This window comes from Choloepus didactylus, chromosome 1 (assembly GCF_015220235.1).
Source record: "Choloepus didactylus isolate mChoDid1 chromosome 1, mChoDid1.pri, whole genome shotgun sequence".
NCBI classification, from domain to species: Eukaryota; Metazoa; Chordata; class Mammalia; order Pilosa; family Megalonychidae; genus Choloepus; species Choloepus didactylus.
Genome location: NC_051307.1, coordinates 201,108,867 through 201,173,866, shown reverse-complemented (window position 1 = coordinate 201,173,866; position 65,000 = coordinate 201,108,867). Strand labels below are relative to the sequence as shown.

General features: G+C 45.5%; 3 protein-coding genes and 3 pseudogenes across 4 annotated transcripts; 3 read left to right on the top strand and 3 right to left on the bottom strand.

The window, feature by feature from the left end:
• Window positions 1–4,430: 4,430 nt before the first annotated feature.
• On the bottom strand, window positions 4,431–8,959 carry LOC119526804 (annotated as a pseudogene).
• Window positions 8,960–12,001: 3,042 nt separating this feature from the next.
• Window positions 12,002–14,654, bottom strand: LOC119544650 (cathelicidin-related peptide Pt_CRAMP2-like). The gene is made up of 4 exons (XM_037850137.1): window positions 14,434–14,654; window positions 13,854–13,961; window positions 13,593–13,679; window positions 12,002–12,234 (listed from the first exon to the last, which is right to left on the bottom strand). The coding sequence occupies exons 1-4, from the start codon at window positions 14,617–14,619 to the stop codon at window positions 12,124–12,126; spliced, it is 492 nt and encodes a 163-aa protein (XP_037706065.1). The 5' UTR covers window positions 14,620–14,654; the 3' UTR covers window positions 12,002–12,123.
• An 8,133-nt stretch (window positions 14,655–22,787) lies between these two features.
• LOC119544658 (cathelicidin antimicrobial peptide-like) lies at window positions 22,788–24,806 on the top strand. 2 transcript variants are annotated; one of them, XM_037850148.1, is made up of 4 exons: window positions 22,788–23,029; window positions 23,674–23,781; window positions 23,925–23,996; window positions 24,606–24,806. In XM_037850148.1, the coding sequence occupies exons 1-4, from the start codon at window positions 22,832–22,834 to the stop codon at window positions 24,711–24,713; spliced, it is 486 nt and encodes a 161-aa protein (XP_037706076.1). In that variant the 5' UTR covers window positions 22,788–22,831; the 3' UTR covers window positions 24,714–24,806. The 2 variants fall into 2 exon arrangements, with proteins under 2 accessions (XP_037706076.1, XP_037706083.1); XM_037850155.1 differs by lacking the exon at window positions 24,606–24,806 and adding an exon at window positions 24,441–24,585 and having other exon boundaries at window positions 22,791–23,029.
• A 5,141-nt stretch (window positions 24,807–29,947) lies between these two features.
• On the bottom strand, window positions 29,948–33,172 carry LOC119526798 (annotated as a pseudogene).
• Window positions 33,173–44,066: 10,894 nt separating this feature from the next.
• LOC119544672 lies at window positions 44,067–49,034 on the top strand (annotated as a pseudogene).
• A 14,101-nt stretch (window positions 49,035–63,135) lies between these two features.
• Window positions 63,136–63,843, top strand: ZNF589 (zinc finger protein 589). Its single transcript, XM_037826228.1, is given in 3 exon segments — window positions 63,136–63,468; window positions 63,470–63,648; window positions 63,650–63,843. Coding segments are annotated over 3 exon segments (624 nt in total). The 3' UTR covers window positions 63,762–63,843.
• Window positions 63,844–65,000: the final 1,157 nt, after the last annotated feature.

Genomic DNA, 65,000 nt, shown 5'->3' with positions numbered 1-65,000 from the left:
ATTCCATTAGTGGGATTAATCACATTTAGATTGTTGCAATGCTATCACCTTCCCACCATCCATTTCTGAAGTTTCCCTTTACCCCAAACAGAAACCCTACTCTCCCTTCTTAACTCCCCATTGCCCCTTCCCCGACTTCTCGGAACCCCTACTCCACTTTTCATCTCTATGGTCATATTCTCTGATACTTTCTTTGTGTTTACCGTGGGGCTTAAATTTAACATCTTAACTCTATAACAATCTTGTTTTTCTTTGATACCAACTTAACTTCAATATGGCACATAAACTATGTTCCTATACTTCATCATTCCCCCACCTTTATGCAGTTCTTGTCAAAAATTACATATTTTACCTTGAGACCAAAACCACTGATTTATCATTACAGTTTATGTATTTTAGATCCTGTAGGAAGTAAATAGTGGAGTTATAAATAAAAAATACAGTAATATTGGTATTTATATTTACCATGTGATCTTTACTGGAAATCTTTATTTCTTCATGTAGTTTCAGTCAGTTGTTTAGTGTCCCTTCCTTTCAGCCTGCTCAGCTCCCTTTAGCATTTCTTATAGGACTGATCTACTGGTGATGAAGTCCCTCAGCTTTTGATTATCCGGGAATGTTTTCATCTCCCCCTCATTTTTATCCTCCAGGTGTTTGTGAATTCTCCAAGTCTCTGAAGGTTATTGACTTCTATTTGTATTCCATTGTTGTCGGGGAATGTGCTTTGAACAAATTCATTTTTTTTTTAAATTTTACTGAGGCTTGTTTTTATGTCCCAGCATATGGTCCATTTTGGAGAAAGATCTGTGATCACTAGAGAAGAATGTGTGTCCCAGTGACCTGGGATGTAATATTCTATATATGTCTGTTAAACTTCTCTATATCTCTCTCTCCTTTCTTTGTTTCTCTGTCAGTAGGGCTCCCTTTAGTATCTGAAGTAGGGCAGGTCTTTTATTAGCAAACTCTCTCAGCATTTGTTAGTCTGTGAAAAATTTAAGCTCTCCCTCAAATTTGAAGGAGAGTTTTGCTGGTATAGTATTCTTGGTTGGAAATTTTTCTCTCTGAGAATTTTAAATATGTCATGCTACTGCCTTCTCGCCTCCATGGTGGCTGCTGAGTAGTCACTACTTAGTCATATCATTTCCTTCGTTTGTGGTGAATTGCTTTTCTCTTGCTGCTTTCAGAACTTGCTCCTTCTCTTCAGTATTTGAGAGTCTGATCAGAATATGTCTCGGAGTGGGTTTATTTGGATTTATTCTATTTGGAGTTCGCTGGGCATTTATGCTTTGGTATTTATATTGTGTAGAAGGTTGGGGAAGTTTTCCGCAAGAATTTCTTTGAGTACTCTTTCTAGACCTTTACCCTTCTCTTCCCCTTCTGGGACACCAATGAGTCTCATATTTGGACGTTTTATTTTATCTAGCGTATCCCTGAGATCCATTTCGATTTTTTCAATTTTTTCCCCATTCTTTCTTTTGTTCTTTCATTTTCTGTTCTGTGGTCCTCAAGAAGGCTGAGTCATTGTTCAGCTTCCTCTAATCTTGTATTATGAGTATCCAGAGTCATTTGAATTTGGCCTACAGTTTCTTTTATTTCCATAAGATCTTCTATTTTTTTTATTTACTCTTGCAATATCTTCTTTATGCTCTCCTAGGGTCTTCTTTATGTCTTTCATATCCTGTGCCATACTCTTCTTCATGTCCTTTATATCCTTTGCCATGCTCTCATTGCCTGTCTGTAGTTCTTTGATTAATTGTGCCAAGTACTATGTGTCTTCTGATCTTTTGATTTGGGTTTTTGGGTTTGGGTTCTCCATATCATCTGGTTTTATCATATGCTTTAAGATTTTCTGTTGTTTTTGGCCTCTTGGCATTTGCTTTACTTGATCTTTAATTTGTCAGAATTGCAGCTTGGTGGCGTACACTTTCTCTAACTAACCAGCAGATGGTGTCTGTGAGTCACCTATTCCCCTCAAGTCAGTTCTCCCCAACTTTGTCTTTGTGGTTTGTGGGGATCTGATTCTTGTGGGGTCCAATTGTTGCACTTAATTTGAGTGTGTTGTTGGTGCTGTCCGCCCTGAAAGAGGGGCGTGTGTCTGAACGGTTAGGGAGGAAGGGCAGTTTTAATAATCAAACCTCCCAGGTGTTCCGGAGATTTAAGGCTGTTCTCTGCCGCTGACCCAGAAGTCCTTGGTATTGGCGTAGGTTCCCTGGGATTTCCAAGCGGTTCCCCCTTCCCTGCTGTGCTCTTCTAGGACCTCTGCTGAGGGAGGGAGGGCCGTGCCACGTCACAAGTGTGCGCTGGCCTCCAGGGAAGCCCTGGGACACTGGGCCATGCAGGGGCATTCCCAGCCCACTTCAAAGATGGTTGAATGGGATGCGTTAACTTACCCCTTTCCGTACAGCTCCACCCTCCCTGCTCTGGGACAATCAGCTGTGGTGTATTAAAGGCCACTGTCCACAACTGATATAGTGGCATGTGCGTGGTGCTGCGGGAGAGACTCCCTGTCACACTGGGTTTCTTGGCGCGGCTCTGTGCTGTGGGTTCTGCCCCGGGAAGGAGTGCCCCTGCCCGTTGGGGAGATGGCTGCAAGTCGTACGTTTTTTTTCTCCTTTTGGCTCCCCTTTGCTCCCCTGGGCCCAAGACAATCAGCAGTGGGTGTGGGAAGGGGTATCCTCCACGCTAGACACCGAGGCGTTAGCCCAGCCTGCTCCCGTCATATCTGCAGCTGCTCCTGGGCTTTTTTTTTTTTTTTTTTTTAAAGGACTAGTCCATCTTCAAACGCCAACCCAGCATTTCCCCACACCACAGCATGGCCAAGGGACTTTCAGCTGACTCACTCACTGGTTTCAGAATGCAGACTCCTTGGTTTCACCAAATTCACGGTCCCTGTAGATTTAGCAGACCTTGTGTGGCTGGTGCTACTCTGGAAGTGGTGTTCTGGGTCACTTTCTGTTTTTCATCTAGTATTTTTCACAGAGGTATTTTTTTGCCCTGTCTCACCTAGCCGCCATCTTAGGTTCTTTCCTCTGAGTATTTTTTGATACCAGAGTTTTCATACTTAGAAAAGGAAATTATAGTTGCGTGAGATTAGAAAAAAATTATTTTTGAAGCCATGTGAAGGTTTATTCTTCCTTTTATTACTTTTCACCATTGCAAATCTCTCTGGAGACCAAAAGAAAAAGAGCTTCACAAGGTACATGAGGATGGATCTCTTTTCAAGTTGCGTAAGATTTAAATGTGGCTAGTGAGGTCTAACCCCAGTCCTTGATTTCATCTTATTATAGTTGATAAGTTTAAAAAGTAAAATAGGAAGGGTGATAAGTTTAAAAAGTAAAATAGGAAGTAAAACACAAAAATATCTGAACACACCATAAAATACATCCTTAACACAAAGTAAGGGCATAATATACTCTGCAGCATAATTTTTACTATATTTCTTAGCTCTAGCTCTTTGACTCAGAAATTGGAGACTGTCTTTTCATTAAATTGTGATTCCCTCTTTCTCCAGATTAGGGAGTTTAAAAAAGCTTAATTTATACAAGTTATTATCAAATTAAATTTTCATTTACACATAATTTAAGTGTTTACAGTGTTCCCAATATTGTAGCTTATATTGTATATGATTTTTGAAAATAAAATGACTATTCTAACATAATCTTTTGTTATGTAAAAATATTCTACATACATGCATACCATCAAAATAATCGTTTTTGTTGGGAAATTTCTTAGCACATTAAGTAAACAAATTGTCAACAGCTATATAAATTCCAAGATAATTGGGTGACACTTAGTGTTTAATTTCTGCAACTACTAATATTATAAATTTAAAATTGCTACAAAAACTCAGGTTCTAAAAACTGCATTTTGGAAATGCTTTTTTGTTGCTATATTTATGGTGGCAACACAAGCTCATGAAAAGAATGTTTGTGATATAAATATTAGTATAAAATTAGCTATATGATATGTAAATGTGAAAAACATCTCATTTTGACTTCAAATGCAGATTTCTGCCCCCCTTAAATTGTATCGAAATCTCAGGAGAACATCTAGGTAACTGGAATATACAGACAGATTCTGTACATTCAAGAGACTAGCCAAAACAGGAGCTTAATCATAACCCACAATGAGTGTAGGGCAAAGTAGGAAAGACAATAATGCATTTTTTTCTTCTTTTTTTAAGTGGTATATGTTGTGGGTATTTTACCCATAAGCTCCATTATATCAAAAGAACAAAATGGGTTTGCATTTCACTTAAGATAATTCAGCATGATCAGGTTTTAAAGAAACACACATACGTTAAAAACAAACCAGTCTGCTCTAACAGATTGCACTCATGCTAATGAAATTTTAATCTTTTTAGGGGTCATGATCAAAATCCAGAATGTGCAACAATCCTCAGAAAAACTGCAATGTAAAATGAGTTCAATTTAGGTGTTATCAATGTCTTCACCATTTCCAATGTTATCAAACTGGGTTTTGTCATCATCACTAGGATCAAAATTGTCTGTTTCATTCATTTTAACACGTTCTGGAAGCTCACCATATGCTTTCAGACTTCTAGCTTCATTTGTATTGTATTTTAAAATTACATCAGCTTTGTTATCCTGGTGGTCTTGTAGTCCAACCAATATAATATCTTAAGTATTTATGCAACCCTTTTTTCTCTATTTCCTGCTGATGTGATATAACCTCTTTACATCATCAAAATACATTGCTTCTAATCATCCATTTCCCAACATTTTGATTACCTGAGCATATTCTTGTCTATCCTCTTTGAATACTGGCTCTCATTTTTTTCAGATTCATTCTCATTCTTACCTCCAAGTCTATTTTTAATCTCCTTTACTTTTATTTTTAGGCACCAATGACTGGAATTCTCCGACTCCTTTTCACGTGGTACAGCAGCAGCGACTCCTCCGAGAGGGGCAAAGGGCAATGCGTGAGAGCTCACGGGATGAAGCAGACACGTGAGGCCAGGTCCCATGAGCAGGTGAGCCTCAGGACCGTTGCCTCTTTTCTCGTACCCTCTTTAAGAGCAGTCAGATCTCAATGCATTTCTTTAACACACAGGCACGCATTGCTAGAGCCACATCCTATGAGTACCAACTTGGGGAAATTTAAAACACAGAAATTTAAAACACAGAAAGTGCATAATGCACCTAAATCTCAAAGCTTTTGTTTTCACTTAGGGAGATGTGCTTAGGCCTGTCATAGCTGAGCCAGAATCCCTGTAATAATTTAAATATTTTTGGGAAAGGTGGTCAGGAAACATCCCTGTGGTTGTGTGACAGTGGAAGCTTCCTGCTCAGGTGAGAAGCCCGGTTAGAGAGAAGGGGCCTCTAGTGGGCCCCTGCCAAGGCTGCTCTTTGCTAAGCTACAGGAAAACAGGTGGGGAAGAAATGAGCCTCCGGGGCCATTCACCTGTGTCCTGTTTTCCAAGATGTCACCCTTTCTCATAAGAAAATTGCTCTCTTCCTTTTTCATTTTTTCACTGCTCTTCATCTAATGGAGCAGATTTCTAAAACCTCTGCTGTTTCTCCTGGACTTACTGAACATATTTGTCTTTTCAAGACAGTATTCCAAGTGCAGGCCTTTTCTATTGCCTTCTTAATCTCTGTGGCTGAAATAATTTCAGAGTGCTTTTCCTACTTCAGTCTAAGGAGATAATATATTCTCTTTGTAATGAGAGCACTGTTTCTTTGTTATAAATCTATCACACTTTTATAATTGAAGCTGCATTGTAAAGCTCAGAAGTATAAAACTATCATCAAAATTTATTAAATTAACAGACAGACAATAGGTGGGTAATGACCTTAATATGTGGAAAAAAATGTATGAAACCCTCCAGTTTTGTCGTTTGCCCTTGAGTGTAGCTGAGAACAACATGACAAGGGATTGAATCTGAGATAGTCCTTCCATGCTGTTGATCAGGCTGGGACTAACAGTATAAAACTAGGAGCTTATACATGTATGTCCCTTAGCGTTAATGTGGAACTTAATTGTGGTTTAAAGCCCTGGCCTGTAGAACTAGCTAAAAAACATAGTAACAAGTAATTGTTTTTCCCCTGATGTCTAAAAGGCCTGCAGAGGGAAGGACTTCCCTAAGTCAAATGTGTGTCTCAGCAGGGTCTACTCACTGAGACCCCCTCCACTGCTTGGAATCTGCAGATGCCCCACAAGGGAAGGCAGTGCATCTGTGCTAAGGCCAAGGCCAGTGTTGGTTTGGTTAAGGGTCAGACTGTAACCGGCTGTGCTCTGTGGGCCAGACCTTAGGCTTTCCATACTAAAACCACACGTACTTGCATAAGGACAGAATTTGCTGAACCATGTGTCTGGCACTTGGCTAAGACACTTATTCATCCCTTTCCTGTATGTAAAATCAGATTACTGGGGTCCTTTATAAGCAGAGTGAAAATGAGACAGAGAGAGAGAGAAAGCCTTGGAAAGAGGCTGGAAGTCATCAGAACCCAGAGGAAAAAAAAATACACCTCCATGTGCATCGCCATGTGACAGAGAATTCAAGGACCAAGGATCACTCACAGCCAGACCCAGAATGTCACAGTCTTTGGGGAGAAAGCATTGTCTATTTATGCCTCGATTTTGGACTTTTCCTGGCCTTAAAACCATTGAGTCAATAAATTCCCATTATTTAAGCTAACCCATTGTATGGTACTTATTTTAGCAGCTGGGAAACCAAGACAGTGACCAACTTGAAATGCCTCAAGTCCTGACCCACAGTACCCTCAATTTATACCTGATGTTGTGATCCTTACATTCTCACCTTGTCTCTCTTTTTTAGGTTCTCTGCAAAATCGTAAGAGCCTAACACTTCTTTGAAGGAAATTTATCCCCTACCCCTGCCAAGGGGCAGAGCCTACTACTATAAAAATTCTAACTAGAAGAGCAGAACTCTGGGCAACTGACTCCCAAAATAAGCGAAGGAGGAAGGGACGGAGCTGTGCTTGCCTGACTGTCTCCATGAAGCTTCAGCCAGGTCCCTCCTTTCCTCCCTGGGGAGAAGAGGTGTAGCAAGCATTCCTCATGGAACAAGGTGTTTAAGAATAATTATTTGCATCCTTATCTTATAACCTCGTCATGAAGCGTCGTTAAATTCATAGTTACAACTGTTTTTTTTCTGAGTTCTAGCTTTGAAAAAAATTCTAGTGAGCCAACATATTTAAGGGATAAGAATAGAAAATTAAACAAATATAGAGATCTATTTTGAGTTTCTCCTTCTTTACATTTACATGAGCATCTAATATAGCAATATTGCTCCTAAAAGACAATTACAATAAGAACTATTCCATTAGATTCTTTTAAATTCAATTTTATTGAGATATATTCAGATACATGCAGTCATACAAAGTGTACATTCAATTGTTCACAGTATCATCATATAGCTGTACATTCATTACCGCAGTCAGCACTTGAAAATATTCGTTACTTAAAATAAAGAGAAAAATTTAAAAAAAGACAAATAAAAAAGGTTAAAGAATTAAATTACCGTACAATAAAGTATAATAATGAGGTCAGAAAACAACAGCACTACGAAGAATCCCATACCCCTCCCTTATATTCATTCCCCTCTCACAGATATTTAGCTTTGGTATATTGCCTCTGTTACATTTAATGGAAGCCTATTACAATGTTACTGTTAACCATAGACTCCAGTTTGCTTTGAGTATATTTTTCCCCAGTACCATCCCTGTTTCAACACCTTGCAAGGTTGACATTCATTTGTTCTCCCACATGTAAAAACATTTTTACATTTGCACATTTAATCACTGTCACTGACCACTCTAGGTTTCACTAAGTTACACAGTCCCAGTCTTAATGGTCCATCCTTCCTTCTGGTGTCACACATGCCCCTACCCCTCCTCCCTTAACTTAACTCACAGACATCTGTGGTCAGTGCACCTACAATACTGTGCTGTCATCACACAGCACTGCACTCTCCATTTCTGGATCTACACAATCCTGTTGAACATTCTCTTTCGATAAAAACACTTAGAATGTAAGAATAGAAGGAAACTTCCTCAACTTCATAAAGGACATAAATGACAAACCCCAGCTAAAATCATACTTAGTAGTCAAAGAATGAAGCTTTCCCTCTAAAATCTGGAACAAGACAGGGATGTCCACTGTCACCACTGTTGATTGTTCTAGAAGTCCTAGTCAGAGCAGCTAGGAAAGAAAAAGAAATAAAAGGCCTGCAAATTGGAAAGGAAGAAATAAATCATTCGCTATTTGCATATGACATGATCCTATATATAGAAAGGCCTGAAGAACATGCCACAGTGCTACTTGAGCTAATAAATCAATTTAGCAAAGTGGTGGGGTAGAAGTTCAACAGCTAAAAATCTCAACTGTTTCTCTACACAAGCATTGAGTAATCAGAAGTAATCAAGGAAAAAATCCCAGTCATAATAGCAACTTAAATAATATAATACGTAGGAATAAATCTAACCAAGATGTAAAGGGCTTGCACACAGAAAATGAGAAAACATTGCTAAAAAAATCAATGAAGACCTAGATAAATGATAGAATATTCTACATTAATAGATTGGAAGAAAGCATCGTTAAGATGGAATGAATGCATGTATCTGCACTAATCTGTTCTCTTTCAAACAGAATTGAGATCCAGGTTCAAGTTGTCATAAAGACTGGGATGTGCATCAGAGTCAGAGGAAGTCAACCACTGCTACTGGAGGATAGGGTATTCTGGGAGAATGGCAGGATATGGGTAAGGAGGTGACCATGGAGGGCTTGGGGTCCACGGCGCCCATCCTGGTACCTGAGGGTTCTCCATGTAGATCACATGTGGGGACGTCCACATCAGCTCTTCATAGGGCATGAGGACGGTGTAGGCCTGGTGCTGGAACTCAGGAGGTGGAAGGTTGGCCATGTATGCCTGGGGGTAACCTGAGAAGATGCTGTCCTTGCAGTTGTAGTCCATTTTCCTGTGTAGGGCCTCTCCAAAAGGACAAGGCAGGGTTCGGTCCTTGGCTTCTGGTTGGCCTCATGTATAGTCTAATATAATTCCACCAAACTTATCAACATGTGGAGACATTGTCGCCAGCTCTTCTTTACTCCCCTGTTCCTGAGCCCCTGGGAGATTGATCTTGACAGCACATGATTCTTTTTCCTCTATTTTGAAAACATCAGATGTTCAAGGGATTCCCTTTCCTGAATGAAACTCCTGATTTCCTCATCACTCCTGGGAGTATTTAGCTGGCCTGAGGGCTTCTCTGGTTCTTGAATGTCTTCTTCCTCCTTGGGGAGGAAACCCCAACTTCCTTGGGGTTTCTAGTAGTTTCAGGCTGAAGGATCACTTCCTCCATTTTTATCCCTGAGTTTTCTCCTGAGATGCTTTTCTCTGCAACCATAGTGCCTAATCCAGGGCCAGCGGAGCTGACACTTACACTGTTTTGCAGAAATTCAGGTAGGTATGTAGACCCTGAGTGTGGAAACGTGTTTGCATCTCTCTGCTGTGTCTGGCACATGGGCTTTTAACAGATCAGGCAAAGGGAGGTGGGGTTTGAGATGTTGGTGCATTGTGATTGGTGAGAGTAAGCATTCAAATTAAGTATTATAAGTAGGCTGTTGCGAACTGGTTGTCTTTACATTCTAGTGATTGGTTAGTGAACATGTAAATTAAGGTTTGTAAGTAAGATATTGCAATAGATTGAATAAACATTTAAATTAAGGATTGTGATTGGGTTATTTTGTTTGGTCCGTGCCGCATGGTTGAACAATGTATGCTGCTTTGTTTAACCTCATTGGGTTTCAGGAGCCTGACTGTTCTCTCCAGATGACCCCCAACCCCTGCCTTGCATTGAGTCCAAACGCGCCTCAGAATCTGCAAGGTGTTGTCCCTATGTCTCATCTGCCTTAATAAGCACATATATATGTGTTTAGAAAAACGACTTCTTCCCCATTGTTGGACTTGCAGGTCACTGCTTTAAAGTTTCACCTTCTGTTTGCTGTCTTTGGTCACTTCACAAGACACTTTGGTGAGATTAATAGGTGAGATGGCCACAGAGAGCACAAGACCCCTCTCCAAATTCTGGCACAGCCAGTGAGAACCTGGAATTTTAACTTGGTGACTGTGTGCACTTCCATGTATGTTGCCATGGCTCAGAAGACACAGGCCACCCCAGAAGACGAGCCATGCAAGGATGAGGGGGATTTGGGGGCCAGTCTCGCTAGGCCACTGCTCAAACTGACCACTGGTAGTCACAAAGGTGGTCAACTACTGAGTGATGCCCTCAGGGTGGCTTGGGGACCTGCTCAGGGATATGGTTGTAGCCTGCATCTGAGAGTGTGGGGAGCCAGGCTGAGATCCTGGAAAGCAGGGAGGTGTCCCGGGAGTCAGAAGGAGATCCCAGGAAACAGAGATCCCAGAGTGCCAAGTGGGATCCTAAGAAGCAGAGAGAATCCTACCTAGCAGGGAGAGGTGCTGGGGAGCAGCGAGGGATCCTGGGAGCAGGGAGGGATCCCAGTGACCTGCCTGAAAGCCCCCTGTCTGCAGGAGTTGTCTGATGGCTGGGGATCAACTATCCTAACTTACCCAATTTTACCCAAATTTTGTTTTAATGGCCTTTCATTCCTAACGTATTTCTCTTATGAATGTGTTTTTGGTAGCAACATTTCTCAGGCATCTTAAAGGGGTTGAAGGCTGAGTTTACAGTTTATTCTTCTATAGTTTTGTCTTTTTATATAAACAGTGAACATATTCCTCTCAGTGATAAAGCAAAATATTCAGCTATTCGTAAATGAAAATTTTAGTTCCTTTGATTTCTCAAGTATTATTGAGTCATTTTCTATTTTTCCTCCATTTTAGTATTTTAAGAACACTACACTATTTTTCAGTATGACCAATTCACAGAATCTAGCAAATGTGCCCATTAGCGAAAACAAAGAAACGAAAAATGTCTTAAAGGAAGCATTTTATAAAGTTTTCAGCAATTCATATTATGAGGGATGGTTAGAACATTTTGAAGATTTATGTGCAGTTTAATTAGATCTGGCTTATTTATCTTAATAATCAGTTTGCACAGGCATGGAAATACAACCTGGGGTGGTGACACCTGAAAGATGGGGATTGAGGGAGACACTGAGGGTACAGGGAGTGTTTGGGGTCCCTGGAAACCTACAGACTTGGCTTCTCCAACACTCTCAGTCTCTGCGATGTGACGCCTCCCCCAGTCCACATAGTTGTATGAAATATGTTTTGGGCAAATCAGTAAATTTGGTCAATTGTGTTAGAAAATTGAGTTTTGGTCATTGGCTCTGGTTAGTTTCTCTGCTCGATTGATTCTCTCCAAGTATCTCCGGAGCCCCTTGGGCTGAGTGATGTCGACGTGGGCCTGTGTTTGTCCTAGGCTGGAGTTGGGGAGCCCACCTGCTGCAGCCTCCTGACCCATCTGCCTCCCATGTCCTGTTGCAGGCTCCAGAGGCTTGGAGGAAGCCCTCAGTTTCTGACTCTGGGCCCCACTCAGTCTCTTGGGGACCACTGTCCCCTCCTCTCTGTCACCACTCTCAACACTCCCCCACCTGCACCCCCCACCAGCCCTCCTGTGTCCTCATGCAGCCCCTGATGGCCACCATGCCTTTCCAGGCTGTTGCCCTGGCCCTGGTGCTCTCCCTTCCGTCTCAGGTCCACCCTCCTCCCAGACTCCTCCCCTGATTCTGTGCCTCTACTGCCCTCCTTTATGACTTCTTGTGAGTCAAGGGGCAGCACTGGTCACTCCTAGGGGCTAGAGTCATGCTGCAACCACATCACCTCGGGGCTGCATATCTGTGTGGCCAACCTTGGGAGCTTCCAATTCCAGGTCCTCCTGTGACCTGTGTGGTGTGACCTGGCCCACGTGTCCTACTCTGGTGCTGACAGGAGGATGGATGGAAGGTGGGGCCTGGGACATAGGGGGAGATGGGAAAGCCTGGCCTGGGGTTCCACAACAGGGGAATGAGGGGAAGAAGGACATCAACCACGAGCTGAGCTCAGATTTTTATTTGACTGGGCCAGAGCAGCCCATGGTAGATGGTTTGGGAAGGGACCAAGATGGGGGACCACAGGAGGAGGGTCAGCAGAATTGGCTGTAAGCACTTGGAGCCATCTCAGAACTTCTTGGACCATGAAATCATGATGGGCTTCTTTGGAAGAATCTTTTTGAGCTTATCCTTTATCTTCCTGAAGACTTTTCGAAGGCCTCTGCGTGCTCTCACAGGCTGTTGGGTAGGAGAAGGGTGTCAGACAGGTTGGTATTAGCCAAGGCTGGGGCCTAGGGGCTGAGGGGATAGGATGGGCCTGCCCAGGATCAAGGCCTAATGTTTTCCCCCTCCTCAGGGTGGTCACAGTGTGGAGTGCCCAGAGGGTGGTAGTGAGAGGCCCCAGATTGGCCAGGAGACGGGGTGACCGCTCAGCCTTGTGCTTGACTCACTGTGTGAACATGGGCACACTGTTCAACTTCTCTGAGCCTTGGTGTCCTTTCCAAGCTGGCTTTTCTTCCAGCTCTGATAATTCGTGATTCTATTGTTCTAAGGCAATGTTTCTCAAACTTCATTGTGAATCAGAATCACCTGCAGGGCTCATTAAAAATCAGATTGCTGGTTCAGAGCTTCTGATTCAGGAGGTCTGCAGTGAGGCCCAAGAATTTTTATTTCTGACAAGTTCCCAGTGAGTGCTGACGCTGCTAGTGTTTGAGAACCACTGTTTCAAAGCAATAGCTCACTGGGTAACTTCAGACCACTTCTCTTTGGGTCTAAGTTTTCTCGGCTGTGAAAAGTGCGTGTGTGCACACGTGTGTGTGTGTGTGTGCCCAGGTGTGGGTGTGGGTGTACCTGTATATATGTGTATGTGTGTATATGTGTATGCTGTGTTTTGCAGGGAACTGTAACGTGACTTCCAGGCTGACAGCCCATGGGAATGCCTCTCTCTTGCCCTGAGCTTGAGGGACGGGTCTGTCGAGACCTGGGTGTTCTCAAGTACTCTTCCCCCTCCCACAAAGCCCCTCTCTTACCCTCAGCCCTCTCTCCTCTTCCTCAAGAACCCTCAGCAAATCCCCAATCCTGTACCCAACCGTTTTTCATTCCCAACTCAAGTTGTACCACCCCTATAAATTCTGCCCAGGTCTTGGGGCTCTGCCTCTTTTGCAACATCGTCTGTGAATCAAGTTCCACTTGCTGGTAGTACAGTTCAGTAGGCACTTAATTCACAGACAGCCACCTGCAGCTTCTAGCCCAGGTATTCTCAGTTCTAACCTCCCACCCACCTGAACTCCAGACCAATTAAATCAGACTCTAGGGGCTGTGCCCTAGGCTTGATATCTTACAAATTCCCGGGTGAGTCAATGTGCAGAGGCTCAGGGTGGTCAAGTGGCCTGGACAGGTCACTGAGCAGAACAGTAGATCAGCTAGGAGTTAGTTTTTTTGGTGTCTGTTGTCAGGAGACTCCTCAAGACTGGGAAGAGTGTAGAGGCTACCAAGGGGCCTCCTGGCCCTTGCCCTTTATTCTGAAGCCCCCCAGCCTAAAGTTGTGGCTCTCAGACCCTCTTCACCTTGTCCAACATCCCCAGGAGTTTGCTTACCCCTGTAGAACTCAGGGGTTCACAGCTGTTCTCCATGCTGAGGCCTTTCTCACCAACCTTGAAGAGTACCCGGCAGTTCTTCACTTGCTGTGGGTGAGAGGAACAGACTCAGAACCCAGCCACCTGCTTGTGGGGGCCCAGTACAGTGTAGAACCATGGAATAATGGGCTCCTTGTGCAGATGTAGCTGAAGAACAGAAGCCAGGGACTCACCCTGCAGCCCTGAGATGGTGCATGGGGAGCTGGGGATTGAGGAACTTACCCCATTGTCCTTGAAGGGACACTGGTCAAGTTTGAGGTTCTCCACTATCTTGCACTCTGTCTCTTTGATGGTGAAGAACAGTGACTGTGGTTTTGATAATGTTGGGTCCTGTCATCAAGGAAACAAGAGGAATCTCAGCCTTCCATAGTTAGTATGTCCACTGGTGAAGGGAAGCCAGAGAGCACCCAGCCTGTCCCTCAACAGATGGGGACTTTAGGGCCTGGAAAGGCTTCTGCCACCATCCACCAGCTCCAAACTGAGGTCCAGAAAGAGGGATTGAATTAACTAAGGGCAAACAACTAATAGTGGTAGAGCAGGGACTTGAATCCAGATCCACATGACCCTACCATACCACGCTACCAATCATACCAGTTGGAAAACCCTGCAGAAAGTACAGGGCACTGCCCAAGGGGATGGCTGCCACTGTCTTGCAGATGGAGAAACTGAGGCCCAGAATGGTGAGGGGGTCTTCCTAAAGCCTCTTCCTCCATCAGGGCAGCAGAGCCCTTAGCCCAGCGCTCCCTCTAGTATGTTCTGACTGGGAAGGGCCGTGCCCTGGGCGGTCCCTGCTCCTTCTTACCCAGTCTGCCTGGGGCAGAGCATCCAGAATGCGGAAAGCATGGTCCTCCTCCTTTTGGTTGTTGTAGACATTGATGGCCACATCCAGGGCCTCAGCTTGGCTCAGGCTGGTGTCCTTGGTGAAGGAGGCAGGCTCAGCCCATTTCAGACCCAGGAGCAGCAGCACAGCCACTCCAATGCTTCTCATCTTGCCTGGTTGCAATCTGCTGGGTGCGGCCTCTGCTTGGTTTTATGCCTGCCCGGGGTGGAGGGGGCTGCTTTCTCGCCAGCTGGCTTCCTTTGTCATAGTCAACACAAACGGTTTTGCCAATTACTTAACCTCTTGGCTTTCCCCCAAACTGGTTGCTTCACATGAAGCAGTAAAAGGGAAAGAGGAAACTGGCTCTGAGCAGGATCCTGACACCTGCCCCTGGCAAAAGTCTCCACTCCATCCCAGCAGTTCACATCTGCCTTCCCAGAGGGGAGGAGTGTGGGGCTTGGATCCCCTTCACTTGTCTCCTGTGAGAGAGGGACAGCATGGTGGATGGGTGGGAGGCATTGGGTTCAAGTCCTGGTTCTGCCGTTTTTTGAGTGGGAGTCCTTGTTTGAATGACTGAACCTCTGGGCCTCATTTCCTCATCTACTGGCTCACTCAGAGAACTGGAGAGTGTTCCTTGCAGTTGGAGACACAGCAGAATAGGGGCCACTTCCCCCTCCCCAGAGGTATAATGGCAGGAGGGACAGCCCACATTCCCTGAACTTGGGGTGAAGGGTGCATGAGGATTTCCAAGGACAGATGTGGGGTAAAGGGGTAAACGTGGCTAGGATGGAGTGCCAATGGCCTCTTTCCTGAGGGGACCTCCAGGATGCCAGTGAGGCTCCCACAAGAGAGGAGTAGAGGCTGGAGGAATGGAAGGCATCTTCCGCATCTGAGGACCTGGCAAGGGACAGTCCAGGGGATCTAGGGAAGTAGGGTCAACCAAATAGGGCCTGGAAGGATAAGGAAGGGCACTCCAGGCAGACAGCTTAGCAAATGCAAAGGCACAGGGGCAGGAAAGCACAGGGTTTCAGGATTATCAGTAATCATGCCAACGATTTTCTCCTATGATCAACTTTTCCTCCCTTGACTCAAGAGAAAGGATAAAGCATCCCCAGCAAGACTGGGCAGGGGCAGTATGTATACTTCAGGGCCCCAGGAAGTGGCTGGAAGAGTTCCCTCTGGGCCAGGGACAGCAAGGGAAGGCATCTCAGAGGAATCGGGATTTGGGCTGGACTTTGAGAGATGGATTGGGTTTGGATTTGAGAGGGGAGGAACCCTGGCCACCGGATGGAGGGGAAGAGAGAGCTTAGCAGGGCTGGGAGGCAGAAGCCAGCATCTGATGTATTCAGAAGGTCAAGGGCTTCGTATCTAGGTGGGAGGAACAGCAGGCGCGGAGGGTGCAGAAGTTCGCAGATAATGGACAATTTTGGATGTCTTGCTGGAGGGTTAAACTTTGCCCCTGGCATCCTGGGCAGGACACGTGTCATGCATGGTTCCACTCACCACAGCTAGCGTTAGTCCATCAGGGTTATTCACAATAGCCAAAAATTGGAGACAACCCAAGTGGTCACCAATTGATGAATGGATAAATAAAATGTAGTATATCCATGCAATGGAATATTATTCAGCTATAAAAAGAAAGTTAAGTACCTATACATGTTGCACTTGAAAACCAGTGAAGTAAAAGAAGCCAGTCACAAAGTACCATATATTGTAAGATTCCATTTGAAGTGTTCAGAATAGGCAAATCCACGGAGACTGAAAGTACAGTAGAGGTTCCCTTGGGCCAGCAGAGAGGTTGGGGGGAAATGGGAAATGACTCCCTATTGGTACAAGTGTCTTTTTGGGGTGATGAAAATGTTCTAAAATTGACTGTGGTGATGGTTGCACAATTCTGTGGAAATACGAAAAACCATCAAATTATACACTTTCAATGGTTGAATTATATGGCATGTGAATTATATCTTAATAAAACAGCAACAACAAAAGGTTGACTTTTTCCTGGGAGCAGGCACCTGCTTCCAATCCCTGCAGCCACTACGCAGAGATGGGAATTTGCACAGGTGCTGCCCTTCCTGTATGAGAGGGGAGGAGACTCTATGGTGATGGGAAACATCACAGACATATCTCTCCAGGGGTTCCCTAGGTGGGGGGTTGGAAGGGAAGACTGGGAGCAGGAGCCTGGAGGGGGCTGTCTCCCCCTCTACTTCTGCCCAGCCAGGCCCTTCAACTGTCCCTGGGCGGGTCTGACCACGTCCTCTGCCTCCCTGCCCGTCTGTCCTGGACATATGCCTTCTGGCCCAGGCTCAGAGCTCAGTGCCTGCTGCTCAGGGAGGACCAGGGGACAGAGGACTCCTCCCCTCACTCCATAACCCAGTGTTAGGGCCCCTGTGTCTGTGTTTCTTTGTTTCCTCCAAGCTGACACTGATGCAGACCTCAGACCTCTTTGCATCCCAGCCTCTCTTCTAAGCCCCAATTTAGCCCCACTGGGCAAAACCAAAGCCCTGCATTTAGGGGCTTCCTGGGGGTCCCACACCCATCCCAAAGCTATGACCAAGTCATCTTATCAGTTTCCAATAGCCTTTCTTCAGAGGAGCTCGGGAAATGAGTGTCCTGATCCTGGCACAGTCTCTGGCAGCAGCCTCTTGGGTGGACACTTGTTCCTGTCACTCTGTGTTGGCTTAATCCGTAACTAACTCCTACAAACCTTTTTAACAAGTGCAGCCCCAGGGGCACATAGATTCTGGAAAGGCCGAGGTTACATACTGTGACAAGTATAAATTCCTGGATGCCACCCAGAACTCATTCAGAGACCCACGCCTCTTCCTGTTTGGGGCCTCACAATCTGCATCCAGAAACAAAGGGGTGACCCCTGAGATTCTCTGCCCTTGGCATGGAGAGAAGGTAATTTCCTGCCCCAGTGTCATACCTGGAGGTGCCCGGCATCCAGAGACCCCAATGACTCACAATCCTGGCAGCAGGCTCCTGACTTCACCAAAAATAAGGCCAGGAGAAGGGGGTGTCTCAAACTCAAAGGGGTTCCCCCAGTCATCTTGGGGAACAGAGTGTGAACTGGGTGGCAGAAGGGATCCTGGGTGTCGGGAGTGGAGGACAGTTCCCCACAGGTCCTGATTCTGGGGCTCCCAAAGACCCCTTCTCCCTGCAGCCAGAGTAATGCCCCTATAATAAAATCCCCACCGGGACAGAGCCAACTATGAACCCTCACAGAGCTGCTTCCTGGTGGTCTAGACTGGGCGTGTTTGGAAGCCATCTCCACCCTGCTGCCTGACACCACTCACTGCTCTCTCCACGTGGCAACCGTTTCCCTTTAAGGTGTTGTCAAGCAGTGCCTCTGAAACATTCATAGGAAGCCAGCAGGTCACGGTGACAAAGCTGGCTCTTCCCACCCAGGGTTGTCACAGGGCCTTCTCTCCCCACAGTCCTCCCCAACCCCCAGCCCTGTCTTTTTGTCTAATTCTGTCCAATAGAACTCTCTGGGATGACGGAAATATTTTCTATGTGCACTGTCCGCATGTGGCTGTTGAGCATTTGAACTGTGGCTAGTGTGACTGAGGGACTGATTTTTAATTTTATTTAATTTGAATTAAAATTTAAATTGCCATATGTGGCTCAAGGCTACTGCATTGGACAATGCAAGTGACGACTGCATTAGAGCAGAACTGAGCAAGGCCTGGGAGGAGCCACAAGGGGAGGCAGAGTCCGGTGGTGCAGAAGGTGAGCAGCAGGCAGCCTGGTGCACGGTCCCTGGCTGCTCAGAGGCATAGACGTGTTGGAGCTGCGTGGGGTTTATGGATCACTGATAAAGGAAGAAACTGGCACTGCCCAAGGTAAGGTCATCCAGAGGGCAGGAGGGGCTGCCCAGGCCAGGAAGCTCCAGGCCTGGCCTTCCTTATTGGCAGCAAATCTGGGGTTGGGAAACCTAAATTGTGCAACAGTTCCCTAGCCCCAGTTGTCTTTTCCTGGACTGGATAGGGTGTGTTTGCCCACAGCTGCTGTGGCCTTTCCCAGCAGAAAAATAATTACAGTTTGAGCCCTCCAGGGAAGACAGAGAGACCCTGTGAAGCAACAGTTCTAGGAACCCACACTAGGGCAAGACCGGGGTCTCCCCTTTATGGCTGGACAGTCTCCATCTCCCTGGACCCCACGTCCTAGGCCCCTCTTGGGAATTTCCCTGTGGCTTATATGCCAGAGATTACTCATCACCATCCCATGCCATGTTGTTTTCTTTTGATAAACGTTCCCTAAACCTGGCTCTGGACCTGCTAGCTGCTGTCCTCGCTGGTCTGGACCCCTCTGAGGGCAGAGCCCCAAGCCAGGTCCTGAGAGGGAGCTAAGAGTAAATGGGTCCTGTCCACTAGAGAGCCCGTGGGCTAAAGGGAGCACAGGGCCTTGCCTTGGGGACCCTCCATCTGAGGGTCAGACAAGAATGTCACATCTGGGAAGCCCTTGGCCTAGGAGCAGGTGCAACCCTGTCATTGCGGGCCTGGATGGAGGAGAGAGCTCAGGGAATCCCCATCTGAAGGGGCAGCCCAGGTCCCCATGAGACTAAAGGTGGGGTTGGGGAGCTGTCTCCCAGCCTGGTTTTGGGGAATACATCGCAGAGGGATGATAACTGGGGGTGACATTTGGACAGATTCTTGAGCAGAAATGTGATGGGGACCAGGGTCATGGGTGGAGTCGTGGGCAAGGAGAGGGTAACAGCTCCTGCGTGTGCTGGCATGTTTGCTTCTGTGTCGGGCACAGAAGTCCTAGGGCCATCGCAGAGCAAGGAGACCTGACCCTGGCCTCACTCACAAAATCACCCCAGGGGTACAGAGCTTGAAGTGGAGAGGCACTTACTTGCCCACTGTTGCATTTGTTCCCAGGCAAACACTGCAGGGCATGTCATTCCCATCCTACAGATGAGGACATCCAGGCCCAAGAAAACAAAGTGACTTGCTCAACGCCATGTGGCTTGGGGCCTCCCATCCTAGGTCTCCAGTGAAACAATCCTGCTGCTGCAAGGAAGTGAGAGGGCAGGGATTGTCCAGGGCCTGGGCAGGACCCGTGGCTGGTACCCTCTGTTGACCACAGAGTGTCAGCACACCCTGTCCGTGGCCTGGGATGCCTGGGCAGGGGGAAGGGAACTTCTATGCCTGAATACACATCTGACTCCCACACACTGTAGTCCGCCAGGGTCGGGGTTACTGTCCCCGGTTTTTGCACAAGAAGCCAGAGGCTCAGGGAGGGGAGGCCATTTGCCGGAAATAGGAATTGAGTCACTTGTGTCAACAGGACCAGGTCCTTGCCCCATGAGCATTGGTGTGGCTTGTGCCTTGCCCAGTTGCTTTGCAGAGTTTGAAGCCCACTTGGGGTATGATTGAGGGGCCATGGGCTGTGCTCAGGTAGTTTATGTGCACGCGTAGATTACTGCACACACACACATCATCGCAGTAGTCCTCACACCACTCCAGGTAGACCTCACTGGACCCTTTTTACAGCAGAGTGAGGGAAGCCCTTGGTTAGGCAACATTCCCAAGAACAAGAAACTAAATAATGAGGAAGTTGTGCTGTCTTAAACCACACTGCTTCCTTCTTCTCCCTGGAGGGGTTCAAATAGGCATGAAACCTACTCGTCCACTTACCCAATGTGGGAGGGTCCTGCAGTGGTGTCAACTCCTCGTTTTAGAGGAATCTGATCTGAGGGATGACAGTTCATGGTTCAAGTCACTCCATTTTCACTGCCTCCCAGGCTCCATGTTACTTTTGAACTATTAACCCAACAGGTCACATTAAACACAACATCAAAAACTCATGTGAACTGAGTAAACACAGCGTTGCATTTCACCCTTATAACAGTTCTGTAAAGAATGATGATCTTCATATCATCGCTTTATGATCACCCTGTTAATGGGACAAGACATTCTGAAAAGGCATCTACCTCCCCTTCCTCGAGAGCAGGGCAGACACGGATTCTAAGGGTCTGAGTCAGCCTCCTTATCTTGGTGGTGGACACCCACCTGCATGTACCCAGCCCCAGGCAGGGCTCACAGCTGGAAGGTGGGGAGCCTGGACCCTCTGCTGTGGCCCTGAGAGAAAAGGCAAGGCCCCCTGAGTCCAAACTTCCGACTTGCATCAGAGGCCCTGTGTAAGCCACCTTGTACTCTGATTCCAAGCAGGCAGGGGTGTCCAGTACTGGCCAGAATGTCTCCTTCAGCCAGTGGGGAAGAGGCTCTGAGTGGTTGGATCTGACTTAGAGGAATGCAGGACAGGTCAGTTTGAGGACTAGCATGGACACCTGCTTCTGTCCCCAAAGCCAGCAAGGAAGGTGAAGGAGCCTGAAGAGCCCTAGGGGTCTGATGTTCCGGGATCAGACTCCCTTTCCCCAGCTGCTATAAAGCTTCTGATGTGCAAGCCCTGCTTGGCCAAGAGGTCACTGGGGCAACACCTGGACTGTGAAACCAAGTTGCATAGAATTCCACTTCTCCTTCCTTTTCCCAAGAGCGAGTGCACAACCAGCAGCACTTGTCCAGGATGCCACCTCCAAGATGTCCTGTCCAAACTGCCAACGGTCCCATGGGCCAACGGAGGCCAGAGTTATTCCAGGCCTTGTAGCCACATGGTCAGTCCGTAGGGGAGCCAGGACCAGAATTTACCTCATGGTCTCTGGACCCCTGTATCCCTTTGGTCCATTGCCTTTCCACCATCCAGCACCAGCCACTCTAGCTTGGTGTCTCAGCCAGAGCACTGGACAGGGAATCATTTGGGTTAAATTCAGGAGATGCTTCCTGGAGGTGTGGGAGCAAAGAGTAGAAGGTTGCCATGTCTGGTTGGAGGTTGGGGAAGGCTTCACAAGGTGGAAGGGCAGGCCAAGCAGAGGAGACAGATGCAGAGGTGGGAGAAAGAGCATGAGGCTCAGAGGTGCTGGAGTGGTTGGGTGTATGTGGCAGCATGGCACCTGGGATGTGCAGGGATGGGTGTGAGTGCACGAGGAGCAATAAGGCTACAGGCCCTGATGCCAGGCCAAGGCATGTGTGGGCTCCAGAAGCAGGGAGCGGGGATGGACAAGTCAACAGTCTGAAGGAGCTCCTGGACAATGGTGTAGAGGGTGGACTGTGGTTTGGGGAGAGCCTGGAGCCTAGAGATAGTGGAGTCTGCAGGTTGTGGCCATAGTTCAGGGGCAAAGCTAGTTGGGAAGGCCAGAAGGGAGTGTTCCCAGGAGGCCAAAGAAGCAGGTGGGGTGCTGCCCAGTCTTCCAGCTCAAGGAAGCAGGCCCCCAACAGAACAGCAGACAAGGGGGCACGGTGGGCTGAGGCATTCGTGGGAGTCTCAGACTCAGAGATACATACCAGGTGGTGTCTGCCCATCATGAGTGGTGTCCTGAGAAGGGATGGGCCCAGGTTAAATGAGACTGGGTACAGATGTGATCCTGGATGCAACCCCACAGCCCCAGACGTTACAAGGAGGGACCTTGAAGGAGACTGAGCAGGAGCCACCAGGGGGGCGGGAGGGTAACCAAGAGGGCAGCATCAGGGCAGACAGGAGGAGAGAGTGTTGGAAGGAGGGAGGGAGAGCCTCGGTGAGGTCGATGAAGACAAGGCTGGAGGGTGGTCACTGGATCCAGTGAGGGCTGAACAGTCAGTCTGCAGATGCCCTGAGCGTGAGAGAGAATGAAGAAGTGGGTCAAGTGTAGACAACCCTTCTTCAGGTTCTGCTGGGGAGGGGCCAGGGTGGCAGGCCCTGTCCAGAAGAAGGTGGGGACATTTTCAGTTGGGGAAAGGCAGTGGAGAAGGACCCAGGCCCCTTCAGGGGGGGATAGATGGAGACCAGCCCCTGAGCTAGCTGAGGGCTGGGGCCAGAGGACAGAGTTGAGTGGCCTGAAACTGAAGAGGTGACTTTTCCCATGGGGCTGACGGGGTGGACTAGTCTCTAGGTGGGGGGTGGCTACTGCTATTCATTCGTTAAACATTACTTGAGGGCCTACTGTGAGCCAGGCAGTGTCCAGAGCTGGGGATTCAGTGAGGAGAACACTCCATTATCCTGACACTTGAGGCCACAGTGGGAGAAGGGTGTGGGATGGGTACCTGATCCCCTTTCTGTCCTGGGAGACTCAATCTTCTTGAGCAACTCAGGCTATGACATTCCCCAGTGGGGCCCAGGAGAGGCCAGGATGTTGTCAGGGAGGTGGAGAAACCATCTCCCCACTTCTCTGCAAGCCCTGTGAGGCAATGGCAGGGGCTGAGGCAACCTCCAGCCCATGCCCTGGCAGGTGGCGGTATTGGGGTGGGTCAGGAAGGCCCTTGGTTGGGTCTTTGCATTAGACTCAGGCTGGGCATAAAGGGGGCTTCCTTAGGCTGAGGGGAAGACAGACTTGGGGACCATGGAGACCCAAAGACGCAGCACCCCCCTGGGTCAGTGGTCACTGTTGCTACTGCTGCTGGGCCTGGTGATGCCTCTGGCCACTGGCCAGACCCTCAGCTACCAGGAGGCTGTGCTCCGGGCTGTGGACGGCCTCAACCAGCGGTCCTCGGATGACAATCTCTACCGCCTCCTGAAGCAGGACTTGCAGCTCGAGGTGGTGAGTGGGTGGTGGTGGGGTCTGCTCCTGCCAGGCTGGCCTCACTGTCACTCCCTGCCCCACTTCCTGGCCTTTCTTCCTGCTGTACCTCCCACCAAGAAGGCACTTTCCTCCTTCAGATAGTGTCACATCTCCTTTGGGGTAACCTTCCTGGAACTGTGTCCCTCTCAGCATGAGAGCCTCCTGCCTTAGAATCCCTGCTGTGCCCATAGGTGCACCCCCCTCCCATGCCCCCAGCAGGCTGCTGGGTGATTTCTGGAATTTCAGGGGTTTCTGGGAGCTCCAGGGACAAGGGTTAGGACACTGGCTCTGGGGAGTGACTTCCCCTGCTTTAGGTGTCCTCCATATCCCGTATCTCCCAGACAGGGAAGGCCTCTGTTCAGCCTTGAGGCTTCCACCCAGAAGCCCCCTGATTTCCTTCATGCCAGAAGGGGGTGCTCCTCAGTAGAGCTTGTCTGAGGTCTGCTCCCACTCACTGTGGACTCTGTGCTCCTCACCTCTGAACAGATGCATGAAACCCACCGCCCGGCACGCTGTGGGTGCTGTTGAATGGCTGTTCTCTTGGTGGGGTGCCAGGGAGTCAGGAATCAGAGAGGGAAAGAATGGGCCTGAACTGGGTCTCCCCACTTCCTGCCCCTGCCTAGGATGAGGATCCGGACACCCCAAAGCCTGTGAGCTTCACGGTGAAGGAGACAGTGTGCCCCAGGACAACACGGCAGCCTCCCGAGCAGTGTGACTTCAAGGAGAACGGGGTGAGGCTGGGGTCTGGAGGTGCAGGCGGGTGCCTGCGGAGAAAGGGAACAAAGGGCCCTGGGGAACGTTTCCAGCCACTGGGGTGGGGCTGGGAGATTATGGCGAGGGACTTTCAGTCTGACCTCGAGCCTCCCCTTCCCAGCTGGTGAAACAGTGTGTGGGGACCGTCACCCTGGACCAAGCCAGTGACTACTTCGACATCAACTGTGATGGAGTGAGTGACCTGTTCTGGGCTGCAGGGTCTGATGGGGGGTGTGGGTGGGAAGCGTGGGAACACCTTATGGACCAATTAACCGCTGTCCCACTCAGAGCAAGGAAAGCCCCTTCTACTCTGGGCTCTTGTGTACTTGAACCAGAACTATCTAGAGCTGTAATCCCTTAGAGCAGTGGTTCTCAAAGTGTGAGGCTCGTTTGGGAACTTGCTAGAAATGCAAATTCTCAGACCCCACTCAGACCTACTGAATCAGATTCTGGGGGTGGAACCTAAGAATTTGTATTTTAAGAAGCCCCTCAGGGGATTCAAACTCTTGCTGAAGTTTGAGAACCACTGACTTAGAGTTATCAGCTTTTAGTCCCGTGTTACCCTCCCAGTTTTGCTATGTGACCCTTGGAAGCTCTTTGCCAAATGAGGGCATCGGTTTGCTTATCTGTTTGTTGGGTGTAGGGATTCAATCATATTCTCCCAAGATCACAGCCAGAGAGTAAACTGGGGCCCCAAGTCTCCTGGGACAACCCAGGAAGGGCGGGTTCCTAGTTGGAGAGGGATCTTGGCTTGACCCTGAGACCAGCACCCCCAAGGAGCCTGTTTCCTCCTGGTGCACAGCCCCAACGTATCAAGAGAGTTCGCCCGCTGCATCGTCGCATCTGGAGACCTCCGCGGATGCGTTTTCCGAGTAACAACAGACTCTGCAAGATATTGAAGATTTGTTAACGAATCTCACACCTAGGACAGAGTCTTAGAGTCCTCCCTGCCCTGGCTCAGGCGTCTAGGTTCTGAAAAATAAACTCTTGTACAAGCAGCTTCCTCCAGGCTTTGACCTCAGTTGTGTTGCGTCCTCTCCTCGCCGCAACCAAGTCCTTAACTCTGGGAGGTTCCCGTGCTGCGTGCGTGCATGCGTGCGTGTGTGTGCGTGCGTGTGTGTGCGTGCGTGCGTGTGCGTGTGTGTGTGATATGGATGGGTGGGGAAAGCTGTCCCATCGAGGGAGGACCTGGGGGGAGGTGGCAGGCCTGGGAGGACTAGGACAGTGTCTCCATTCTCAGGGTCCCTTCCCATGCCCCACAGACACCCCTGCCCTCCTCAATTCAACATCCAGCAGGGACTGAAGGAGACCTCCCATGTGCAGTTGTCCTGGAGCTGTTCCTGCTCACACGGAGGTGACAGTTAAGGGAGGGGCCAGGCATTTTGTTAAACACTCACAGACACACAGAGGGGTCTCACAGCCAGTTGGCTTCTAAAGTCATCCTGGCCGGTGGAATTCCCCCTTGAAAACTCTGGAAAAGCCCACCACTCCTGGCTTTTCCTCTGGCATTGGGGCACACCACTGTTTCTTCAGCTGGGCAGCAGATTATCTTGTGGGCCTGTGTTTTGGGGTCAAATGGTACAAAAAGCTTGTACCATTAAAAACAAGAATCCTGGAGCAAGTTCACAGAAATGTTGCTATATTAGGTAACTTTCTTGGGGTAAAGTAGGAACATGTTGGAAGTTAAGCAGTTATCTTAGGTTAGTTGTCTTTTTCTTACTCCCTTGTTATGGTCTCTTTGAAATGTTCTTTTATTGTATGTTTGTTTTCTTTTTAACTTTTTTTTCATACAGTTGATTTAAAAAAGAAGGGAAAGTTAAAAAAAAAAAAAAAAACAAGGAAAAAAAAAGATGTAGTGCCCCCTTGAGGAGCCTGTGGAGAATGCAGGGGTATTCGCCTACCCCACCTCCATGGTTGCTAACATGACCACAGACATAGGGGACTGGTGGTTTGATGGGTTGGGCCCTCTACCACAGGTTTTACCCTTGGGAAGACGGTTGCTGCAAAGGAGAGGCTAGGCCTCCCTATGGTTGTGCCTAAGAGCCTCCTCCCGAATGCCTCTTTGTTGCTCAGATGTGGCCCTGTCTCTCTAGCTAAGCCAACTTGAAAGGTGAAATCACTGCCCTCCCCCCTACGTGGGATCAGACACCCAGGGGAGTGAATCTCCCTGGCAACGTGGAATATGACTCCCGGGGAGGAATGTAGACCTGGCATCGTGGGACGGAGAACATCTTCTTGACCAAAAGGGGGATGTGAAAGGAAATGAAATAAGCTTCAGTGGCAGAGAGAATCTAAAAGAAGCCGAGAGGTCACTCTGGAGGGCACTCTTACGCACACTTTAGACAACCCTTTTTAGGTTCTAAAGAATTGGGGTAGCTGGTGGTGGATACCTGAAACTATCAAACTACAACCCAGAACCCATGAATCTCGAAGACAGTTGTATAAAAATGTAGCTTATGAGGGGTGACAAGGGGATTGGGAAAGCCATAAGGACCACACTCCACTTTGTCTAGTTTATGGATGGATGAGTAGAAAAATAGGGGAAGGAAACGAACAGACAAAGGTACCCAGTGTTCTTTTTTACTTCAATTGCTCTTTTTCACTCTAATTATTATTCTTGTTATTCTTGTGTGTGTGCTAATGAAGGTGTCAGGGATTGATTTGGGTGATGAATGTACAACTATGTAATGGTACTGTGAACAATCGAAAGTACGATTTGTTTTGTATAACTGCGTGGTATATGAATATATCTCAATAAAATGAAGATAAAAAAAAAAAAAAAAAAGACATAATGCTGAGCAAAATAAGCCAGGCACAAAAAGAAAGATATTGTATGTCACCACTAATGTGAATTCTGCGAAAAATGTACAATGTTTTATACTGTAGGATGTAGGGGACCTAGAGATACCAATTAGTGGAGGGGGAATGATAATCTAATAAGAACAGATAAACTATGAAGGGTAATAAAAAAAAAAAAAAGAAAGAAAGCAGCTGTGGATGAAAACTTATAGCTTTAAAAGGATTTTTGAATAAGAAAAACTAAAAGGAATGTATTAAACCCAGGCATCTAGAAAAAGAAAAACAAAATAAACTTATGGAAAGTTGAAGGAAAAAAAAAGATGAGTGCAAATAATACACAGTGAATAAAGAAACAAAAAAGTAAGAAAACCAAAACTGGTTTTTTGAAAAATCCAATAAAATAGGCGAATATCTAGTAAGACCAATAAGAAAAAAAAAAAAACAACAACGTGAAAACACAAATAAACATTATCAGGAAAAAAGGGGAAGACATAAGTATGCAACCAGTAGAAAATTTTAATACTTATAAGAAAATATTAAAATATAATATATATTTAATACATTTTCTAAAAATGTAGATGAAATGGTACAATATTCAAGAAAAACTCAATTGTTATAATTGTTCAAGAAAAAACAGAAAATCTGAACAATTCAGTAACCACCAGAGAAATTGATTAAGTAATCAATTCTCTCTTTGGTGGGGATTAAGGGAGGGATCCAAACGTGGAAAGAAATGCTTTTTGAAGTAATTTCTTTCCACATGATCCAGCAATTCAACTATTAGCTATATATTAGAACTGAAGGCAGGAACCTGAACAGGAAACAACCCAGGTGTCCATCAGCTGATGAATGAATAAACAAAATGTGGTCTATTCACATGATGGGATATTATTCAGCCATAAGAAGAAATGAAGCCATGACCCATGTGACTACAGGGATGAACCTTGCAGACATTATGTTGAGTGAAATAAGTCAGACACAAAAGGCAAATAACGTATGACCTCACTAATATGAACTAAATATAACTAGGATGCTCACGGTGTTAATGCCTAGAATATAAGTTAACAGAAGATAGAATGAGAACAGAGAATGGGGAGCTGATGCTTAATTTGTGAGAATTTGTAACAAGGTTGACTAAATGTTTGGAAATGTATAGAGGTGATGGTAGCACATTATAGTGAGCATAATTAACAGCAATGATATTTGGGTGTGATTGTGGTTGAAAGGGAAAGTTTAGGGTCATGTGTGTGACCAGAAGGTAAGCCAGAGGATGACACATGGGACTGTATAACAGTGAACCCTCTTGTGGATGATGAGTATGGTCAACAGTACAAATGTAAGAATGTTCTTCCAGTAATTAGAATAAATGTACAAACTATTACAAGGTGTTAATAATAGGGTGGTATGTGGGTAAGAACACACCTAAAGAAACCTATGGACTGTGGTGAATAGTACTATATGAATATTCTCCCATTATTGCCAAAAAAAAAAAAAAAACAAAAACAAAAACAAATGCACACAAAACAAGGACATCTTGCTAAGTGAAAGAAACCAGACACAAAGCACTACATACTGTTTGACTCCATTTATATAAAATATAAACATAAATAAATTTAGAGATGGAAAAAAAGTGTTTGCTCTGACAGAAATAGACTAGTGATTACAGAGGGCTAGAGAAAGATAGAGGAGTTGAGAGATAACTGTTGAGTACTTTTCTTTTTGGAGTGTTGAAATTGTTCTAGAATTGATTGTGAGGAATGCACAACTTTGTGAGTACACTAGAAGATGCTGATTGTACACTTTAGGTGGATTGTATGGTATGTGGATTTATCTCAATAAAAATGCTTTTTAAAAAATGGGAATGTACACTTTAGATGGATTGTGTGGTATGTGGATTTATCTCAATAAAAATGCTTTAAAAAAAAAAAAAAAACAAGAATCCTGTCTGCGGGTGAGGAGATCTGGTGAGGAGACACATGCTGACACTCAGGTCACATCACCATGGCACCTGCTGTTCCAGACTGCCCATGTCCTGCCCTCTCACCCTTCTGTAGCTGAGGGTAAGCACCTGTGGTCTTTGAGCATTCCGGGGAGAAGCCTCAACCAGTGCTTGGGAACTGGCTGGGAAAATGTCTTCTCTTCTTCACCCCCTAGTGCGGGCCAACTCCAAGGTGTGTTATTCTCAGGTTGAGTCTCTGATGCCCAGACTCATGACCCGGTCATTAACACACCCTGCTCCATCTCACTTCTCTGCACTCCTGCTGGTGCTTTCTTTCATTTATTTATTTATGGCAGCTGTATTTGTCAAAATTGCAAGCAACCAAGATGTCCTCAAGTAGGTGAATGGGTCAGCCAACTGTGGTATGTCCATGTAATGAAATACCATTCAGCAATAAAAAGAAATGACCTCTCAAGCCATGAAAAGACACGGAGGAAGCTTAGGTACATACTGCTAAGTGAAAGAAGCCAGTCTGGAAAGACTACATGCTGTAAGATTCCAACTATACGACACTCTGGAAAAGGCAAAACTACGGAAACAGTAAGAACACCAGAGGTTCCTAGAAGTTCATGGCATGGGAGAAGGAGTGAATAGGTGGATCCCAGGTGACGTTCAGGGCAGTGAAACTCTTCTGTATGAGATGGAAAGGAATACATGATATTATGTGTTTGTCAAAAACCCATGGAACTTTACAATACAAAGAGCAAACCCTAGTGTAAACGATGAACTTCAGGGAATAATAATATATCAATACTGGTTCATCAGTTGTAACAATGTACCACAGCAATGCAAGATGTTAATAATAGAGGAAACCATGTGCAGGGGACAAGGGGAGAGGTTATATGAGTACCACGTTTTTTCTGTGCAATTTTTTGGTAAACCTAAAACTGCTTAAAAAAAGTCTATTAAAAAAAGAAGTGAATGACCTGCAAATGCCCCAGTTCAAGATAGTTTTGGGAAGAGGATATTTTGGAGTCTCACTGGCCACTTGAGGGACCAGGAAGGCCTTTCCCCAGGGAGATTTGTGGGTGGATGATTGTGTGGTGCTGAGCTCTACTTGGAAAATCTCTAGTTTTTTTTTTGTTTTTGTTTTTGTTTTTAATTAAATTCAGTTTTATTGAAATACTTTCACACACCATACAATCATCCATGGTGTACAATCCACTGTCCACAGTATGATAACATAGCTATGCGTTCATCACCACAATCTATCTCTGAACATGGAAAATCTCTAGTTTTTACAAGATTTCCCTGGAAACCAAAGTGACCCTGACCCAGATATCTGAGTTAAAAAGTAGACAAAGGAGAGAAGAGAGGCATGTGCAAGGGGTGGGAAGACCCTATTTCTATAAGGCCTGATATTTACTAGTACTTTTAGATAGAAATCCATAGTCCACCATCCTGGAGGGAATCTGGAATTCCAGGCTGTGTCTTCCACGGTAGGCTTCAAAGCCTTGGCTTGTCCTACTGGACCAGGTTCTTTCTGGAGATAGACCTACAGCTGGGTCAGCAAAGCTGCTCAGCGTGTTACCCTGACCCTCTGACTGAGGTCTGGTGGGTAACAGATACTGATAAATGACAGCTGAAGGAAGAGCTGGAGGTCTCATTCTCATGAGGAAAACTGTACAATTCCATAATTTGCATCAGAGTACAAAGCAGGAACTGAGGCCACGAGCCATTCCACTGTGGATCTTGCATCTGGATGCCACCTGTGGGACTCCCAGTGAAGACAGAGTCCCATGCCTAGTTGGAAGTGCCAAATGGCTGAGGTGGAAGGGAGCTGTAGGAATGTGAAACCATAGGGAAGAAAAAGAATAAGGATTGGTGCTTGCTCTGGGTGAGGTGAGCACATTCTCCTTGGCTGGAAGGCCCTGGCTTGGTTTCTTGAGTCATTGCTGTTGCTGCTGCTGCTGCTTCCTCAATTTGAATCGCCAGGGTATCAGGTTATCAGTTTCCTCATCAGTAAATTGGGACAACTTGGCCCACTTTAAAGGATTGGTCTAATGCTGGGGTTAGACAAGGAAGGCAAAGGACCTTAAAAGGGGCTGAATCCTAATTGGAGAGGATAAGGCACTGGAAGGAGGAAAGTCTGGTCACTCTTGGGGCACAGTGTTGGGAATGTCCATCAAGTAGAGATGGAGCGAGACACCTGGAATCCTCATCTGAGGCAGAGATCAATAAGATGCAGGACAGCCACACCAAGCAGACTTCCCTGGATGTGCAAAACCAAGAGCCTCTCCTCCCCAGTCCTGACCTCTCCCAAAGGAGAGGTGAGCAGCTGGCACGGTGAGGGGAGAGGGTCCTCCAGGCCTCCTCCATTCCGACTGAGCTGGGGTTGGCCTGAGGCACCACACCTTTTTGCCATTCCTGTTGAATCTCACCTCTATTTAATGTTTTTTTGTTTGTTTGTTTTGCTAAAAGCCAACTCTCACTTCTCCTGAGCATTAGCAACATTAATTTTTTATCCGTAATTTTGAGAGCCAGCTATTAGATAGCACTTGTTCAGCGCTGTCACAGACAAGGAATCCAAGACACAGAGAAGTTACAGCTGAGGCTGCAGAGCTGGAATTAGAACTCGGGCAGCCTCCACCACCCCCTAGAGCTGTGCCTGTCTGGCCAGAAGCTCCAGGTGTGACCTCATTAAATACAACACCCCATTAGCAGATTTTCCTGACCAAGTCGGCAACAGAGATATGGAATATACAACAATCCCAAGTAGTAGTACTATTAGGACTGGATGTTTTTAAAAAAGTTTTATGTGGAAATAACTTGGAATTTACAAAAAGGACGGGAAGAAAAAGTACAAAGGACATCCATATTCCTTTACCCAGATTCAATGATCATGAACATTTTATTCCATTTGCTTCATCATTTACTCTTTCTACACACACACACACACACACACACATACACACACACACAAACTTTTTTTCAGAACAATTTGAGGGAAACTTGCATACATCATGGTCCTTTACCCTTAAACACTTTCATGTATATTTCTTAAGAATGGAGATAGTCTCTTAAATAATCACAGCACCGTTGTCAATTTTATAAAATTACATGGAAACACTTTTTTTTTAATGATACACTGATCCTATTCCAATTTTGTCAACTGATAAAATAATATCCTTTACAATATTTTTTCACCTCCAGTTGAGGATCCAGTCTAGGGTCAGATCTCATTAGCTAATGTGAAGTCTCACTAGCTTTCTTTAATCTGGAATGTTTCCATAGACTTCCCATATCCTATTATTCCCTAAAAAATTCGTGTGGTATGGGTTGTGGGATTGGAGATACGTGTGTGTATGTGTGTGGTGCGGGTGTATGTGTGTGATATGTGTGTGTGTGAATGTGGTTGTGTCTGGGAGTGTGGGTGTGGGTTTGTGGATGTAATACATCTGTCAGGTGTACTGGGGATGTGTATAGGGGTTGTGTGTTTAGGTGTGCATGGGTTTGTGGAGAAGTGAGTGTGGAATGTGTGGGGTTATGCAGGGATGTGTGAGTGGGGTGTGTGTGTATAGGGATATCTAAAGCATGCACATGGTTCTATGTGTTGTGGTGTAGATCTGGGATGTGTATGTGGCATATGGCTGTGTGTGTGTGAGTGGGGTGCATGCATAGGCAAATATGAAGTGTGTCTGTATGAATGTACCTGTGGGGGGGTGGGTCTGCAGGGGTGAGAATATGTGCAGACGTGTCAGTGTGGGTGTGTTTGTCAGTGTGATTGTACATAATTTATATAAATAATTTTTAAAATTATTCACTTTCATTCTCTAAAAATTATTGCTTATGTGTAAAATATGTAACATTTTTTAAGAAGCATAAACAAATATAGTGTCTTATTGACATATTATTTGGGAGGGAAGCTGCTGCTGTGGCAGGGTCTTAGGGGCAAGAATTAGATATGAACATGAGACTAGAAGTGATAGCTGAGTAGTTGGGAAAATTCTCGGTTTAGTCCTTTAGCTGGAAAATGCTGAGTATAGTCTTTGGTAGCTAGAAATGCTTATTATAATCAAACCACTCAAGCAGCTTTGATTCACTTTAAACCTGAAGCCCTTACTAGCATAGCTTGCTGTGACCTAATCTCAAAAGCTTACACTCTGTTCCTGGTTACATTAATGAGCTCTTTTCCCATCTCTGCTTGTAGGGATAAGACACCACCTAAAGCAGAGAGAAACCCATATGGACTATATCAGTACTTTCCTCCCTCTGAAGAACAAGATCAAAAGCCTGAATGGTCAACAAAGAAACAAGGGCCTACCAGAAAACAGGATACGCTGACAAAACGTAATGAAGCAGGTGGCCATTGCTCAGTTTTAAGGAATCCTGTGACTTTCACTTCTTTTTCCTTTTTCCTTCTGTTTTCTTCCAGACCTTTGCCATTCCTTTGGCTGTTTGGACTATAAAAGCTAAAGTCATCTTTCCCACTTCAAACTGGTCTTAGAAAGATTTTTCTTTTTTCCAGTTCCTTGATGATACATCTTCAATAAACTCACCTTCTCATCAAAGAAAAGAGACTGTTTCTCTGTTTGATGCAGGATCAGGCAAGCCTGACTATTTAGGATCATGTTTTTATGAAGGTAACAGAAGTTACAATCAGCAGGAATATAATGTTTATGCAGATACTTAATATTGTATTAATTTTTTATTGGCAATAAATTCAAACTAACAGAAAAGTTTCAAGAAGGGTACAAAAATGCCCATATTCTCTTTATCAAGAGTCATCTATGTTAAAGTTCGCACCATTTGCTGATTTATCATTTATCTGTCATCTATCTATCTACATGTATCTACCATCTATTTATCTATATCTATCAACCCAATCTATTTTTTCTGATAGTAGATTGCATACACTATGCTCTTTTATCTTTTAATATTTCAGTGTAAATTTGCTAAGAACAAGGGTATGCTCTTACATAAACACAATACATTATATTCAAGAAGTTTAACATTGACGAATACAATCTAATGTCGATAAATTTGTCCATATTCCAAATTTCAAAACTGTTCTGATAATGTCCTTTCATAGAAATATTTTCATTAATAGAGGGTCCAGTTTGTTGTATATACTGATTTATGTACTAACTACTCTGCTTGTGGGACATTTTGCTTTTGCGAACTTCCTGAGTACAGTGGATGCTGGGTAGACATCAGGACTGGTGTGTAGCTTTGTATTTATCTCTGGCAGAGGGTCCCTAAACTTTGTAGTCTAGGGGACATCAGCAAATGGCAATGAGTGGCTTTCTAGGGGCTGGACCACGATGACCCTGGATCCTGGACCTGGGATACTAAAGCTGTGCTGTCCACCAGGGCAACTATGTGCCACGTTTAACTATCAAGCACCTGAAATGTAGCCATCGTTACATTTCACTCTTAAAGACTTCAGCGTGCAGCCTCGAAGAATAAGAACATTCTCCCACATTACCATAATCCCATTATCACACTAAAAAATGATAGTTTCATAATATCACCTGACATCATGTTCATATTCATATTTTTCCAATTGTTTCTAGAATGGCTTTAGATCTTTTCTCCCTTCCTTAGATCTAGGTTCAACTAAACTTTATGTTTCTGGAAACCTACAACTTCACTAATAAAAAACCAACAACATTTGTTTATTACTGTTACGGCTCTTTTTAATTTTAATTGAGAACAATCTCTTTGCCTTTATTTTTCATTACACTGACTTGTGGAAGAGACCAGGCCAGTTGCCTTGTAGAAGTTTCCACCTTCTGGATTTTTCTCGTAGTATTTAACTTTTTTTCTGTATTGCCCTCTGTGTTAACTGTTCCATTGTAAATACCTTGCATATCTTGTAAATTGGAACTTAAATACAAAGTCTTTATTAGATATTTTTGGCAAGAAAACTTCATAAGTGATGCTGTGTTCTTCATACTGAATTCCATCAGGATGTACACAGGGTCAGGTTATTCCACTATTAGAATTCATTAGAGTTCAGTCATTCAGTCGTTAATAACTGCCAGATCTTTATATCATAAGGGAGCTTTACTCCTTTGCAATTAGTATATAATTTATGAGGTGAGTCAAAGTCAGTTTTGAAGGAAAAACATGCTTCTAACTGGTTAGCCTGAGAAGTTGCAGGTTTACAGAAAAATAATGCAGAAAATACAGAGCTCCCATATACCCCCCCCATTATTAAAACTTTGTGTTAGTGTGGTAACTTTGCAATAATTGATAAAAGAATATCACTATAATTATACTGTTAACTATAGTCCATAGTTTACATTAGGGTTCATTGTGCTGTAAGTCTTGTGTGGGTTTTTGTTGTTGTTGTTGGTTTATTAGTGAAGTTGTAGGTTTCCAGAAAGATCATGCAGAAAATACAGAGTTCCTATATAGAGGGGTGTATTATTTAGGGTTCTCTAGGGAAAAAGAACCAACAAGAGCTATCTGTGAATATAAGTTTTTATAAGAATGTCTCATGCAACTGTGAGGATGTAAGAGTCCAAATTCCACAGGACACACAGAGAACTGGTAACTCCAATAAAGGTGTTGATGAATTCCTCAGGAGACGCTAGTTAGTTGAAGAAGTGAAGGTTCACTCTCTTTCTCCCTTAGAAGTCTTCAACTGATTGGATTAAATCCAGCTGATTGAATTCTCTCATTGTGGAAGACACTCTCTTCAGTGATGTAATCAGGCACAGGTGCAGTCAACTGAATGATGATTTAATAAACCAGCCTTCTGGTTTATCAGCCAGCCACAAATGTTCTTGCAGTAATGGTTAGGCCAGTGCTTGCTTGACCAGACACCTGGACACCATCACCTGGCCAAATTGACACATGGATCCAACCATCACAGTCCGCCCCTTGTCAACTTGGCAGTTATATACATCACCTTAAACCGTACTTAATCTACAAAAAGAGCACAATCACAGACATATATTTTGCTGTTATATAACATATATTTCACTGTTATATAATATAATATAATGCTCAGCTGCCCTGCATACCACTGGAAACACACTAAAACTCTCCAGAATAGGGTGCAAGTCTTTGGGTAACACAGACTCTTAAACTTGATTCTCTATATCTTAAATACTGTGAAATAAACAACACAGCTTACGTCACATGTCCATTGTGTAGCTGCAATCCTATTTCCCCTTGATAGTCAGGATGAATCACCACAGCCAGTACTATAATCCCCTTCCTTGCTTGTTGATTCAGAGGCATGAGAAGCCCAAAGTGGCCAGATGGCAGTCTTAACTTCCAGTTCAATGGAATTATTGTTGTTTCTCCTGATGGGAGCACTCCTCCTTTTGGAACTAAGACTTGTAGACCAGCAGAACTTAAGGCTGTAGGCACAGGAAGCAAAAATTTTCCTAGTGGATCACTAGGAGTGATAGTGAGTGGTGCCACTCCCATTTCCACCCCTTGATTCCTGGACCCATGGAAAAATAAAAGCATTTGCCAGATCAATAGCTGCATGCCAATTACCCGGGGATGTGTTGATATGCGCAAGCAATGATACCGCATCTGGAACAGCAGCTGCAAATGGAGTCACCAACTCGTTAAGCTTATGATAATCCACTGTCATCCTCCAAGACCCATCTGTTTTCTGCATAGGCCAAATAGGAGAGTTGAATGGGATGTGGTGGGAGTCACTACCCTGCATCCTTCAAGTCCTTAAGCATGGCATTAATCTCTGCAATCCCTCCAGGAATCTGGTATTGCTTCTGTTTTTTTTTTTGTTTTTTTTTTTTTCATTTTTATTGAGATTGTTCAGATACCATACAATTATCCAAAGATCCAAAGTGTACAATCACTTGCCTCTGGGTACCCTCATACAGCTGTGCATCCATCACACTTAATTTTTGTTCAATTTTTAGAAACTTTTCATTACTCCAGACAAGAAATAAAGTGAAAGATGAAAAAAGAAAAAAAGAAAAGGAAACTCTAATCCTCCCCTATCCCTAACCAATCCCCCTCAATTGTTGACTCCTAGTATTGATATAGTACATTTGTTGCTGTTTATGAAAAAATGTTGAAATACTACTAACTGTAGTATATAGTTTGTAATAGGTATATAGTTCTTCCCTATATGCCCCTCTATTATTAACTTCTAATTGTATTGTCATACATTTGTTCTGGTTCATGGAAGCGATTTCTAGTATTTGTACAGTTAATCATGGACATTGCCCACCACAGGATTCAGTTTTATACATTCCCATCTTTTGACCTCCAGCTTTCCTTCTGGTAACATATATGACTCTGAGCTTCCCCTTTCCACCTCATTCACACACCATTGGGCACTGTTAGTTATTCTCACATCTCGCTACCAACACCCCTGTTCATTTCCAAACATTTAAGTTCATCCTAGTTGAACATTCTGCTCATACTAAGCAACCACTCCCCATTCTTAAACCTCGTCCTATATCTTGGCACTTTATATTTCATGTCTATGAGTTTACATATTATAATTAATTCCTATCAGTGAGACTCTGCCATAATTGTCCTTATGTGTCTGGCTTATTTCACTCAGTATATTGCCCTCGAGGTTTTGTCATCAACCCATTTTTTTTTAATATGGTTTTGTTCACTCACCATACATTCCATCCCAAGTAAATAATCGATGGTTCTCTGCATGGTCATACATTTATGTCTTCACCATCTTCACCACTATCTATATAAGGGCATCTACATTTCTTCCACAAGGCAGGAGGGAGAGTCAAAGAAGGTAGAGAGGCAAAAGAAAGAGGAAAAGAAAATGACAGCTAGGAAGCAGCAAAAGGAAAAATAACCTTAAATCAAAGTAGAATAAAGAATCAGACAATACCACCAATGTCAAGTGTCTAACGTGCCTCCCCTATCCCCCCCTCTTATCTGCATTTACCTTGGTATATCACCTTTGTTACATTAAAGGAAGCATGATACAATGATTCTATTAGTTACAGTCTCTAGTTTATGCTGATTGCATCCCTCCCCCAATGCCTCCCCATTTTCAACACCTTGCAAGGTTGATATTTGCTTGTTCTTCCTCGTAAAAGAACATATCTGTACATTTTATCACAATTGTTGAATACTCTATATTTCACCAAGTTACATAGTCCCAGTCTTTATCTTTCCTCCTTTCTTGTGGTGTCTCACATGCTCCCCACCTTCCTCTCTCATCCATATTCATAGTTATCTCTGTTCAGTGTACTTACATTGTTGTGCTACCATCTCCCAAAATTGTGTCCCAAACCACACACTCCTGTCTTCTATCACCCTGTAGTGCTCCCTTTAGTATTTCCTGTAGGGCAGGTGTCTTGTTCACAAAGTCTCTCATTGTCTGTTTGTCAGAAAATATTTTGAGCTCTCCCTCATATTTGAAGGACAGCTTTGCTGAATATAGGATTCTTGGTTTGTGGTTTTTCTCTTTCAGTATCTTAAATATATCACACCACTTCCTTCTTGCCTCCATGGTTTCTGCTGAGAGATGTGCACATAGTCTTATTAAGCTTCCTTTGTATGTAATGGATCGCTTTTCTCTTGCTGCTTTCAGGATTCTCTCTGTCTTTGACATTTGATAATCTGATTATTAAGTGTCTTGGCGTAGGCCTATTCATATCTCTTCTGTTTGGAGTACGCTGCACTTCTTGGATCTGTAATTTTATGTCTTTCATAAGAGATGGGAAATTTTCATTAATTATTTCCTCTATTATTGCTTCTGCCCCCTTCCCCTTCTCTTCTCCTTCTGGGACACCAATGATACGTACATTATTGTACTTTGTTTCATCCTTGAGTTCCCGGAGACGTTGCTCATATTTTTTCATTCTTTTCTCCATCTGCTCCTTTGTGTGTAGGCTTTCAGGTGTTTTGTTCTCCAGTTCCTGAGTGTTTTCTTCTGCCTCTTGAGATCTGCTGTTGTATGTTTCCATTGTGTCTTTCATCTCTTGTGTTGTGCCTTTCATTTCCATATATTCTACTGGTTGTTTTTTTGAACTTTTGATTTCTGCCGTATACGTGCCCAGTGCTTCCTTTACAGCCTCTATCTCTTTTGCAATATCTTCTCTAAACTTTTTGATTTGATTTAGCATTAGTTTAAATTCCTGTATCTCAGTTGAAGTGTACATTTGTTCCTTTGACTGGGCCATAACTTTGTTTTTCTTAGTGTAGGTTGTAATTTTCTGTTGTCTAGGCATGGTTTCCTTGGTTATCCAAATCAGGTTTTCCCAGACCAGAACAGGCTCAGGTCCAAGAGGGAAGAAATATTCAGTATCTGGTTTCCCTGCGGGTGTGTCTCAGAAAATTGCTCCAGCCTTTGATGCCTCAGGTCACTGTGCTTTTCTGCCCAGCAGGTGATGCCTGTTAGCCTATAATTCTTGACTGGTGTGAGGAGGTGTGGCCCTGTTCCCCCAGGCTCTGGGGTCTGGTTCTGAATGGAAAGGGCCCCACCCCTTTCCTCCTAGAGAAGACAGAGCCCCCAGGTGGAGGTCATTAGCATTTCAATGGTCTCACTCTCTGCTTGTGCTGTCTCCACCCTTCCCCAAGTCACAGCCCTGGAAACTGAATATGACTGGGGCTTTCTCCACTGAGCCAAAAAAGAAACAGATAGTCCCCTTCAGACCCAGTCCAAGGCAACCCTCCGGCTCTCCAAGGTCAGTCGTCACCCAAAGCCTCTGTTTTTTGGGGCTGCATACCTGGAGTGAGCAGTTCACACTCGCTACTTAAAACCCCAGCTGGAGCTCAGCTGAGCTATATTCGCTTGCTGGGAGAGAGCTTCTCTCTGGCACCACGAGGCTTTGCAGCTTGGGCTATGGGGGAGGGGGTCTCAGGACTTGGATCCGCAGGTTTTACTTACAGATTTTATGCTGTGTTCTTGGGCATTCCTCCCAATTCAGGCTGGTGTATGATAAGTGGATGGTCTCGTTTGTCCCCCTGCAGTTATTCTGGATTATTTACTAGTTGTTTCTGGTTTTTTGTAGTTGTTCCAGGGGGACTACTTAGCTTCCACTCCTCTCTATGCGGCCACCTTGCCCCACCTCCTGCTTCTGGTTTACTATTTTGCCAGGCATGGGCAGTTCCAGTGGCTTCCACTTGACCTTTTCTACCATAATAGCCCTCACTCCATGAGTCAGGGAAACAATGTGGGGATTCTGCCAGTTGCTCAGTATGTCTATTCCAATTATGCATTCTGGAACTGGGGAAATAACCACAGAATGGGTCCGGGGACCCATTGGACACTGTGAGAAGGACCTTAGCTAAAACTCCATTAATCACCTAACCTCCATAAGCCCCTACTCTGACTGGTGGACCAGAGTGACATTTTTGGTCTCCTCGAATTAATGTCACTTGTGAGCCACTGTCTAATAATCCCTGAAATATCTGATCATTTCTGTTTCCCCAATGCACAGTTACCCTGGCAAAAGGCTGCAGGTCCCCTTGGGGAAGGCTGGGAGGAAGATCAATAGTACAAATTTTTGGCAGCGTTAACAGGGTCCTTCTCCAAGGGTACTCAGCCTTCCCCTCATTCAAGGGGCTCTGGGTCTGCAAAATGTCTCAAGTCTGGGAATTGATAAAGGGGCCATGACTCTCTGTTTCTGTAATTCAAGTTAGACTTTTGTTCACTTGACCTAGAATTCTTCTGCTTATACAGATCAAACAAGAATTTAGTAAACTGCCCACCTGTTTTACCTCTAGGTACTTGATCTACTATCCAATGCCATAAGTCTTTGCGAGTCAATTATTTTGAGGGCTGCTTTGAGCCTGTTGTCCATTATGATAGCTACGCCCACCTTGTCTTTGGCGATAAACTACTGCCACATGGCTTCTGCCAGCTTGGGATCTGATTCTCCCCATTGTGTTTAAGGATTCCGGCCCAGTGACAGCAGCTCCCCTAGTAATATCTGACCTACAGAGAAAGGCAACTACAGAGTTCTTCAGGGATGATGGAGCTAGTCTCACAAATTTATTCCTCACAGTCCTGGTAAAAGGTGTGTACTCTGGACACTCCTGGGATGTGTGGGCAGGTCTTCCATGATAAAGCCACTCTAACATTCCAATCTCTCTAAGCCTTTGAATCCCATCCTCTACATTATACCAGGGTAGTTCTGGCATTTTGACCTCAGGTAATGTTGGCCCACTTTTGAATCCACATTTCAGCCAACCACCCAAACAAACTGTTAAGGCTCTTTCTAACCCCTCGAGCTACAACACTGAATGCAGAATCTCTGCTTAGTGGGCCCATATCAATAAATTCAGCCTGAGCCAACTTTAAATTCCTTCCACCATTAGCCCACACCCTTAATATCCATTCCCACACATATTCCCCTGATTTCTGTCTATATACATTGGAAAACTCATGCAGTTCTTTTGGAGTATAGCATAACTCCTCATGGGTCACACTTTGTACCTCACCCTTCAGGGCTTGCCTGTTGGGACTTTAGTCTAGTTATAGGTCTTGAAGAAGAGTGATGGTGTGTTAGGTAATGAAAAGAAGTATCCCTCAAGCTAGTTACCTCAGGACATTCCGTTGCAGTTTCATCCCTTGAAACAGGATTAATCTCCCCAGACAGAGGAGTGAGTGAGGGCTGCTTCCTCAGGGGAGGTGATTACAGGTTTAGCAGGCACTGACAGGGTAACCTCTTTAGGTGGAGGTTGGATGGCAGGTTCCTCAGGGCAGACTGGAGGTCGGGTAGCTGTTTCCTCAAAGCAGGATGGAGGTTGGGTAGCTGTCTCCTCAGGGCAGACTGGAGGTGGGGGGGCAGCTGTTTCCTCAGGGCAGACCATTACAGGTATATCTAGCAAAGACTCAGCAGAATCCAGGGTTCCAATGTCTTCGCTGCCATTATTATCAATCCATATGTCTCCATCCCAAGTTTCAGGATCCCATTCTTTTCTAATCAATGCCTTTACTTTAACAGGAGACACTCTGTGAGGTTGAGATTACGTTGCAAATCTAAGAGCAACCAGCCAACATCCTTATACCTCTTAACTCTGCAATACTCTGTTAAGGTGTCAAAATTACTGTCACCCAGAGCCTTGCTTTCTGCAAGAGTATGTTTAGAAGAATCAGATGGTGATAATTTGTGTATCTCCATTGAGAACTCAGGCCATGAACTGTCAGTACCATCCTGATTACTGGAAATAGTCATTAGTGCCTTTGAATCTAATCAGAGTAGAAAACTAATTGTAAAAGCCCACTTTTAAGATTCTGTTTCTCAAGAACCACTTCTGGTACCCAGATGTATTAGGTAGGGATCTCTAGGGAAACAGAAGCAACAAGAGATATCCGTAAATATGAGATTTTATAAAAGTGTCTTATGCAACTGTGGGGATGCAGGAGTCCAAACTCTGTAGGGCAGGATGCACGAGTTCAAATTCCGTAGGGCAGGCAACGAACTGGCAACTCCGAATAAGGTGTTCGATGAACTCCCCAGGAGATGCTACCTCTGAAGAAGTGAAGATTTGCTGTTTCTTCCTTAAAAGGCTTCAAATGATTGGATTAAATCCAGCTGATTGAATTCTCTCATTTGCAGAAGACATGCCCTTTGTCAATGTAATCAGTCACAAGTGCAGTCAATTGACTGATGATTTAATAAACCAGCCGTCTGGTTTATTAACTAGTCACAAACGTCCTTGCAGTAATGGTTAGGCCATGCTTGCTTGACCAGACACCTGGACACCATCACCTGGCCTAGATGACATGTGAACCTAACCATCACAAGGGGTAAGCTTTTCAACACTGGCTGTGTGGTCCATCCATTGTCAGATGTCTCATATTGTGTTCATGTGGCATAACTAAGGATAATTTTCCACAGAAAACAAGGTATGAGTGGGAGTGATGCTGGACAGGCCCGGGAGTTCTTGGAGAAATTGAGACCTCAACCAAAGACTGGTGCCATGAGTGTTCTTGACTCAGTTGCAGGAAAGAATTCAAGGACTAGTCAGTGTGTTCAGCCAAATAGTTAAATAAGCTTGATGCTGGAGCACCCCGGGAATTCTTGGAGAAGTCAAGACCTTGACCAGGGGCTGAAGGTTCTTGATTCAGCTGCAAGAAAGTATTCAAGTACTAGTCAGTATGTACAGCCAAACAAGGACTAGTCAGGGTGTACAGTCAAAAAGTTTAATGCAAAAGTACACACTCGAAGGGGGAGAAGACTTCTGAGGTCAGGATTCTTGCATCTTAAGGACTTGGAGGGTTCTGGTTATGCTAATAAGGGATTGATGAGCTGCACTTTTAATTGGTTCTTTTCAGGTGTTGACCTGAAGGCTAGGTGTGTGTGTGTATGTGTGGGGGTGGCTAGGTGTGTGCGTCCCAAAAGGAACTTTTTGTCATGGGTCTTAGGGTCACTTTCCCCTCTCTCCTTTCCTATCTAACCCGCCTCAGGAAGGCATGTGGCTTTCTGCCCCAGCCCCTCAGGATATAGCTGCAGAATATAAAACCACTCCAGTGCAGTCTAGAATTGGATCCTCAGCAAGAGGGTGTCCTATCATTCATGATGCAGTCATCTGGTCCCTTTTGTTTTGGTGTCACCCTATGAAAGGCCATGGGGAACTGGCATATTTGGCTACTGTCCTTTTGCTAGCTATGCTAGTAATAAACTGTTAGAATCTAAAAATGGTTCATTGTTACTTTCCCCAACCAAGTCTGTCAGGCCTGGGTCTTTGCCTTTGTCTTGTGCTTGACAGATCACAATAGATTGGATGCAGAAGCAGATAGAGGATTCAGCTTAAGTTGGACATTAAAGAAATTTGTAAAAATATAAAACAATGCTTATTTTGTCACTAAATTCTTTCTTAAGGAAAATAAAGATATTTTTCATAAGAAATATATTATTTAGGTTAAGATGCAATGGGTTTATTATTTTTTGTTTTTAATTTTTAAATTCTATTGGTTTATTCTTCTTTGAAAAAAGAATTAATATATAAATATCTAGAATTTCTACATTGAAACTTCTAATAGGGTAAACAGCAATCTATTTAGCTCACATAAACAAAAGCTCTGCAGTCCTCAAAAATTTTTAAGTGTGTAAAACGATTGTGACAACAAAAGTGAACTGCCTTGGATAAACTCTCCATGCAAAGAGCAGTATGTAAGAATTCCAATTGGAACACTGCAAGAAACCAGAAATGTAAATCTCAAGGCTCTCACCGAGAGAAAGGATCAGTGAATTGTGCCCTATTCTACAGTTGATACTATACAGCAGTGAACACAAACGACTGGATCAACGCATATGCACACTATGCAAAATGAGCTAGTAGCAGAAGTACTTACATTATAAGGGAATTTACAAAACGTCTAAAAGTATGGAAAAAACACTGTATTTGTACTTACTTGTGGTTAAAAATTTAAACACCTGCCCCAGAAGGAACGAGACGGTCCACAGGACTCTGGGCAGGAGTCTTCCCACTCCCAAAATAACACGCGTTACGCCCCCGAGAACTACGCTTCCCGGCAGGCTGCGCGCCGCGCAGTGACGCGCCTCCTTCAGGGTCGCGTGCCCCGTTACGGCACCGCGCGTGGCCGGCATATCACTGCGCATCCCACTCCTGACGCGCGGTCTCCTCGTTGACCCTGTCGGCCCGGGCGCAGGTGTGGGCCCCGCGGGAGCAGCTCCTGGGCTCGGCCACCGTCGGGGGGTCGAGCCGGCGAGGCGGGGACGGCGCCTCCCGGATGCTCCTCCTCCCCTGTGGGAGCTGCAGGGCTCCTCCCTCCGTCTGGTGCGCTGTAAGTGGCTCTCACAGCCGCCTCTCCGTCACTGGAGGGTCCAACTGGCGCTGTCCGCTTGGGCAGTTATTGGCCACAGATGATTATTGAAAACTTGCGATGTGGTGAGTGCGACTGAGGACTTGCGTTTAAAATTTTATTTACATTTAATTAATTTATAGGTAGATAATAAAACTATAAAATATTTTCCCATTAGACACAAGATTGTTGTTTCGGCTAGATTACCTTTCCCTTTAATCATGAAAGTTTAGCGTCACAATTGAGATATGCAGTGTCAATTCACACTTGATTTCGAAGAATTAGGAAAAAATGAAAACTCTCAACCTTCTAAAATTTTGGTTACTTGTTGGAATGATAATATTTTGGATATATTTGGGTTAAATAAAATTTATTATCAAAATTAATTAGGCTTTTTAAAAAAACGTTTTAACATGACTACTAGAAAATTTAAAGTTACGGGCTGATACTTGTGGCTCCCATCATATTGCTCTAGGAGGTGGCTGGATTCGACGCCCTTCTGCGGGAAAGGGTCTGACGCGCATGGACAGGGTCTTCCTTGATTCCTGAGGAAGGGTGTGTAGAGGGGCCTGATGTACCTGTAGGACTCTCTTAACCTGTACAGACGTTAGGGTTCTGTAAATCCAGCAGCACATTGTGCATTTCTGATGTGGGTTCCTGCAGAATCCCTCTTCCCTAGCCACCTACAAGCCTTCCTCGGGGTGAGGTGGGGGGTTTGCTGTAGAGAGGAGGGCTAGGTGATTTGGGGTGTGGGAGTGGGGAAGCCTGCATCCATCACAACCATGTGCCTGCTGAGGCTCTGTTTCTTTCCTACGGAAATAAAAATCCTGATGATTTTAGAAGCTATTGTATGTTTGCAATTTTAATGGCTGCTGAACTGCTATGTAGATAATGTGTTCCAACCAGTCATTAAAGAGTCATAATTTCCTCACTGATTTGACATGCTGTATTTGTAAAATACCATGAATAGAACTCCCAAGCATACACCCATCCATCTTTCTTCTTCTCTTGTCTCAATTGTAGTAATGGCCAACCTGCGATTGACCTACAGTATAAGCAGGGAAACAACCTTCCTTACTGTAAATGACAGAGATTTTTGGAGGTCATTTGTTATCAGATGGTAACCCAGCCTATCCTGACTGATATTCTTTCCTCCAGTGGTAGTGTCCCTCTGAGAGGTCTGGCTTCTTCAGGATGAATTCTAGATGTCTCTTCAGTTTGCTTTTTCATTCAGTCATTGGTTCTACAGACATTTCTTAGGCAGATGTTAAGTGGAGGAGCTCTGAAACCAGTCTTTGGATTCTAGGCTTGGCTCTGCCATTTCGGAGAGACATGATTTTGTGAGCCATGAACCTGACCTCCCAATTCTCTGTTCCCTCTTTTGTGAGATAGAAATAACAACAGTATCTACCTCATGGCTTTGTCAAGATTAATGAAATAATAGACTTAGCCCCCTGCCTGACACAGTGTTTGTGCTTAATTAATGTTAGCCACTGCTACGAGTAGTCCTGGGAGGAGAAGAGCTGTGTATGTCAATGTAGGCAAAATTATGCTTCAGTAAGAAATGCCTCTCAAATCTCAGTGGTTGTCTAACACAGCAATCTAATGCTAAACCTATCTTTAACGTTTTGTGGTTTGGATTTGGGTCTGGTTCATGTCCTTTCAGTCCAGGACCAAGGGAGAAAGAGCAGACCCTATGTGGGACAAGTAGCTCTGACCCTGAGAATTTTCAGGATTTGGACTACTAGCTAGGGACCTGATCTCTCCCCTGTCTGTCCCTCCCTTTCTTTTGGCTCCCTTCCCTTTCCCTTTCCTCCTCTCCACAGTCTGAGATAGAGATCTGATAAGGTTTAATAACCAGAATATATAAATAATTCCCACAACTCAACACAAAGACAAAAAAAATGGGCAGAAGACCTAAATAGACATTTCTTCAAAGAAGACATACAAATGACTAATAAGCTCATGAAAAGATATTCAACATCATTAGCCACTAGGGAAATGAAAATCAAAACCACAATAAGATATCACTTCACACCCACCAGGATGGCTATTATTTTAAAAAGTGGAAAATAGAAAGTGTTGGAGAGGATGAAGAGAAATAGAACTATGTGCATTGCTGGTGGGGATGTAAAATGGTGCAGCCACTGTGGAAAACTGTTTGGTGGTTCCTCACAAAGTTAAACACAGAATTACCATACAGTTCATCATTTCCACTCCTAGTATACTCAGAAGATCCTCTGTGTGTGTGTGTGTGTGTGTGTGTGTGTGTGTATACATCTTTTTGTCCTGTGGTTGGAATGCCTTTGTCACCTTGCAGCCACTTTTTTTTTTTTATTAAGCCATAATTTTAAAAAAGTTTTTATTTTGAAATAACTTCAAACTTACAGGAAAGTTGCAAAAATAATACAAAAACAAAACATAGAGCTCCAACATACCTTCTTGCCCAGATACCAGTATTTACCAACTTTTAGCATTTTGTGACATTTGTTGTATCATTCTATCTATCTAGCTATTATCTAAGCATTTGAGAACGGATTGCATACATCATGTTCCTCTAACACTTAACACTTCCAGGGACATTTCCTGAGAACAAGGACACTCTTGTAACCACTTTAAGTACAGCTATCAAGTCCAAGAAATTTAACATTGATATAAAGCATACAGTCCATATTCCAATTTCTGCAGTTGTCCCAATAATGTCCTTTTTTTTTCCAGGTTAAAGATTAAAAAAAAATTTTTTTTTTAATTTTAGTAACATACCTACAACCTAAAATTTCCCCCTTTGACTACCATTATTTAGTGGTGTTAATTACATTCACAATGTTCTGCTACCATCACTATCATCCATCACCAAAATTTATCCATCACCACCAAGAGAAATTCTGTACCAATTAAGCTTCCACTCACCATTCTCCAACCCTTCCCAGCCCCTGGCAACTTGTATTCTGGTTTCTGACTCTAAATTTGCTTATTCTTCCATCCACTCCTTGAGAGGGGCTCTGCCTCTGACGCATGTGCTAGGACCCAGGCCTCGTTTTTTGAGGTGTTTTAAATGCACTAGAATGATGGCCATGAATCCTACGGCCCCGTGTGCTGTGAGAGCTGTGAGCTGCTCTTCTACAGCCACATCTCTGCTGTCGGTGCCTCAGCCCTGACGCCTGGTGGTGCAGGTGAGCATGACGCAGGCATGGACTCCGAGCTGCTGAGTCCTGGAGCTGGTACCTGTGCCTGCGCGGTCTGCCCTGGTCGCTGTGGCATGGGATGAGATGGCAGGGAATGCTCAGGCTTCCCTCCAGAGACGTTAGACTCTTGCCTTTTTTTCATCCCCAAATTATTTGTTTTTAAGAAGAATTAGCATCTGGCAAGCTGCATTTTAGAAATGCTGTTACAATGGTCTTTAGGACTTTTATTGTTTTTACCATAGTGCCTTTTTGTAAAACAAGGGAAAACAATCACAAGTTTACATTTTTGCATTTCATTAAGATCAGTATTTTTCTAAAAACAAAAGTAACTAGGGAATGGGTGGAGAAGTTGACTCAAGTGTAAGGTGCAAGAGGTGAGACGAGCTGTGGGCCTGGGTCAGTGAAGAGGGGCCTAGAGTCCTGTTTAGGGAAGAAGGCACAGGTAGCCACAGCTGAGGCTCAGAAGGGTTCTCAGGGATCATCATGGAAGACTTGGCAGGGCTGGGTTCTCAAGGCACTTTTTTCTTCCCCCAGCTCTGCTTTCCAAGGACTCTGCTTGCCCTGGGAGGAGGAGGAGAAGCTCAGCTGTCTGGTGAGTAGGGGTCACCCTTCTCTCTTCTAAAATGCTGGCTCATTTCCCAGAGAATCGGGTCTTCTTTTCTCTTTCTTGAGAAGGGAGGAGGAGATCAACATGTGAGTGGTTCATGCCTTGTGTTAGCCATTGTGCTAGGCATTTCATAATGGTTTCTGCATGTAATCTTTTTATTTTATTTTATTGGAGCTTACAGAAAAACATAGCCACATTTAATATTAAGAATTCAGGGTATTTTAAAAATATAAGGGTAACTTTTTGTAAATACCTGACATTATTAAAGTCTTAAAATACACTATTAAAATTCACTATATCAATATTCACACAAATAATTATAATCTCTAATAGTTCCTAGTAGTATGATCTTGTATACTGGATTTCTTTTTAACTCTCCTATGGAAATTTTCAAACAAATGCAAAGGTAGAAAAAAAAGACTTAATGGGAGCAACCCTAGTGACAGGAGGTGAAGCAGCAGGGCAGGTTGCCCCGTTTCCCCTCCCCCTTCCCTTCTCTGGTTGAGTTCCCAGACCCCCTACACTCCACAGTCCCGATCCCGCTGTGTCCCAGAAACAGGAAGAGGAGAACCCTTCAGAGGAGACTGGCGAGGAGAAGCAGGACGTGCAGGAGAAGGAAGGTATTCTCCTTGAGAGAGCTGAGGAGGCAAAGCTAGAGGCAAAATATCCAAGCCTAGGACAAAAGCCTGGAGGCTCCAACTTCCTCATGAAGAGACTCCAGAAAGGGTAAAAGTACTTTGACTCAGGAGACTACAACATGGCCAAAGCCAAGATGAAGAATCAGCAGGTGCCAAGTGCAGGACCAGAGAAGAACCTGGTGGCTGGTGACCACATCCCCACCCCACAGGATGTGCCCCAGAGAAAATCCTCACTCATCACCAGCAATCTTGCGAGGTAACCTGGGCCCCCCTCCTCTCCGTTCCTCACCCACTGGACTTTCATATAATATAGGCAGGAATGAAGTGGGCATTTAGTCAGGTCTTCTCAGCTTGCTAGCCAGAGATAACTGGTTTTGCTAGGGGCTGCTGAGAAGGTCATGTGGTTGAAGAGGGGTTCTGAGATTATTTATTTGGTTAAATTGAGATTTTTACACCCTCACTGAAGCTGAGGTAGGAGGCCAGAAATAGGATAATAAGATTGGATAATGCTGCACATTCTCTTTTGTATGAACAACTGGGGAGATGTGCTTTCTCCTTTTGGAATTTCAAAATTGTTTAGGTTGACACCTGGGAATACTATGGCAAATTTAACATCCCAAGGCTGACCTGACTAGTTGGGAAAGGTAGAGTGAATGAGATATGTTTTCTGTGCTTCTAAATGTTTTGTCCTTTGGGCTGTTATTGCTTCATGTTTCCATAATAGGAAGCGTAGAGAATCTTAAAGAAAGAAAAACTGGTTTGCTTGCCTAAAAGTGTAATGCCAACTTAACCTCCTCGACTCAGTATCTCTTACAGTTTGCCCTGACTCTCAAACAATATAGAGATTGATGAACATTATTTATAGAAAACGGGCACCTTCTCTCTCTCCCAGCATGTTGCTTTGGAAGGGTTTCATGGGATAGTGGAAAGACCACTAATTTAAGAATCAAGATATCTGGGTTCTAGTTCCACTCAATCTTGCAGGACTAATGTATAACTTTGCTCAGGTCATTTGGCCTTTCTGGATTCTATTTCCTCATCTATAAAATGGAATTGAAGATATAGATTGATTCTGATTCTAAAATCCTATAACTACCAAGTGAAAAACTGTGCTATTCATTGTAAAGCTGAAAGTGAGGATGGCCCCATGGGAAAGCCTCTGCCTGGGAAAGTGACAGAGGGGAACTGTTTGAGGGCTACGTGGGGAGAAAGGAAATTGAGGTTTGAGGGTTGTAAACTCAGGCAAGGGGACTTCATAGATGTAATGGAGTTGGGGATCAGGAAAAAACTCTACAAAGCTAGCCATGGGAGCTTCTTGCCTCTGCCCCTAGCCTCTTTGCTGGCCTGCAGCTGAGCCTTAGCTAAACTGCTGTGGCAGCAGAGCTGTGGGCTGAAGGAAACATGCTTCGTCATGCACATGTGGAGCCCCACATTTCAGAGTATGGAGGGAGGAAGCTAAATTTTTAAGTTGGGTGGTCAGGGTAGGCCTCTATGAGGAGGTATGGAAGTTAGACATGTGGATCTAGTGGAAAACTATTCCAGGCAGGGAGAACAACCAGGGCTAAGGCCCTAAGGCAGGAGCATGCCTTGCCTGTTTGAGGGAAAGCAAGGAGGCCAATGTGATTGGAGTACAGAGAGCAAGGTGGAGAGTAGGAAGAGATACCTTCTGTGACCTAGAAGTTAAAAAAGTATAAATTTCAAGTGTAATTAAATCTATCAAAATTGAATTTTTTATATTATTGGGTATCATAAATCATATGTTCCTTCATTTATTTTAAAACTAGGTTGTTTCTCTAGGTTGGCAAATACAGAGTTATTCTGGATGTTCCTGAGTTCTCGATTACAGTCATATTTTCAGTGTTGCACGTTTCTTTGAGAAGCTTTTTCAAGGTGTTTCTTAACTTGGTACAATTATGAATTAAGTAGTTCTGATTTGCTCTATTTTTGTCTTCTTGGACCTATTTTGAATTACTTTCATTGAGTTTGAAGTGGCTTCATTTCACTCCGTTTGGCTTCTGACCAAGTTTTTCCATCTACTCAGATGAGGTGTCATCATTTAAAATTTTATTTAAACTGACCAATCTCATTTGGTCTGTTTGTGTCTTGTTTCATCTGGTGTTGCTCATACATTTCATTGATTCTGAGGAATAGATTAAAATAGCCTTAAAATTATCTGTGGTAGTACTGTGGTTATGAAAGAGAATATAGCTAATTTTAGGAAATATACATGGAAATATTTGAGAGTATGCAATTTACTCTCAAATGGTTCAGAGGAAACAAGATGTATATACATACGTATATACATACACATATACAGAGAGAGAAGGAAAGAATGATAAAGCAAATGGAGTAAAATGTTAAAAATAGGTAATCTGGGTAAAGGGTACACAGATGTTCTTTATCCATTTGCTTTTTGAAGGACATCTTGGTTGCTCCCAGTTTTTGGCACTTATGGATATAAGCTGCTACAAAGCTTCATGTGCAGGTTTTGTGTGGACTTAAGTTTTCAGTCATGTAGGCACATACCTAGGAGTGTGATTCTGGATCATAGTATAAGACTGTGTTTAGCTTTGTAAGAAACTGCCCAACCATCTGTGATGATTATGTTCATGTGTCAACTTGGCCAGGTGATGGTGCCCAGGTGTCTGGTCAAGCAAGCACTGGTCTAACAGTTACTGGAAGGACATTTGTGGCTGCTTAATAAACCAGAAGGCTGGTTTATTAAACCGTTAGTCAATTGACTGCTTCTGTGGCTGATTCCATCAATAAAGGGTATGTCTTCTGTAATAAGAGAATTCAAGTAGCTGGATTTAATCCAATCAGTTGAAGATGGTGCGGGTGGCTGAGCTTGTACCTCGACTTACCAGGCCTGGGCCAGGGGACCTGATATCACCCCCTGGGGAGGGTAGTGGGTACGGGCGTTAGTGCCCTCTGCAGCCCCCCCGAGCCTGGGGAGCGAGGTCGAGGCAGCTCCCTTTTCCTCACCCAAAATGCCACTGGCAGGGGAGGCTTGCCGGAGGAAACCGCCTTTCTCCCAACCGCCCTTTCCTCACTTCCTTATCTTGCCCGCACACTCCCCTGTGCCAAGGCAACTCCTGCCACCGCCAGCGCGCATGCACCGTGGCCAGAACAACTCCCGCCCGCTGCAACGGCTCCTGCGTCCTCTCAGAACCAATCCTAGCCCCTATCCCTTCAGTATTGCCATTTAAGGCTACTTCACCTCTTTTCCAGCCCTGCCCTTCTTACCAGCCTATATAACCTGTAATCACCCCTGAATAAAGCTCTTTGGCGCATACTCCTACTGGATGAAGAGTGTCTTGTCCTTATCGCCGCCCTCCACACCTTGCACGCCTCCCGCCGAGGACCTGGCCAAGTCCTCCGCCTCGCCCTCGCCTCCGGGAAAGAGCCCCCGCCGCCGGTACCCTTTAAGCAGCCCCGAGAGCTGAGGGCTCCGCTACCGGCCACCACTCCCCCCAGAAGCAGTAACCGCGACCACAACTGGTGCCCCGTGTGAGGAAGCGTCTCCACACAACAGTTCGGCAGGTCGCCCGCTCGCCCGGACGCCTCTCCAGCTTCCCGTTTCCTCGCCTGCAAGGTAAGGGCCGCCTCTCCTTCGCCGCTTCCGGAGCCGTGTGAGGTTCACCGCTCCGAAGCCGCTCCTCCCTTCCCCCACGCTCTCTTCGTCCGGTGGGAGTGTGCGCCAAGGAGAGCTCTCTTCGTCCTCTTGTATGCGCACTTCTATGACCCCCGTTCCTCCTAACGCTCTCCCTCTTCCCCTCCATTACTTTGCTGTGGTTCTTTGTATCTTTGTTTCCTCATTTGGCGCCGTGTGCCTCTTTGCAACCGCCCCCCCCCCCCCGACTACTCCCGTTGCCAAAGGGCACTGCTTTCCGCTCTCGCCGTCTCCTTCGGCCTTGCGGCCACAGTTTATCTCATTCTCTCTGCTCGGTAAACAACCCCCCCTCCTCCCCCCTCAGCTATGGGTAATCGTCTGTCTACGTGCCAGGCACCTCAAGTTCGTGCTCTAGCGGGTCTCCTAGACACTCATCGCTACAAAGTGTCTGTTCGGCAGCTGCAAGTATACTGGGACCTCCTGCTGCCCTTTAACCCATGGCTCACCACTTGCCATCTTTGGGACCCTGTTACTTATGATCGTCTTATTGATCAAGTCACTAACGCCATGGAACATGAGAGCAAGCGCTTCCCTCCCGGCTTGCTCCCCACCTTAATAACCATCCGCTCCTGCCTTCAAGGCTCCCTCCCCCCTGATCGAGGCCCCATTAAATCCAAGGAGGCCCTATCAACCCAGCCAACAGATTCAGATAGCGATACTAATTCAAATCATGACTCGGACACGGAGTCCTTAGTCGAGCAGATTAACAACGCGCTCGAGGTGACTCCCAAAAAGCAAAATAACACTGCGCCACGCCAAGATGGCGAACTTCCTCCTTCTTTTTCCATCGAGGGGAGGAAATGCTCCGGCGATGACATCAGCCCTAAGCTGGGCTGGAAACCCCGAACGCTTTACCCCGCCCTTCCACAGGGCGGAGCTAGTCCGCCATCTCGTGCCTTGAACCCCGCCCTTTCACAGGGCGGGGCTGATCCACCATCTTGTGTCTTAGCCACGCCCACCGTGCCGCCATCTTGCGACGCTTGGGGCCTCCCACTCCCACCTCCCCCTTCGGCGAGCTCCCCCTCGGAGCCGCTACCGGCAGCTGCCGCCGCTCCTCCCACCCTGCCGACTAACAACCCCTGGCTGCCTTCTACACCTCAAGGCAACCCTTGGGGCAACGCTCCCCCTACCCCCACTCCCGCGCCAAGCCCTCTGCAAGCGCGTCCTCCTTTCTCTCGTGCTTTTCGCTGCTTTCCTCTTAACCTTGCCCCCACCCCACAGAAACCGTATGACTGGTATCCCATTGACTCAGATACTATCAAGCAGCTTCGCAGGGCCGTCAAGGAGGACGGGTTAGGTAGCCCATACGCTTCCCAAATACTGCAGGATCTCGGCATGGACTATTGCATCCCCCAAGACTGGGCCTCGCTTGCCCGTTCCATTCTTAACCCTGGTCAGTTTGTTGACTGGCGTGCTCACTTCCAGGCGGAAGCAGCTAAGCAAAGTGAACAAGACGCAGCCCTTGGAGTCTATCATCCCCCCGAAGCCTATATGGGCACTGGAGCGTTTCTAAATGCGTCTGCTTATATTAATGCACCTGCCACCTTTTGGCCTATCCTTTGGGGAATCGCCTTACGAGCATTTGCCAACTGCTCTGCCTGTCGGCCTAATAAATTCACCAAGCTCTTCCAGGAGCCGAGTAAGCCTTTCGCCACCTTTGTCTCCAGAGTCGAAAAAACCTGCGCTCAAAAGGTAAGTAATCCCCAGGCCCAATATTACATGTGCCCATCCTCAAATCCTGGAAAATTGTGCTGTAATTCCCCCAACGAGTACTACTGTGCATACTGGGGGTGTGAAACATTAGCCACTAATTGGAAGCCTCCTGTTCCTAATCATTACCTTACCTTAAAGTGGGCCCCTACAAGGTGCAAACTCCCTACTGTTAACTGGCTCGGCCAAGAAAGTAAGGGATCCTGCACACATCTTAATCTTACAGTGCAGCTCCCCACTGATCCCTCCTGGTTACTCGGTCAAACTTGGGGCTTCAGAATCTATGAGAAAGGAACCGACCGAGGATCACTTATTCTAATAAAAAAGGAGGCTGTAAGCCAACCATACCAAAATACTGCTTTAAAAACACCCTCTGGCATAGGTCCCAATAAAGTCATTAACCCCCTTTTTCCACAGCTCTCCAGCCGCACCTTAGCTCCGACTAAGCGCACTTCAACTACATCTCAAACCCCACCACCCCAACCTTTCCTACCCCCCTCTCGTTACTCCTCTCCCCTCCTCAGCCTTATCCAAGCGGCCTTCGCCTCAGTAAATTCCTCCCACCCCTATCTTACCTCCTCTTGTTGGCTTTACCTCTCCACTTCCTCCCCCCTGTATGAGCCAGTTGCCTCCAACCTTTCCTTTTCAGAAAATACAGAAAACAGCCCCTTGGAATACAATTGGAATACCTCTGCCGTCCCCCTAACCTTTCATTCAGTCTCCTTTAACTCTCCCAGCCTCACAGCTTGTGCCAGCTACTCATCTCCCAGCAGCTCGGCAAAATTTCTCATTCCGCATAACTCCTCCCAATGGCTCTGCTCCTCTACAGGACTTACCCCCTGTCTCAGCACGAATATCATCAGTGAATATAAAGAAACTTGCCTCCTAATTGTCCTTATCCCTAGGGTCTTATACCACAGCGAAGAAGACTTCTTCCTCTGTCTGGAAAAAACTGCAGCTCCTGCCCTTCTGCAAAAGCGAGAGCCCATCACCGCCCTCACAATTGCCTCCCTCCTAGGTCTTGCCGGCACTGGCACCGGAATCGCTGCACTAGCCAGTCAAGACTCCGCCCTAACTCACCTCAGGGCGGCTGTTGACGAAGACATTCATCACTTACAAAACGCTATTTACCATCTAAAAAATTCTGTCAATTCCCTCTCTGAGGTAGTGCTCCAAAACCGCCGAGGTCTTGACCTTCTCCTCCTCAAAGAAGGAGGCCTCTGCGCCGCCCTAGAAGAAGAGTGCTGTGTATATGCCAATTCCACAGGTCTCGTTGAGGACAGCCTGAAAAGGGTCCGAGAGGGACTGGAAAAGCGTAAAAGAGATCGTGAAGCCACCAGTTATTGGTCCAGTTTTTTCACTCCCATCCTCCCATACATCCTTCCTTTTCTTGGCCCCCTATTAATAATTATTCTAGCTCTCATCTTAGGACCCTGCCTCATCCGCAAAATTGTCCAGCTTGTAAGAAAACAAACAGATGCCATTTTTTCCTCGTTCGTGCAAATCCAGTATCAGCGACTCGCCACCTCTGACGCCCCCCACTCCAAGATGACAGCCAACCCTCCACGACCTCAACGCCACCGGTCGACTCGCCAACCGCGAGGCCCTTCTCAATCACCTGAACATCGCTCTCACCTCGAGTTCCAGCTTCTCTGAACCCCTAAACTTTAAACCCCTCACCTTCGCCCAGCCCGCTGCAGCGAAGCCATTGTCAAGCGCCCGGGCACCACACCAACACTGAGCTCCAGCCTCGCTGAGCCACCGTCAACCCCTTTTTTCCCTTCCCTGACCTCCCCCTTCCCTCACCCTTAGCGGGCCTCTCCGGTAAAGCCTCTTCCTCTAATTAGAAAAGAAAGGGGAATTGCGGGTGGCTGAGCTTGTACTTCGACTTACCAGGCCTGGGCCAGGGGACCTGATATCACCCCCTGGGGAGGGTAGTGGGTACGGGCGTTAGTGCCCTCTGCAGCCCCCCCGAGCCTGGGGAGCGAGGTCGAGGCAGCTCCCTTTTCCTCACCCAAAATGCCACTGGCAGGGGAGGCTTGCCGGAGGAAACCGCCTTTCTCCCAACCGCCCTTTCCTCACTTCCTTATCTTGCCCGCACACTCCCCTGTGCCAAGGCAACTCCTGCCACCGCCAGCGCGCATGCACCGTGGCCAGAACAACTCCCGCCCGCTGCAACGGCTCCTGCGTCCTCTCAGAACCAATCCTAGCCCCTATCCCTTCAGTATTGCCATTTAAGGCTACTTCACCTCTTTTCCAGCCCTGCCCTTCTTACCAGCCTATATAACCTGTAATCACCCCTGAATAAAGCTCTTTGGCGCATACTCCTACTGGATGAAGAGTGTCTTGTCCTTATCGCCGCCCTCCACACCTTGCACGCCTCCCGCCGAGGACCTGGCCAAGTCCTCCGCCTTGCCCTCGCCTCCGGGAAAGAGCCCCCGCCGCCGGTACCCTTTAAGCAGCCCCGAGAGCTGAGGGCTCCGCTACCGGCCGCCACTCCCCCCAGAAGCAGTAACCGCGACCGCAGATGGTTAAGGGAGAAGGGAGCTTTCACTTCTTCTTCAGCCAGCTAGCCTCTCCTGGGGAGTTCATGAGAGATCTTCACTGGGGTTGCCAGTTTGCTGCCTGCCGTAATGAATTTGAAGTCATGCCTCCTGCCCTATGGAATTTGGACTCATACATCCTGTCCTATGGACTTTGGACTCATGCATCCGACAGTTGCATGAGACACTTTTATAAAATCTTATATTTACAGATATTTCTTGTTGGTTCTGTTTCCCTGGAGAACTCTACCTAATATAGCTTGGTACTGGGAGTGATTGTTGAGAAACAGAATCTTAAAATGGGCTTTTACAATTGGTTTTCTACTCTGATTAGATTCAAAGGCACTAATGACTCCATTTCCAATAATCAAGATGCCATTGACAGTGCTTGGCGTGAGTTCGCAATAGAGATGCACAAAATACCACCATTTGATTCTCCTAATCATACTCTTGTACAAAGCAAGGCTCAGGGTGATAGTGTTTTTGACATCTTAACAGAGTTTTGTGGTGTTAAGAAGTACAATGATGTTGGCTAATTGCTCTTAGATACACTGAATAAAGAGAAAGGGACAAGCTGAAGGCTTCAAATTTGAAACTTAAATGCTGTATGACAGATGTAAACGTTTCTATATGTGCCCTGAAAGAAAATCTTATTTCCTATGGCTGCAGACCTGAGATTTTTGAAAACCAGACACAGTCTCATTGTGTGAGTAGCAGATTTACAACACACACTAAAATCTCAACCTCACAGGGTGTCTGCTGCTAAAATAAAGGCATTGATTGGAAAAGAATGGGATCCTGAAACTTGGGATGGGAACATATGGATTGATAATGATGGCAGTGAGGGCATTGGAACCCTGGATTCTGCTGAATCTTTGCTAGATATACCTGTAATGGTCTGCTCTGAGCAAACATTTCCCCCACTTCCAGACTGTCCTGAGGAGACAGCTACCCAACCTCTAGCCTGCTTTGAGGAAACAGCCTCCTGATCTCCAGTCTGACCTGAAGAGCCTGCCATCCAACCTCCACCTAAACAGATTACCCTGTCAGTGCCTGCTAAACTTGTAATCACTTCCCCTGAGAAAGCAGCCCTCACTCCTCTCTCTGGAGAGATTCTGTTTCAACAGATGAAACTGCAATGAAATGTCCTGAGGTAATTAGCTTGAGGGATACTTCTAATTCTTTTCATGACACACACCCACCACCACTCTTTGCCTTAAGACCTATAACTAGACTAAAGTACCAACAGGCCCTGAAGGGTGAGGTACAAAGTGTGACCCATGAGGAAGTATGCTATACTCCAAAAGAACTGCATGAGTTTTCCAATTAATACAGGCAGAAATCAGGGAATTTGTGTGGGAATGGACATTAAGGGTACGGGATAACGGTGGAAGGAATATGAAGTTCGATCAGGCTAAACATAGATTCGGCATTCAGTGTTGTAACTTGAGGTGTTGGGAAAGGCATTAATAGTTTGTGTGGTTGGCTGAAACATGGAACAAAAGGTGGCTGAGATTACCTGAGGTCAAAATGCCAGAACTGCCCTGGCATAATGTAGGTGGGGGATGGGATTCAAAGGCTTAGAGAGATTGGAATGCTAGAGTGGCTTTATCATGGAAGACCTGCTCACACACACCAGGAATGTCCAGAGGACACACCTTTTACCAGGACTGTGAGGAATAAATTTGTGAGACTAGCTCTGTCATCCCTAAAGAACTCTGTATTTGCCCTTCTCTGTAGGTCAGATATTACTAGGGGAACTGCTGTCACGGGGCCGGAATCCTTAAACACAATGGGGGTAATCGGATTCTGAGTTGGCAGAAGCCATATGGCAGCAGTTAATCGCCAAAAGCAAGGTGGGCATGGCTACCAGAATCGAAAATAATCTCGAAGTCAAAATAATCTGACTCACAGAGACTTATGATGTTGGCAAGTAGATCATGGGGTACCTAGAAATGAAATAGAAGCACAATCTACTGAATTCTTGTTTGATCTGTATAAGCTGAAGAATTCTAGGTCAAGTGAACAAAAGTCTAACTTGAATTACAGAAACAGAGAGTCACGGCCCCTTTATCAATTCCCAGACTTGAGACAGTTTGCAGACCCAGAGCCCCTTGAATGAGGGGAAGGCTGAGTACCCTTGGAGAAGGACCCTGTTATGCTGCCAAAAATTTATACTATTGATCTTCCTCCCAGCCTTCCCCAAGGGGACCTACAGCCTTTTGCCAGGGTAACTGTGCGTTGGGGAAAAGGAAATGATCAGATATTTTGGGGATTATTAGACACTGACTCGGAAGTGACAATAGTTCCAGGAGACCAAAACGTCACTCTGGTCCACCAGTCAGAGTAGGGGCTTATGGAGGTCAGCTGATTGATGGAGTTTTAGCTCAGGTCCATCTCACAGTGGGTCCATTAGGTCTCTGGACCTATTCTGTGGTATTTCCCCAGTTCTGGAATGCATAATTGGAATAGACATCCTCAGCAACTGGCAGAATCCCCACATTCGCTCCCTGACTTGTACAGTGAGGGCTATTATGATAGGAAAGGCCAAGTGGAAGCCACTAGAACTGCCCCTGCCTATCAAAATAGTAAACCAGAAGCAAAGCCGGATTCCTGGAGGGATTGCAGAGATTAATTCCACTCTTAAGGATTTGAAGGATGCAGGGGTGGTGATTTCTACCACATCCCCATTCAACTCTCGTGTTTGGCCTGTGCAGTAAAGAGAAGGGTCTTGGAGGATAACAGTAGACTATCATAAGCTTAACGAGGTGGTGACTCCATTTTCAGCTGCTGTTCCAGATGTGCTATCATTGCTTGAGCAAATCAGCACATCACCTGGTAACTGGTATGCAGCTATTGATGTGACAAATGCTTTTTCCTCAATAGTTGTTAGTAAGGACCACCAGAAACAATTTGCATTCATCTGTCAAGGCCAGCAGTATACCTTCACTGTCCTATCTCAGGGGTGATTCAACTCCCCAGCCCTATGTCATAATATTGTCTTCAGGGACCTTGATCATTTCTCCCTCCCACAAGACATCACACTGTTCCTTTATATTGATGATATCATGTTAACTGGACCTAGTGAGCAAGAAATAGCAACTACTCTAGATTTATTGGTAAGGCATTTTTGTGTCAGAGGATGGGAGATAAATCCAACAGAAATAGAGCTTTCTAGGTGTCCAGTGGTGTGGGGCATGTTGAGATATCCCTTCTATGGTGAGGGATAAGCTGTTGCATCTGGCCCCTCCTACAACCAAAATAGAGGCACAGTGTCTAGTTGACCTCTTTGGATTTTGGTGACAACATAGTCCTGATTTGGGTATGCTACTCTTGCCCATTTACTGAGTGACCAGAAAAGCTTCTAGTTTTAAGTGGGGACCAGAACAAGATGAGGCTCTGCAGCAGGTCCAGGCTGCTATGCAAGCTTCTCTGCCAATTAGACCATATGATCCAGCTGATCCAATGGTGCTGGAAGTGTCACTGGCAAATAGAGATGCTGTTTGGAGCCTTTGGCAGGCTCCTATAGGAGAATCACAACGCAGGCCCTTAGGATTTGGGAGTAAAGCTTTACCATCTGTGCCGGTTTGGATGTATTATGTTCCCCCAAACTCCATGTTCTTTGACGCAGTCTTGTGTCTGCAGATGTATTAATGTTGATTCAGTTGGCACCTTTGGATTAAGTTGCTTCCATGGAGATGTGTCCCACCCAACTGTAGGTGATAATTCTGCTTAGTTTCCATGGAGACATGGCCCCACCCATTCAGCATGGGCCTTTATTAGTTTACTAGATCCTTATATAAGCTCAGACAGAAGTAGCTGAGCTGGAAGCCGATGCAGACAATTTGGAGAACGCCATTTTGAAACACATCCTGCGAGGAAACAGACGCCAGCCACGTACCTTCTGAGGTAACAGACGTTTTCCGGATGCCAAAGGCCATCCTTCAGTGAAGGTACCTGTGGTGGTTTGAATGTATTATGTCCCCCAAAATGCCGTCATCTTTGATCTAATCTTGTGTGGGCAGATGTATCAGTGTTAATTAGATTGTAATTCTTTGAGTGTTTCCATGGAGATGCACCCCACAATGGGTGGAAATGGGAATGGGAGTGGCACCATTCACTATCACTCCTAGTGTTCTAGTTTGCTAATGCTGCCAGAATGCAAAACACCAGAGATGGACTGGCCCCCACAAAAGGGGGTTCATTTAACTACACAGTTACAGTCCCAAGGCCACAAAGCGTCCAAGGTAACTCATCAGCAATTGGGTACTTTCACTGGAGGATTGCCAATGGTATCCGGAAAACCTCTGTTAGCTGGGAAGGTATGCGGCTGGTGTTTGTTCCAAAGTTCTGGTTTCAAAATGGCTTTCTCCCAGGATGCCCCCCTCTAGGCTGCAGTTCCTCAAAAATGTCACTCTTAGTTGCACTTGGGATATCCGTCCTCTCTCAGCTTCTCCGGAGCATGAGACTGCCCCCCAACAGCCGTCTTCAAACTGTCTCTCATCTGCAGCTCCTGTGCTTTCTTCAAAGTGTCCCCCTTGGCTGTAGCTCCTCTTCAAAACATCACTCACAGCTGCACTGTAGCAAGCTCGCTCCTTCTGTCTGATCTTATATAGTGCACCAGTAGTTTAATTCAGACCCACCCAATGGGCAGGCCAACACCTCCATGGAAATTATCCAGTCAGAGTCATCACCCACAGTTAGGTGGGGCACATTCTAAAGAAACACTCAAAGAATTACAGTCTAATCAACACTGGTAATGTCTGCCCACACAAGATTATATCAAATATAAGCGCGTTTGGGGGGACACAATATGTTCAAAGTGGCACACCTAGTGATCCACTAGGAACATTTTTGCTTCCTGTCCCTGCACCCTTAAGGTCTGCTGTTCTACAAGTCCTAGTTCCAAAAGGAGGAGTGCTTCCACCAGGAGACACAACAATAATTCCATTGAACTGGAAGTTAAGACTGCCGGCTGGCCTCTTTGGGCTTCTTATGCCTCTGAGTTAACTGGCAAGGAAGGGGATTACTGTACTGGCTGGGGTGATTGATCCTGATTATCCAGGGAACTACGACTGCAAGTACGCAGTGGAGATAAAGAAGAGTTTTCTTGGAATACAGGAGATCCCTTTGGGTGCCTCTTAGTACTACCATGCCCTGTGATTAAAGTCAATGGAAAACTTCAACAACACAATCCAGACAGGACTACCAATGGCCCAGAAACTTCAGGAATGAAGGTTTGGGTCATCCCAGCAGGCAAAGAACCATGGCCAGGTGAAGTGCTTGTTGAGGGTAAAGGGAACATGGAACGAGTAGTGGAATAAGGTAGTGATAAATATGAACTCCAACCACGTGACCAGTTACAGAAATGAGGGCTATGATGGCATTAATATTTCCTTCTTGTTTTGTTATGACTATGTTTGTATTTGTCCATAAAGCAGATGTCTTTGTTTTCTTCCCTGTCTTATCCCCTTATTGTATGACCTAATTTGTTCTGTTCATTTCACAGTATTTAAGTTAGAGGATATCAAGTTTAAGAGTGAATGTTACCCAAGGACTTGCATCTATTCTGGAGAGATTTAGTGGATTTCTGGTTGTATGCAGGACAGCTGAGTATTGTTAGGCGAAACATATGTTTGTTATTGTGTTCTATTTAGAAATTAAGTATGTTTTAAAGTGATGTGTATAGATGCCAGGTTGACAAGGGGTGGACTGTGATGGTTAGGTTCATGTGTCAAATTGGCCAGGTGGTGGTGCCCAGGTGTGTGTCAGGCTGGCACTGGCCTAACTGTTACTGCAAGGACATTTGTGGCTGGTTAATAAACCAGAAGGCTGATTTATTAAATCATCAGTTGACTTCATCTATGGCTGATTACATCAACGAAAGGTATGTCTTCCCCAACTGAGAGAATTCAATCAGCTGGATTAGTCCAATCAGTTGAAGACTTTTAAGGGAGAAGAGAGAGAGCTTTCACTTCTTCAGCCAGCCAGCCTTTCTGGGGGAGTTCATTATAGACCTTCATCAGAGTTGCCAGCATGATGCCTGTCCTACGGACTTTGGACTCATGCATCCCCACAATTGCATGAGACACTTTTATAAAGTCTCATATTTACAGATATCTCCTGTTGGTTCTGTTTCCATAGAGAACCCTAACTAATGCACCATATTCGAAAGTGTCTGTACATTTTGAATTCCTTCTGGTAATGAATGGGTTTCTGTGCTCCACCTCCTCACCAGCATTGGTGTTGTCAGCTTCCTGGATTTTAGCCATTCTCATAGGTTTGTAAGCTGCTCTTTGTATTACTCTTATTCTTACACTTTTTCTTTATACCTGAAATAATTTCAAAATAAAAAGTTAGAAGAAGTTGAATGGAAATATAGGTCCTGTAAAGCATGTCTTGGAGATACAGAGATTAATGATTATATATGATTAACGGGCTAGGTCTTACCATAAGGCAAGGAAGAGGAGCCCAGTCAACTCTTCCTATGACTCTTCTGACTGAAAACTTTCTCTTTTCAGCAGAATCAAAGTCAGAATTCCATCCCTGGCCCTCCTGCCCTCTCTCCTTTGGCAGTCAGCAGTTCCTCAGCCAACGTGAGCTATGCACTCATCCTAGTCGAAGCTCACATGCAGGAAATCAACTCCTACCAGGGAGTCCCTACCCAGATGATCATCAGCAGCAGCAACAACATTCTGATAAAAATCACTGGGGGGCTGGAGCAGAAGAGCAAGGAATAGGAGACTCTAATCCCTTGTTTTGGAGAACTAGTGAGAAGGGGAATTCATTGGTTTTCTCTAGCCCACCACAGGGTGGGACTGCCAGTAAGCTCTCAGGGAGGCAACAGGGTGTTGGAGATACAACACAGTCCAGCCCAGACTGTGAGCTCTGAGTAAACCGACAAAGCTTCTGAGGGGGTAGAAGAATCAGTCAAGTTTGGGGAGTGTGAATTTAGCCAGAAGTCAAACCTATTCAGACACAAGACAGTCACAGGGAAAAAAATCTTACATATGCAGGGAGTGTGGACGAAGCTTTAGCCGTAAGTCAGCCCTCAACAGACACCAGAGGACACACTCAGGGAAACCCTTAGGTGTGCAAGGAGTGAGTGTGTGACTTTAGCAAAAAGTCAACCATCAGCCACACCAGAGGACACAGGGAAGAAGCCTTATTTGTGAAATAGTGTAGGCAGGGCTTTGGCTAGATATAACTACTTATCATACACCAGAGGATGTGCTCAAGGGAGAAGGCTCATGTGTTCAAGAAGTGTAGATAAGATGTTTGCTAGAGATGACCCCTTAGGAGACACTGGGAGAGAAATCTGTCCACCGTACACCATAGCTCTGAGAGGGCTTCAGGACCAGGTTCTGACCTCTTACACTTCTTTGAATATGCAGATGAAAGAGGTCTTGCTTCTGGCAACGGAAGTACCAAAATGGTCATCTTGAAAAAGTTGTCTTTGCTTCTGACACTCCTTTCTGCAACTGTGCCCTTCCTTTGCCTTCCTTGACACTCTCCTGTTTTATTTTATATTTTATATCTCCAGCCTTTGCTGCGTCTTCTATACCACCTTTAGTTATTGCTCAGGGTTCAGTCCCTAGCCCTAGAATTTAACCATGTCCCCTTCCTAGCCCTCCAATCCCAAATTCAGGTTCCTTTAACCACACCCTGACAGTTATTCAGTCTCAGGATTCAAACTTCATAACCATGCCACTCTGGCCCTCCAATGACAGGGATAAGATTACTAGCAATGTCATGTCAGCCTTCCAGTACCAGGCTTAAGGACTTTTAAACACAGTCCCTCTGAAGCCCTCCAATCTCAGTGCCCAGTCTTTTAGCCACACTCTCAAATCAGTCGTCTAATAATGGTTCCAAGGCCCTTTGTTTTTTATTTTTTTTTCCCCAAGGCCCTTTTAAGCAAACCCATTCACTTGTCTTATGTTCTCAGGGCCCAAATGCTCCAGATTTCTGACAGTTCGCCTTATCCCTTCCTTGGCTCGGGGCTGGCTCCCCCACTGGCACTGCATGTTAATGAGTGTACCCTGGAGAGGGCTGTCCACTCAGGCTTGAGTGTCTTTATTTGCCCCAGAGAGGAAGGGGAGACACCTCTGCTTTTGTAACCCCCCAAAACTTGGTCTTGGTTTTAATGTAGGAAGGGAGGAAGGAGGAGAAATGAAAGGGAATGCTGGTCTGGTGCCCTCTGCCACTCCCTCTTACCTGGAAGTGGCCGGCCTCCAGGAATTTCCATGGTTTGCTCTGGGTGGGGAGTAAAGGCTAGAAACACCTGGAATATAGATTTCCCCTACCACGTTTCGGTGCAGGCACTGCTGCCGCATCTACTAATGCTGTCCCTCT

Coding starts and splice junctions, on each gene's coding strand:
- LOC119544650 (XM_037850137.1), bottom strand. CDS start 14,619: ATGAGAAGCATTGGAGTGGCTGTGCTGCTGCTCCTGGGTCTGAAATGG. Junction 13,962..14,433: donor CTCTGCCCCAGGCAGACTGG/GTAAGAAGGAGC, acceptor CCTTGATGACAG/GACCCAACATTATCAAAACC. Junction 13,680..13,853: donor GTCCCTTCAAGGACAATGGG/GTAAGTTCCTCA, acceptor TCTCACCCACAG/CAAGTGAAGAACTGCCGGGT.
- LOC119544658 (XM_037850148.1), top strand. CDS start 22,832: ATGGAGACCCAAAGACGCAGCACCCCCCTGGGTCAGTGGTCACTGTTG. Junction 23,782..23,924: donor GTGACTTCAAGGAGAACGGG/GTGAGGCTGGGG, acceptor TCCCCTTCCCAG/CTGGTGAAACAGTGTGTGGG. Junction 23,997..24,605: donor TCGACATCAACTGTGATGGA/GTGAGTGACCTG, acceptor CCTGGTGCACAG/CCCCAACGTATCAAGAGAGT.